At 43.6% G+C, this 72,089-nt stretch overlaps 1 protein-coding gene and 1 long non-coding RNA gene across 3 annotated transcripts; one reads left to right on the top strand and one right to left on the bottom strand.

Moving 5' to 3' along the window:
* Window positions 1–22,783: 22,783 nt before the first annotated feature.
* On the top strand, window positions 22,784–47,029 carry SERPINB5 (serpin family B member 5). The gene is made up of 7 exons (XM_049619759.1): window positions 22,784–22,900; window positions 30,462–30,636; window positions 34,493–34,630; window positions 37,415–37,532; window positions 39,983–40,125; window positions 42,770–42,937; window positions 45,797–47,029. Exons 2-7 carry the CDS (start codon window positions 30,469–30,471, stop codon window positions 46,187–46,189), a joined length of 1,128 nt encoding a protein of 375 aa, XP_049475716.1. The 5' UTR covers window positions 22,784–22,900; window positions 30,462–30,468; the 3' UTR covers window positions 46,190–47,029.
* On the bottom strand, window positions 31,658–32,435 carry LOC125914476 (uncharacterized). 2 transcript variants are annotated; one of them, XR_007455317.1, is made up of 2 exons: window positions 32,016–32,435; window positions 31,658–31,850 (listed from the first exon to the last, which is right to left on the bottom strand). It is a non-coding gene; the product is annotated as an uncharacterized LOC125914476 (long non-coding RNA). The 2 variants fall into 2 exon arrangements; XR_007455316.1 differs by having other exon boundaries at window positions 32,166–32,435.
* Window positions 47,030–72,089: the final 25,060 nt, after the last annotated feature.

Genomic DNA, 72,089 nt, shown 5'->3' with positions numbered 1-72,089 from the left:
AAGCAGCCTCCACACTCAGCAAGGAGTCTGATGCTGGGCTCAAACTCATGACTGTGAGATCAGGACCTGAGCTGAAATCAAGAATCAAATGCTTTTTCAGATAAAGGGTTAGTATCCAAAACCTATAAAGAACGTCTCAAACTCAACACCCAAAAAGGAAAAAATCGTCTTTTTAAAAGAAGACATCCAGATGGCTAACAGACACATGAAAAAATGCTCAACATCACTCATCATCAGGGAAATGCAAATCAAAACCACAATGAGATTACCACCTCACATCTGTCAGAATGGCTAAAATTAACAACTCAGGCAACAGCAGATGTTGGCGAGGATGTGGAGAAAGAGGAACGCTTTTGCGCTGCTGGTGGAAATGCAAACTGGTGAAGCCACTCTGGAAAACAGTATGGAGGTTCCTCGGAAAACTAAAAATAGAACTACCCTATGACCCAGCAATTGCACTACTAGGTATTTATCCAATGGATACAGGTGTGCTATTTCGAAGGGGCACATACACCCCAATGTTTATAGCAACGCCATCGCCAATAGCCAAAGTATGGAAAGAATCCAAAGGTCCATTGACAGATGAATGCATAAAGAAGATGTGGGATATATATATATATATATATATATATATATATAATGGAATACTACTTGGAGATCAAAAAGAATGAAATCTTACCAACCTACCATTGTTCGGTAACAATGTGGATGGAACCAGAGGGTATTATGCTAAGCGAAATTAGTCAGCCAGAGAAAGACAAATATCATGTGACTTCACTCATAGGAGGGCTTTAAGAGACAAAACAGATGAACATAAGGGCAGGGAAGCAAAAAGAATATAAAAACAGGGAGGGGGACAAAACATAAGAGACTCTTAAATATGGAGAACAAACAGAGGGTTACTGGAGGGGTTGTAGGAGGGGGGATGGGCTAAATGGGGAAGGGGCACTAAGGAATCTACTCCTGAAATCATTGTTGTACTGCACTGTATGCTAACTACCTTAGATGTAAATTAAAAAAAAAAAAAAAAAAGAGTTGAATGCTTAACTGACACCCAGGAGCCCCTAGTCTCGCTACTTGTAAGTCAGTTCAGTTACATTCAGTAATTTTGAGGGGCACACCCGATTTAAGAGAGTGTCACTCCCAGAACAAATGTAGTCGCGTTCAATCTTATCCTTCCGGGCACTATTCGCTTCTCCAGGGTAGATGTTAGGATGTGACGGGTTTGCATCCTAGCCCCCTGGGAGAAGGGGTCTCCATGGCCGACCCAGACGCCCTCCCATGCTACACACACACACGTGGATTGCCATTTCCCCCCGTTAGGGCTGCTAACCCTGGGGAGGACCCCTCTGCGCAGCCTGCTGTGTCTCTGGGCCTCTTCCAGGACCTGAGGCTCAGGTCCTGCCTGTCGTTGGATTCTGAAACCTCAGTGGGGTCTTTCCCATGTGCTCTTTCTCCTTCTTCCACCTCTGACCTGACTTGCCAAGGGAGAGGCAGATTGTGTGGCTCCCACCCTGAAAATGACCTTCTTGCTTCTTTTCCACTTTCCACTTCCTTCTTCCCAAAGGAGAGGGTCTTCTGTTTTACTGGAGCAGGAGTGGGGGCTGGGGAACCAGGTCAGCTCTTTCCTTCCTCCTTTCACAGCTTTTCTGCCTTCCTCCTTTCAACGTCTTCGTTGTTTGGTAATTCAGGCCACGCGGGGGCGGTTGGGCAGGCTCAAGAGGTAAATGAGAGATGTGGGTGGAGGGTGGGAACCACCTGCGATCATAGCTCATGAACACCGTCTCTGTTCACAAGAAAACAGGGGTTCCAACATGACCCCGCCTGGGAGGGTCGTGGGTGGGGTGATGTGGGTGTTGGGGAGGCCAGAGCTAATCCAGACAGAGCAGTGAGCCGGGGAAGAAACAGAGTCAGAGGTCTGTACAAAGAACCAGTGATGGTGGGTATTGGAATTGAGGGGCATTGAGTCAAGTTAAGTGTCCTGCTGGCAGAAGTGGAGGAATTCAGAGTAAACAGACCTTCGCCTATATTTCATTTTGTACCCTGGTTCTAAAAATTCCGTTTCTTACTTTTTTCATTTTTTTCAGCTTCAGTGTTGTAGTTGGAAACATGATCGCTTATTTTATTTCTTGGGCATTAAAATGTACTCTCTTTTATCCTTGAGTAAATGCTTAGACATTTGAAAATGCAATAGATTAAAAGCACGTGGCAGCCCTCTCGAGCCCAGTGTGTCGGAGTGGGTCAAGTGGAGTGTCTCCTTAAAATGTGCTGAGTGGGGCCGTGGTGATGTCACTCATTGGCAGTAAACCCAGGGGGGCCACCACTGAGCCTGACAGGAAGTTAGAAAAATGAGTCCCCAGGGAAACCTGTTGCTCTGCCTCTCGTTCCTGGAGGTGTAAATAGGTCTCTGGAAATGCATACCTATATGCGTTATTTCTGATCACAACGTAAATATTTATCCCTAAGGGGGAATGACTGTCATGATGGATCAGTGTGATCAGCATTCATTCTTCAAAGGTACAGTTCCGGAGACCCATTCCTGGGGTGGCAAGGATCTAAGATATGATCCTTTTTAAAACCGTCCCCCTAATCACCTCCTTGTCCTTCCTCCACACGTGAGTTCGTTGCGTCGAACCAACATTCAGTGAGGACAAGGCTTGCTCCGTGGCCCGAATGAAATGTTCTTTTCAAATGTGTAGCAAAGATACTCATTCCTACCTGCATACGATCCGGTGGGTGGTTCTCTTGCAGGGACGTATTTGGGCGGTCCACTACTAGAACAAATCCCACGAAGCCGTGCCCGGGGCCCGGGCAGAGAACTTGCCCACTCACATCTGCCTCCAAGAGCCAAATGTCTTGTGAAATGAACGAGTTCTCCTAGAGGTTTTATGATAACAGTAGAGGGGGTGGGCTCGATGGAGGTGAGAGGTGGTGCATGTTTTCAGTTTGTCCCGCTACTGCTCATGTTAACGTTAACCCCTTGAGTAGGCCTATTGTTTAATATTGGTTAAAAAAAATTTTTTTTTTTAAGAGCAGTGTTGGTTTCGTAGCAAAATTGAGAGGAAGGAGCAGGGCTTTGCCACATACCTCTTGTCTCCACACATGCACAGCCTCCTTCGTCGTCCACATCCCTCACCAGAGTGGTGCATTTGTTACAATTGATGAATCTACACGGACACGGCATAATCACCCAAAGTCCGTAGTCTATCCTAGGGGCCACTCTTGATGTTGAACTTTCTGTGGGTTTGGATAAACTTACAATGACATGCATTGATGGTTATAGCATCATACAGAGTATTTTCACTGCCCTAAATATCCTCCGTGCTTTATTCATCTCTGCCTTCGCCTACCCTCTGGTTACTGTTGATCTTTTTATTCTCCTTATAATTTTGTCTTTTCCAGAATGCCGTATGGTTGGAATCATGGTATATGGTCTTTTCAGATTTTTTTCACTCGCTAATACGCATTTAAGTTTCTTCCATGTCTTTTCACGGCTTGATAGCTTTCTTTTTAACACTGGATAGTAGCCCATTGTCAGGATGTATCACAATGTATTTATCCATTCACCTACCAAAGACATCATGGTTGCTTCCAAGTTTGGGCAATTATGAGTAAAGCTGCTATAAATATCCATGTGCAGGTTTTTGTGTGCACATACATTTTCACCTCCTTTGGATAAATATCAAGGAGTGTGATTGCTGGATTATACGGCAAGAGTACGTCTAGTTTTGTCAGAAATGGTTCTGTAGTTTTCTCGTAATGTCTTTGATTTTGGTATTAGGGTAACGATGGCCTCAGAGAATGAGTTAGAAAGTATTCCTCCTGCTTCTATCTTCTAGAGGAGATAGTAGAAAACTGCTATAATTGTTTCCTTAAATATTTGGTAGCATTCATTAATGAGCCCATTTGGTGCATTCTGTTTAGGAAGGGTTTTTTTTATTATTGATTCAATTTCTTTGTTAGATATAAACCTCCTCAGATAGTCTGTTTCCTCTTGTGTGAGTTTCGGCAGATTATGTCTTTCAAGGAATTGGTCTGTTTCATCTAGGTTATCAGATTTATAGGTAGCGTCTCTTGGCCTCAGTGTACCCTTCTGTAAAACAAGGAGGCTAATTGCTACCTGCTTTCCTCGTGAAGAGGCAGGATGGAGGATTAATAGCATGACCTTCTGACAGCACAGACACTATATACGTAAAGGCTTTATTCTCGTTGGTAGTAACGCTCTCTTTGTGTTTTCTGTTCTTTCAGTGACTTCACATGAAGACCAAAATTTGTTTCTCTCTTGCTTCAAAGAGTCATGAGGCTTAATAGGGCTCATAGGTTCTTTCTTGTCCTTTCTTGAAAGGTGCTATGCAAATGGTAAATTGCAAGTACAAGCAAGCAACAAGGTCAGCTTCTAGGCTTCCTTGTCCACTGCCTGGCTGAGTAAATTCAGGCAGTTGTTAATCTCTTTGGCTCTCAGTGTCCTCAACTGTGAAATAAGGAAATTAAGGTTCTGTCTATTTGAAAGCAGTGACTGATCTAGTCCATTTCTTTCCCCTTTTTATTTATGTTATATTAATTCGATTACTAATGCACAGATTTAAAATCATGTTATCCAACAATAGATTCATCTAGAGACATCACATTTCTCCAGATTCACATTTCTGAAACAATCTGATTCAAATGCTTTTGAATATCTTTGCATCAACGTCGTCTTTACCAGTGGCACCACTTCCTGAATCAGAGCTCTCTACGGCATGTCACAGCTTTCATCTGCATTGTCTGAAAGTCGGGCTCTGTGTGATTGCACTTCAGACTGTCCTGGACCCCAAGCCCGACAGTGTTTTTCATCTGTTTTGTAGGTACTGTAGCTGTGACCTCCGCTAGGCAACGTATAAGTTATTGCTTATTTTTGAAATTTAATTTTCATTTTTATGCCTATGCATAAACATATGCATAGTTTAAAAAACTCAGACGGTGTTAGCACGCTCACTCAAGTAAGTCCTTACTCCCCAGAAGCAATTGCTTTCCATTCTTTTGCTTCTATCATCACATGACCCTTCTCTTGATACAACTCCCCATCTTCTTCCCTGCATGTGTGTTTTTGTGTCCAAATTTCCCTTGTCGAATAAGGACACCAGTCATATTGGCTTAGGACCCATCTGAAAGACCTTATCTTGACTTGATTACATCTGCAAAGTCCTTATTTCCCAGTAAGGTCACATGTAGTTACTGCGACCTCAAGAATATCTCTTTGGGGAGCACAATTCATCTCACAAGACCTATGACTTCCTGGTTCAGTCTACATGACATTTTCATTCTCGTAACACTGTGAATGTTGTTCATCACCAAAGCAAATAGTATATAATATAGTTACATTTCTTTTCTTACAACTCATTTTGTTTTTCTGGGAGTTTATATAAGTTCCCCACCCCACCCCTGCCTTTTGTTTTGTTTTTTTGGTTTTTTTTTAGTGTCTGGCTACTTTCCCACACCTTTCAAGGGTCCTCAAAATGCTTCCGACTAAAATTTTTAATGTGACCAGAAGTATCTAATGATGTATGAATTCCATGGATCATTGTTTGAAATCCTTCTGGCTCTTGCCTCTGTGGTTCTAACAATTCCTTAGGTCCACTCTCTATATTTTGGGAGCTGTAGTAGGCAATATTTCATTAACTACAAGTACAGCTTGTAAATGTCTAGTATACCCCAGAGGGGACTTGTAAGAATGGAAGCAGCATCTCCTAGAGATAACACAGAGACTGTTGACCATCTTGAGAACAACTGCTCCCTGTGGCGTCCTATGCTGAACACCTGCTGTAGGGGGGGCTGTGCGGAGGGATAAATACTTTAGTTTCTGGTGGGGAGAGGGAACAGAAGAAGACTGTTGGGCCAGTAGTTATGGGCAGAAGACTGTTTTCATTTGAGCTAGATGTTAAAGGTGGGGAGGTGTTCACCAGTGGAAGGAGGGGAAATGGAATGTTCCAGGCGCACTGGTGGAAATGGCAAAGAGCAGGAAAACAAGTGGTTTATTCAGGGAACCATGTGTTCCCCTTGACCAGAATATGGGCTCTGGGTTGATTTAAGTCAAGTCAACTCAATTCATTGATGGATCCATTCAGTGAAGAAATATTCTTGAATGAATTTGATGAGTATGTGTGTGTGTGCGTGTATACATATGTGTGTAAATAGGTGCATGTGTGCATGTATATGTGTATGCACATGTATTAGTGTATGTGTGTGTATGTGACTTGGTATATATACATGAATGTTTAATTGTAATATATATATTAGTGAATCTGTTCTTCCTGAATAAATACACGATTTTTCTGTCTTTTCTCTCCTTGAAGCTGGGGAGGTGTAGGCAGCTTGAAAGGGAGACAGAAGGTGGGGAATCCCAACATACAAACTTACATCCCTTCCCAAGTGAATAGGTAGCTGTGTCTCCCACATATTCTCTCATGTTAAAATGTGAGAGTTAAACTGGTTGAGGAATATCCTCATCCTGAATCTGGATCGTGTATCAGAGAGTTGGTCCTTTGTATCTGAATGACAGAGGTGCCGGAAGTCTAGATGAGTGAGTCCCAAACTTCAGACACGTGAACAGATACAAAAACAAGACGAGGTCATCTTTTCTGGGGGTGGGGCTCAGAGAAATGTCCTTTTAATCCGATTTGGGAAGCACTGGTCACGCTAGCCTCCTGCTCCTCCCGGTCTTCATTTTTGGTGTACATTCTAATTACCGGGGAAGTTGTTAAAAATGGTGATTTGGGAAGCTCTACCCGGAAATCTGGCTCAGTAAGCATAGGGTGGGGCCCAGCCCCCAGAATCCTCATTTTACAGCCAAACCTGGTGATTCTATTGAATCACAATTTGAGAACCCTTCTTCCTATCCAATGATTGCCAACCCTGGCTGCTGTTTGGAATTGCTAGCAGCTTTTTGCAAATATATGATGCCTGCCCCACCTCCTCCGGATCAATTACAGCAGAATTTCTGGGGGCAGAGCTTGAGAACCGTCTTTGCTAAAATGCTCTTAGGTTAATTCCAACTTGTAGTTTGGGCAAGGAGGGTCTGAGCTAGACAATGGACTTCTAGGGTAAAGTTGGCATTCAATTGTGTACATGGGGAAAATTGTGTTTCCTTACAATTTAATGTGTGTGCTTTTTTTTTTTTTTTTAATCTCACAACAATCTATGAGTTTGGTATAATTATCCGCATTTAAAGGTAAAAAAGAACCTGAGGCTCACAAAAGTTATATAATTAATCTGAGGACATACATCTTAGGAGTATTGGAACCAGCATTGGATCCTGAGGCCACAGACCTCTTCTAATATATTTTGCTATCTCCTTCCACCAAGAGATGCTATGAAAGAATGAAAACGCATTTGATTCAACTTTGAAATGCAAATGAACTGATGATCAAAATGGCTTCATGGAAAATTGCCCCCACTAAAATCTATTTTTAAACATTGTTTTATAACCTAGGTGGTCTCAGGCATGTAATGGGATGAATGATGGACCAACCAGTTGTCCACAACCTTGGCAATGGATACGGCATTGCTGATTTATCAGGCCAGCTGTTCTTGTAAAGAAGGGTCACATACCAGTGACTCGCACTCACTGCGGCCAGAGACCCCTTCCAGATAAGCCAGTCAGTTCCTACCAAGCAGATGCTGCCCAGAACAATTGCATTTGGAGTCTCAATGGGACGCTAATTCATGTACAATAATTGAAAGAAAGTACTTAATCTCTCATGCCCTCATTTGCAGTGTTTGGCACCTGATCTGCCACAACATCTAACAAGGGGTGTGACCCCAGCCGTCATTCTGCTTCTTCCTGGCCTGTGACATCACTGGCTGCCAGACTAATGGGGCTTGGCTTTGACTTTGGGCGACTCACGCTTACTCACAGAGAGCTTCCAGTAGCCCGGGGCTGTTGGACCCTGCCATTAACTGCCCCACCCATTGCTCCATTAACTCCTGATTTAAGAGAGGGGCTTTTGGTATAGCGATTCCTTTTTTTTTTAATTTTAAAAAAATGTTTATTTATTATTAAGAGACAGGGAGAGACAGAGCAGGAGCAGGGGAGAGGCAGAGAGAGGAGGAGACACAGAATCCGAAGCAGGCTCCAAGCTCCGAGCTGTCAGCACAGAGCCCGACACGGGGCTCGAACTCACAGACCATGAGATCATGACCAGAGCAGAAGTCAGACGCTCAACCAACTGAGCCACCCAGATGCCCCTAGTGATCCTTTTTTTTTTTTTTTTTTTAGTTTGTTTATTGGGAGAGAGAGACAGAGAGAGAGAGAGCAAACGAGTACAAGCCAGGGAGAGGCAGAGAAAGGAGACAGAATCCCAAGCAGGCTCCATGCCATCAGCACAGAGAGCCCCAGGGCCCGAACTCACCAACCATGAGATCCTGACCTGAGCCGAAATCAAGAGCTGGATGCTTAACCGACTGAGCCACCCAGGCACCCCTGTATCGTGCTCCTTTTAATTAAATATAAGAATGTTATGTATTTTTGGCATTCACATAAGGTTTACATTTTTCTCGGTAGACCACAACACAAAAACTTTGCTACTGAAGGCAGACTTTGAGTTTGAAAGAGAGACTAATATTCTAGGTTTTAGATTTTTCACTAGTGCTCTGGAATGATATCCAGAAGGCTACTGAGACGTGTTGCTCCTGTATGATGTCGCAGAAGAAACCCCTCCCCGGTGTATCTGTGCCCAGTGCGACTTTTTCTTTCCTCCTCTGGTGGGGTCTGCAGCGACACCTTCGACGCAAGGGCTGGATGCAAGCCCCTGATGCACGGGCTCTACCCACTCGGTCTTCCAGTGACACAATCTGGTTCATCTTGTCTGTTTTCTTACCTCTAAAACAGCCCTAGATTCTCTCAAGGAGTGTCAGCAAAGCACGATTTTCCTTTTTCCTGCAGCTGGTTTGCTTCTAGCCTTTATGTTTTACTACGACTTCCCCGAAGGAATTCTTTTTTAAAAAACTGCTTTATTGAGATCTAATTCACATTAGAGCTCACTCTTTTAAGGTGTACAAATCAGTTTTCCTTAAGCATATTCACAGAGTTGTGCATCTACCATCACTACCTGATTTCAGACATTTTTATTATCCCTAAAAACACCCGGTACCCGTTAGCGGTCACTCCCAATTCACTCCACCTTCCCTTCTCCTAGTCTTAGGCAACCACTAATCTACTTTCTGCTTCTGTAGATTTTATTCTAGGCATTTCTTCCGGACCCACTCATACAATATGTGGTCCTTTGTGACTGATCTATTCGCTTTGCGTCATATTTTCATGATGCGTCAATACTTCTTTCTGGTAAAAAAAATTTAATTTAAATGTTTATTTATTTTTGAGACAGAGTGTGAGTGGGGAGGGACAGAGAGAAGGCTAGAATATCCCAAGCAGGCACTGTCAGCGCAGAGCCCGATGCGGGGCTCGAACTCACGAACCATGAGATCATGACCCGAGCTGAAGTTGGATGCCTAACCGACTGAGCCACCCAGGTGCCCCAGTACTTCTTTCTTTGAAGGCTGAATAAGATTCCATTGTATGAATGTGCCACATTCTATTCATCCATTCATTAGTTGGTGTACGTTTGGTTTATTTTTATTTTTGGCTATGATGAATAAAGCTGCTATGGACGTTTACGGTCAAGTGTTTGTGCACATGTTTTCCTTTTGGGGGCGTATATATCAAAGGGGGAGATATTTGTTTTTCTTCAGCATTCTAGAATTTTCCTTCACACATGAATGTTTTCTGATACTATGAATTGCTATATATTTTGGCTACAGGTGAGATTATGCAAAAGCACCACGCACCAGAGGTGAAAAATCACAGCTTACACAAATGGGACTTTAGGTGTTAACACACATGTTTCTAGATCAAAACAAATACCGAGAACCCATGAGTAGTCACAGTGGCTCCCTATTCCTTTCCTTCCACGATGCTTACAGTTCCAGTGATTTATGAATTTATCCACAGCTTTTTTCATAACTGTTAAACATTCTAACTATAGTGTTATAAAAGATGAGACCTAGATTTTGTTCCCCTTATGTTTTTCACCCAATATATGATCATTTGCATTGTCTCAACAGAGTTCTGAGAAAACTCACTTTCACATGCATAAAGGATTCCTGTAGGTTTATGTTCAAGCTTTACGTAAATTTTCAATTTTTATAACACATCCAGGTATTATAGTCATACTTAGTATATATACATTTTTACCTAGAATATCTTCTTTTTTAAATTTTTAATGTTTCTTCTTCTTTTTTTTTTTTTTTTTTTTGAGAGACAGAGAGAGACACAGCACAAGTGGGGGAGAGGCACAGAGAGAGGGAGACACAGAAACTGAAGCAGGCTCCAGGCTCTGAGCGGTCAGCACAGAGCCCGACGTGGGGCTTGAACTCACGAACTGTGAGATCACGACCTGAGCTGAAGTCAGATGCCCAACCGACAGAGCCACCCAGGTGCCCTTAGAGTATCTTCTTGAAAGCCAAAAGCATCGGTTTCTGTTGTCACTTGTGCTGTGCAGTGTTAATTATAAAAGCTATGTATGTTAACTGCAATGCATTTGGAAATACAAGAAAATGAAACGAATTGCAGAAACATTCCATGAAGAGTAGGTACTTTTGATCTTCCCCAGATTACATTGCTTTGGTTACTTTCATCCTTACCTTTCCTGCCAGGTTCCAGAACTTCCTCTTGACACTTCCGTGGGGGTAAGGAGAACAGGGATGTGGGATAAGGAGGTCGGAGAAGGGAGCTTGGTTTCCCCAGAGCTAGACTTTGGATGGAAATGACTGGCTCCTGATTTGGCCTCACCCTACTCTTGTTTGTTGGAGGAAACAGCTCCTTCAGACCCTGACCAGTGGACCACCCTGGTTTCTTCTGACCTAGGTGGGACCCCTTAGTTCTTTGGTCTGGGGTTCTGCTTATTTGAATATTCTATCTCAGGTCCAAACATTTGATTGGAAGTTCCTGATTCATTTGCATTACTGTATAAAGTGAAATCAAGTCACAAGTTTTGTTGTGTTTTTTAACTCAAAGTTCTAGTTTTACAATTCCACTAACTCCAAAATTGCTCAAATTGATTGTTTCTTTTTAAATTCTTTTTGGACTTCTGGAAAAATTACAATAATAGTACAAGGAATTACCTTATATTCTTCACCTAAATTCTCCAAATGTTATTATTTTACCTGATTGCTTTATTATTCCCTCTCTTCCTCCACCACTGAGAATAATTGCATGTTGTCCTTTCACCTCTAAATATTTCACCGGGTGTTTTCTCAAAACAAGGACATTTTCTCCCATATCCATAGTATAAGTATTTTAGTCAGGGGATTACAATTGATATAATACTGTTATCTAATGCACAGATCTCATCCAAATTTTTCCAGTTGTCCCAATGTTTCAGTAATGTCCGATAGAGCTAAAGAACATGGATATTGGGGTTTTTTCCTTTGTTTTCTCTTACAAATAAGGCTGTTATTAATTTTTTGTGAGGATATATATTTTGATTTCTTTGGGTGGAATTTCTGGATTTCTGCTCCTGAAATCTTTCCTTAGTACGTAAAATCTTCTGTCTTTAAGATTAACTCATTTTATTTAGCAGTCTCCCCTGTTTCTTGTATTCAGAGCCTGTATACTTTTTTCCTTTTAAATTTTTGACTTTTTACTCTTTTTCATTTTTAAATTCTCTCCCATTCTTTGAAAGCTTTTATTATGGAATATTTCAAATGTGTTCAAAAGTAAAGAAAATCCTATCATGCACCCTTGTTTTATCCATATAAATATTAGAGGTATATCTAACTGAAGAGGAATTACAAAAATTGTAACCCTGATATCACAATTACACCTGACATAAATTACATCAGCCTTTTAATATCATCAATATCCAGTTAGTATTCAAATCTTCTTGGATTTCTAATCCTTATTGTTATCATTGTTATTATTTTTACAGTTTGTGTGAGCATGCTCTAAATAATTGTGATTATTTGGCATTGCATAAATTCCTTTGAATTTACAGGTTGCCACTTGTTGTTCTTGAAGTTTATTATTATTATTAATTATTATTTTAACGTTTATTTATTTTTGAGACAGAGAGAGACAGAGCATGGACGGGGGAGGGTCAGAGAGAGAGGGAGACACAGAATCTGAAACAGGCTCCAGGCTCTGAGCTGTCAGCACAGAGCCCGATGCAGGGCTCGAACCCACGGACCACGAGATCATGACCTGAGCTGAAGTCAGATGCTTAACTGACTGAGCCACCCAGGAACCCCATCTCGAAGTTTAAATATTAAAGAAAATAGATCATATGTTTGTAGATGTTCCTGTTTTCTGGATTTTGCTCTGGACTCTATGGTGTAAAGTTCTCTTCTTTATATTTCCTGAAATCCATAGTTAAATATAGAAGGTTGATCCATATTCAGGTTTGATTTGTTTTGGTTAGACTACTTCAGAAGGGCTGCTGTTAACTTTCATCAAGAAATACACAAGGTCCGATTGTGTCTCTTTTTTGTGACAGTATCAGCCATTGATGATGATGATCAGCCATTGATGATCAGGAACTATCTGTGCTTGTTCATTTGGGGTTAAAAAGTGGTGCTCCAATCCTATCACTTCTTTATCCATCAGCTGGAATACATTTGTTCAAATTTTTTTGTGTGTTTATGTTATTGCTAATTTTTGAGAGAGAGACAGAGTGTAAGTGGGGGAGGAGCAGGGAGAGAGGGAGACACAGAATCTGAAGAGGCTCCAGGCTCTGAGCTGACAGTACAGAGCCCGACGTGGGGCTCGAACTCATGAGCCGTGAGATCATAACCTGAGCTGAAGCCAGACGCTGAACCAACTAAGGCATCGAGGTGTCTGGCTGGAAAACATTTGTAAAGAGAAAACTCTTTATCAGCTGCTTGGTTATCCGAGATTGCACAAGAAAGGCAAAATAAATGTTGGGTTCTTTCCCTTTTGTGTCCATTCTTAAAACAGTAAACTGGTTGGGAGAGTGTATTCTTTAAGACAGTAGAAGAAGGTAATTATAGACTATGTTTGCTCATTGGCCACGAATTGACCATACAGCCTCTTTATGACAGTCTCGTCTTTGGTTTTCCTAAAGAACATGCCAATGCAAGTGGAAAATTCGGCATCTTTTGCCAGGCATTGAGCACAAAGAGCGATGTGACACTTTTCATCTTCAAAGCATTTCAGGGATAATTATTTCTCTCATCTCCCCAATAGGTAGGTGTTATTAACCTCATTTTAAAGATAAGAAAATAGAGACTTGAAGAAGATGTGAGAGCAACTTGCCCCAAGCTAACAGGGCATCATGAGAGATAATATAATTTATATATGGCTTAATTTAGAATGTCATGCTGGGAAGAGAGATACAGGGAGCGTCAGAGGAAAAAGGAGTAGAGACCACTGAATCAGTTCTGACACCATGTACTGTGTAGGGTGCAGAAATTTGAGTGTTGGCTGTGCCGTGGGTATTATCAGAGGAGTATATATCATAACGCCTGATACATGGCAGGTAACGAGCAAATGCTTGTCAGATCACTAAAAACAAATAACTTGCTACATGTTGCCACTGTGACTATCCTTAGAGCATACAAGGACAGGGAAACTCTCCACTAGATCCAGATTCCTCACTGATTGCACACCCAGCATTTGCAAGACGATGATTGTTTTTCTCTAAGTTGGAATTGTGTAGTCTACACTGACGATTTTCCGTGTGAAGGAAAGATAGTATTTGTGTTACACTTTGAACATAGTTCCTGCTGCGAGATCACATGTCGTCGTGAGCTGGATCAAGCAAGACATGATATAATCCTTCGGACTCAGTCTTTTCAACACCAGGGTTGGCACTCAGAGTTTTCACCACAGAGATGATGAAGTTAAAATAATCCCAATACTTCGGAGCTGGAACATCCAAAATTTGTGTTCTCCACCCAGACTAATTTCCCCTCCAGCTCATAATTGCTTAGATCTCTGGTGAGCTTGCCTCATCAGCACAAACACGGCTGCCAGTGGTAGGAGAGTGAGGTGAAAAGCAAGGCAGCAGAAGGCGTTTTTCAAAAGGAAGAAACCCAGGAGCCTCTTTCTGACATTAGGCTTGTCTTATTAGTTGCTTAACAACACCCCCTAACCTAAAAGCCATCTGGCGAGTTTAATGATGACCTGGGAGTTCATCTCCTCTTTGAAAAGAAAATAAATATATTAGCGTATATTCCATGTACTGTAGATTTTAGTTCAGGAATCAAATGCTATGTGTAAGACTTCCTGGGTGAGAAATCTCTGTTTAATTGACACTTCACATTTCTTCTCTCTCTCTCTCTCAAAAGAGATTTCTAAAAAGAAATCTAAATCTAAATTTCTAAAAGGAAATCTCTCGCTCTAAAAAGAGCAAGTGGGGGAGAGGGGCAGAGGAAGAGAGAGAGAGAGAGAAAGAGAGAGAGAGAAAATCTTAAGTAGGCTTCACACACAGCGTGGAGCCCAATGTTGATCCCACAACACTGGGATCATGACTTGGGCCGAAATCAAGAGTTAGAAGAGGCTGAGCCACCCAGGCGTCCCTCTTCTCTATTTTTAATCCTCAGTTTGTGCGTCAATAAAGCTGTTTATTGTGAACTTCCATCAAGAAATACACAAGATTCGACTGTGTCTCTTTTTGTGATGGTATCTACCATTGATGATCATGGCCTATGTGTGCTAGTTCATTCAGGGTTTTTTAGGGAACTGCATTAGCTTTTCTTGGCTTTTCTCCTTCTCTAACCTAAAGCTAGCTTTCATGTTATGGCTGCTCAGCTATTCGAAGGCATCCTTGTAATCTTCTGGACAGGTAAACAGGAAAGAGGAGGGATTCTGCCGGTCTAACACGGCCTCCTCCTCCTCCAGAGCTACTCAAAGCCTGGCTCAACTTTCCTCAGGCTCCTCCTTCTGTGGCTAATGGTATCCTCCTGTGAAGTAGCTAACAGGATGCTAACACCGGTTTGCTCGTCGAATCTGGGAATACAAGAAGCTTGAAGAAAGTAGGTTGAAAACTAACATCAAAGACACATTGTTTTACACAAGGAGAGTGAATATATCATCTTTGTAAGTACTAACAAGTGGTGGGACTGACAATATAATTCAGTTTTGGGGTGTGCAAGAATCATGACTCTATTAGAGAGGGATGTGTGGGAGACAACCATTATGGAGGGAGCCATGAGGCCCGCCAATGGATGGAGCTTTGCGCAGTGGGTGGGAGGGAACTCGATTCTAACCAAGTGAGTCAGGATGGCAGTTTGGCTTTGTGGTGAGTCTTTGGGCTTCATCTTCAAAACTGCTTTTGGAAAGAAAACTGATAATACATGTCAAGAAAATTATCTTTGATTAATTTATTTTCTTCCATTCTTGAGGTATGGGCTCTTAGGACTCCACACTTATTAACCCCCCCTTTTTTTTCTTTTTTTTTTCTTAAGGAGTGGAGGTGATATGGTCTTTGTACAGGCTTGGGATCTGGAGTCTGACTTCTGGGTGTGAGCTTGACTCTATTTCTCACTAGTATTACTTAAATTTCTTTCTTTCTTTCTTTCTTTCCTTCCTTCCTTCCTTCCTTCCTTCCTTTTTAGAGTTTATTTATTTATTCTGAGAAAGAAAGAAAGAGAGAAGGAGAGAGAGAGAGAGAGTGGGAGAGGCAAAGAGAGGAGAGAGAGAATCTCAAGCAGACTCTGTGATGTTAGCACAGAGCCCGATGCAGGGCTTGAACCCATGAACCCTGAGATCATGACCTGAGAAGAAACCAAGAGTCTGATGTTAACCGACTGAACCACCCAGGTGCCCCAGTAATTACTTAGATTTCTAATATCACTTTTCTCATTTGTAAAATTGGAATCATGATACATAACTGAATTGAAAGAAATAATATACACAAAATTGCTTTGGGGAAAAGACTGGGTGTGCAATAAAAACTTATAAATTGCAAAGTATTATAGGCTGTCAGGGATAGTCACAATAAATGTCTATTATCTGATATAAAATTTAATATGAAATATTAATTATATACTCCCCTCTTCAAAGTCTTAATCTTCCTCTCTTACTACCAGTAAATTCCACTTTTATTTTTGTTTTTCATATTTATTCTTTGGCTGTTATTTTTTGCTATTTATAAAAAAACCCAGGCCTAAATGTAGAAAGAGAAAACCTCATATAAATTGGGCATGTATATTTGGGTACACGTGTGCATGTGAGTGTGTGTATGTCTGTGCACGTGTGGGATACAGCCAAAGATTCTTAATTCTTCTCAAGCTTTATAGACTATTAAATTTTCTTCCATTAAAAAAAAGAACCTCCTCTTTTTTCTCTATATCTACTGTATAGGTAAAACTAATCTCTCTGAGGTTTGTAACCTTGCGACAGCTTTTAGCAAGGAAGAATCATGATGATGGTTAATTGGACTTTTATTGGTGGCAGGCACTATTCGAAGCACTTGACCTGTGTTATCTCATTCAGTTCTTATTATAACCCTAGGAAGAGTTGCTAACATCACCCCATTTTACAGATGAGGAGACTGAGGCAACGTGAGTTTAGTACTTTGTCCAAGGCCACGGAGTCAGTATATAGCGGAGCTGGGAACCAGTCAATCTCCTTTCAGAATCAGCGCTAACCATTGGATGGCCTGTGTTGGCGAGGAGCCCGACAGAAGCCTGTGATTTTGAAAGGCTGATCTGTGAACAACCAGCCCTGAATCTGAAAGGAATTCAGATTCCAAGGCTTAGGCATATTGAGTCACAATGTCAGGAGATTTGGATCGGGGAATCTGTACTTTGACTGTACTTCCTTTCTTGTCCCCCTCCTCTCACCCCCTCCCATTTCCTGCCCCCCCCCCCAAGATTCTAATGCACAATGGCATCAAAGAACCAGTAACATAAGTATTTTGATCTAATTAGATAAAAAAAGACAAATTGATTTGTTTACTACAATTTTCAATTCTTTATGTTTCAAAACACTAGAAAAGCAACTCTCTTTCTTGGAATTGGACATCAGTTGCTTTCATGGCGACCATCGTCTGCACCCGCCATTGCTACAAATAACTTACTGCTTTCTACTGCTCGATTTCGGCTCATGTGTTGTTTTACAAATTTAAGAGATGTTTATTTAATGTGATTGTGCAAAGCACCGTGTGAGTTCTAGGAGGGGGAGAAGGAATGTGTAGATAAATAAAGCAGCCTTGCTCTCATGTGGCCTGGGGCCCAGGGAGGGACCAGGCTCAAATGCACAAAATAATGTGGGTGTGAGTGAAGAAGTATGTGTACAGAATGGGGCTCAGTGAAGAAATGCCAGGTTTCAAGTGTCCACATTGGGAGGATTTGGAGGCACAGTAAGCGAATCCTGGAGTCGCCCAGGTCCAGGGAGATGACGGCACTGGATAGAACGTTTTACCTTTAAATCCCATCTTCGGAGGCAGAGACCAGAACTAGAATTCTCATATGAAGAGCCTAGCATGCATAGTATAAGTTGATTCATACATTTCTCCCCCGCCCCTCAAATTCGTGAGTTTGAGCCCCATGTAGGGCTCTGCCCCGATGGTGTGGAGCCTATTGGGGATTCTCTGTCTCCCTCTTTCTCTGCCCCTCCCCCATCACACGTTCTCCATTTCTCTCAAAATAAGTAAATAAACTTAAAAAACAAAAAAAGCATAGTGTATTTGTTAAGAGCACCACCTGGATTTAAATCTGGAATCTGTTTCCACCATTTACTAATGTTGTGACCTGGGGGAAGTTATGCAACAGCCCTGTGCCTCTGTAGTTTTTTCTTTTTCATTAATGAAAATGGAATAAAAACAGAACGTGAAAAAAATGATTGTTACAAGGCATGCACTAAAGAATCTTGCATCACCTTTAAAAGTGTGTACGCAGGGGCACCTGGGTGGCTCAGTGGGTTGAGTGCCCGACTTAGGCTCAGGTTGTGATCTTGCGGTTTGGGGTTCAAGCTCCACATCGGGCTCGCTGCTGTCAGCGCGGAGCCTGCATCAGATCCTCTGTCCCTCTGTCTCTCTGCCCCGCCCCTGCTTGCGTTCTCTCAAAAGTAAATAAAAAACGTTAAAAAAAAAATGTGTGCACAAGGCACTGTGTGGGCTTAAGTTTCACCATTTGGACACAAGGGACTTGGACTTGGTGATGGCTGAGTTTCCTTCTGAAGTGTCAGCTTCTCCCGGACAGGCTTTAGTTGCATCGTGTAGGAAGGCGGAGAGCAAAGCCCGCAACTGAGTCAGCACGGCAGCTGATGCTGTGGAGGAGGAGAGGGAGGAGGCAGGAGGAGGGAGAAAGAGGGTCAGGCCAGTCTCCACTTGCAATCCCCTCCCGGGGCCTGGGGCAGGGATCCTCCTGGAGGTGTTCCTGGGCCCCAGGGCCTTGGGCTCCTGTTCTCCTTGGTCTGGCTCATCTAGGGAGGGGTTGGGGCTGGTTGCTTGGCTCAGCTGTGACACCAGCTTCTGCTGGGCCGGTGAGAGGTCCTGGACCTCATCAAAGGAAAGTCTGAAATTTCTACTTCTTAAGAAACACAATTTCGGTTTTGAGTTGCATAGCCTTTATCGGACAGCCCAGGTAATCGTTGGCTACGGCTAGAGATTTATTATGCAAAGGCCCAGTGGTGGCAGAGAGCTTTTTTTGAAAACAACTTGTCAAGAAGCATAACTTGCTAATCACAAGAAATAATATATGATGATTTTAGAAAGTTTGGCAGACACAGGGAAGTATGGACAGAAAATAAAAGTCACTTGCAATTTCATCAGCCAGAAATCATTACTGTTAGATTATTATTTAAAAAAAAATTTTTTTTTTAATTTAGAGAGAGAGAGAGAGAGCACAAGCAGGGGAGAGGGACAGAGGGAGAGGGAGAGAGAAAGAATCCCAAGCAGGCTCCATGCTCAATGTGGAGCCCGATGGAGGGCTCAATCCCATGACCCTGGGATCATGACCTGAGCTGAAATCAACAGCCGGTGGCTCAACTGACTGAGCCACCCAGGCACCCCTTACTGATAAATTATTTTATGCTCAGTGTTTAAGTCTTCTGAGTATATGCACAGATGTAATTTGTCAACATGAAATCAAGCAACCCTTAAGTGCATTACAGCAAGACCCAAAAGTCTCTAAATACGTGTATGTATCTATATATTTCTTAACTTACTGTTACGTGACTTAATCTCGTGACCACTACCCTTCAAAAACATGTAGTTATTTTCCTTAAAGGTGGACACTCAGCTGGTTTCTGTTTTTCTGTTAGAAATAATATTATTGTGGATATTTCTGTACATTAATCATTGACTTTATCTGTAATTCTTTCTTTTTTTGTTTTGAGAGAGAGAGAGAGAGTGAAAGCAGGAGCAGGGGAGAGGGGCAGAAGGAGAGAGAGAGAGAGAGAGAGAGAGAGAGAGAACCGTAAGCAGGCACCACACTCAGTACCGAGCTCAATTTGGAGCTTGATCCCATGACCCTGGGATCATGACCTGAGCTGAAATCAAGAGTTGGGCCCTCAACTGACTGAGTCTTAGGCGCCCCTGTGATTATTTCCTGAGAAAATTTTCTAAAGGCTGTATTTTTGGGTCAAAGGAGATGGACATTAAAAGTATTAAAAAGATAACATCCTGAGCCCCTCGTAGGTAAAGGGAAGTTTTACTCTCTGACTTTACATCTAAAAGGAACATTAGGACAACAGGTCCAACCTTTGCCTCTTTTTTACACTGCAGGAGCCTGAGGTCCAGAGAAGCTAAGTTTCTCGCTGATGACGAATACTTACTGAGCCATGAGTGTGGCTCAGGATCGACTCTAAGATGAATTGAATTCTCTTTCCCACACTGTCACCTTCTTTTCCTCTACATCCATCAACCAAATGCAAGTGATTTGATATCGAATTTTCTGCTTGGATATACCTTGACGCTCAGGATTAAGGATTATGTCACTTATACTATTTCCCTTCACTTTTTTCAGTGTTAGGTTTTTTGTTTTTTGTTTTTTCCTGTAAGTTTGCATCTTAGTAGAAATTTCATGTGAGTGATTTTCCATTACAGGCCGTCATTTAATATAAAATTCCTTCTAGACAGAATTTTAGGCTTCTCAAATGCCAGATATCGGTAAGTTGAGCCCGAAAGCCTGTTAAAGCTGTTGGACTCTTGAAATGGACATAGTTTGGGTGAAGGATTATACATCTGGGGTTTGAACACATGGTTTTGTATCTCAGTCAGAAACTCTAAGGTAAAGTTGCCTTAACCATCCTGATTCAGTTTTTCCACATGTGAAAAGGAGGTGACAGTCCTCAATGAGTAGCTGGGGGCCTTATTGTGCGATTCTGTGAGTAGTTGGAAACGAGCACGCTTCTCTGTATTCCTCTGTTGTACGCGAGAACTGTCGTGCCCATCGGTGGGAATCATACCCACCAGCGGTGAAAAAGCAAAACAAAACACTGATGATTTGTAGGTATCTGGGGAGCATAGTCAAGAATTTGTGGCTGAAGTTTGTCTTCTTGGAAGAGAAGAAAGAGGGAGAGACAGACAGACAGAGTAATTTTAAGCATGCTATAACAAAGCTCCTTTGAGAAGCTCCTGGGAGTGGCGGGGTGTGGTAAGCCAGCCCTCAGCCAGAATGCCGAGTCATCAAGTTAATAATGTTCGCAGGGTTTCAGCCTATAGGTAAGAAAAGGCACACCAACCTACCAGTCTCCTAGGTTATTAAATATTTGGGCCGATGATTGCTTTCGTTGAACTAGAGAAAATTATGTTTGATAAAATTGTATGATGACTGAATGGATAATTCATTCTTTAAGCTGTGTTTCTTCTCCCCCCCTGCAAATATGTACCCTTTAATGGACAGCAAATAACATGGTTTTTGTGGCAAATGAAAGAGAAAGGGAAGAAAATTATCGATTATTTGGGGGAATTAGAAAGCAAATGGCGCTTCTTACAAACCGGTGTATCATTTTCCACTAAATATTTTCAATGGAGTATTTATTTCCGACAGTCAGAATTACAGTCGGGCTTCCTCGGGCATTGCTAAATTCCTGTCACTGGAAGCATTTCCTTAAAAAAAATTTTTTTTTTAATGTTTATTTATTTTTGAGAGACAGAGAGACAGAGCATGAATGAGGGAGGGGCAGAGAGGGAGACGAGGACACAGAAACCGAAGCAGGCTCCAGGCTCCGAGCTGTCAGCACAGAGCCCGACGCGGGGCTCGAACTCACGAGCTGTGCGATCATGACCTGAGCCCAAGTCGAAGGCTTAACCGACTGAGCCACCCAGGTGCCCCTCACTGGAAGCATTTCTGTTCAGGTTTGATAAGCACTGAGCAAGAGTATTACAGAGGAAATTCAAATACCAAAAGGGGGAATGGACAAAGCTCTCTGATTCAAGTGCACGTCTCTTAAAATCTTTGGGTCACAGTGGCAAGCAGGCAGCAGCTGCTCAATAAGTTATTGTAGAGACTAGGGTGTGAATATTCTGCACCAGGCTTTTGGCCATTATGATTATCCCCTGAGCCCGTGTCTGCCTGAGGAATAGACAAAGTGGTAAAATAATATCCACCGTAGTTAGGAGGCACACGCATATGCCGACACTTCATATGTTTTCTGTCTTCATGAATATGTGTGTCTCATTTCACAGATGAGGACACTGAGGCTAGAGAGGTTAAGCGCTTGGACTAGGATATCTCAAGCATCGAATGGTACAGTAGGTTTCTAAACGTATGACTCTGCCCCTAAACCCACATCTCCCCACTCCAGCTGGGGATGTAAGTGTTGAGAGGCAGCCTGCCCACATCACCCTCTCAGGACCTTCTTGCCTCCACTTGCTCCCGAGATTCTCCTTTCAGAGTTCAGCTCATTTGGTTTATGACTTTGATCCTGGTTAATAATAAGCAGGCATCGGGGGAAGGGAAGCGATCAGTCAATCTTAGTTTGGCAAAATGAGGCGCTCTCATTCCTTTAGACCAGCATTTATCGACTGCATGCACGCTGTCTCTCAAGCCCATACCAAGCTGGTGTTACAAAAATGAATGGGGCTTGGTCTTTCATCTGTAGGATTCTCCGTCTCTGTCGTTACCGTCTTGTGGTCAGATAGAAAAGACTGTACAATATATAGATGGTAATGGGAGCAGAGCAGAAAAATGAATGGCTTAGTTTCAGGTACTTTCCTGAGAACAGATTTGGTAGGAAGCGTGTAGGTCCCACTGAATGAAGGAGCCACAGGATGGCAGGAACTCTGGAATCTGCAAAGAGCAGGCTCCACAGAGAGCAAAGCTGTGTATCTTAATCACTGGGAACTTCATCAAGCACTTTCTCCTATCAGTTTGGTATTACGTATTTTGCTAAGCATACTTCATTTAATTTCTAGGCCCTCTTCCTTTGTGATCGCCATCCTGTTTAATAGGGAGTACCTCTTTCGCACCTAGCAGAGAGAGCTGCCCCAGTTTACGTGGAAAGGTGGGGGTTAGGGAGCTTTTCGGGCACCACCCTATTTGAGAAGTCTGAATCATTACGACCGTCACATATTCCTTCTATTTCATATCATATTTCACCTTCCGGTCCCACGTGGCCTATCAGGGTTGCCCTGATGAATGTATGTACATATTTAGCCCAAGGCAGGATCCACCGAAGCCCTTCCTGCCCGAGCATGTTGGAGGCCTTTGGAGGCTGTGCAGACAACAGCAACTTCAACCTGAATCATTTTTTTTTCCAGTCATGGACCTGCTGCCAAGAGGCATGAGTAAGAGCCGGGAGCGCAGGCTGGGAGTGGTCACAGAGGGAGTGGTGCCTGCTCAGGGGAGCCAGCCCTGCCTCTGCCCCACAGAGGGTTGCTCCTACATCAAGGTCCTTGGGAGGCTCTCGTGTTCCTTTTCCCTTGCTGTGCGTTTTCCGGGATAACTGTGACTCCAGGTGAGCAAAGCGCGGGAGCAGGGCGATTTTTCAGGGAGATTCTTGAAACGCAATAATTATTTGAGCTGTTTCAAGATGGTGGAGTCGGTCGCCATGATGGTTACTGTCAAGGATAGGCTGTGGGCTGTAGTGTCGCCACGTGGGCGGCACTTTGAGCTCTGGGTCCTTCGGGAACCAGGAATGCCAGGTAGGGAGCAAGATCACATCCAACTGTGAAGACGTAACCTGGCTAGGGGGTTCGGGTGGTGGTGGGGGGGCGGGCAGCGCAACAGTGATTCCCGGAGGAGAAAGTATTCCTGAGGACATCTTCAGCCGTGCCTGGGAATTCAGAATGGATTTTGTGACACTAATTTCAGGAAGGGCCAGGTGCTGAAAACCGGAGAGACTTCGAAGGCGTTTGAGAGTCTGGCCCACCTTCCTGGTTGGGTGAGAGTTCAGTTTTGGAACCACTCTTCTTTTTGACAATTTAATGCAACCAGTCACTGTTCACTTTACTAGCAACCACATTCTTCCGGGCGGAGACTATTCTCCCTCCCTGTTTATGGGTTTCAGGACAGTTGAAACAATTTACATATTTCAAATATATGTTCTTTTTTTTTTTTTTAACGTTTCTTTATTTTTGAGAGGGAGAGAGAGAGAGAGCATGTGCGTGTGAGAGCAGGGGAGGGGCAGAGAGAGGGAGGGACAGAGAGAATCCTAAGTAGGCTCCATGGAGCCTGACACAGGGCTCAAACCCACGACCATGAGATCATGACTTGAGCCGAAATCAAGAGTCGGGCGTTTCACTGACTGAGCCACCCAGGCGTCCCTCCAGTGTGTGTTCTTTCAAATGGGCTGGTTCATGGTTTCTTCCTGATACACACTATGGTTTTTGTGGTTTCTTTAAGTGTATCATACTAAAGATCAATTTAACAAGCCAGGCTGTTCAGTTGGCTCGTGATCAGATTACACACGATTTTGCGGAGCTGAGGGGTTTAGCCAGACCACAGCTCGGCCCTTTGCTTGTGGATGAGGAGTGGAGGTTCGCAGAGGCGAAGCGGTGTCCGCAGTCACGCGACTTCTAAGTGGGGAGATGAAGTAGATTGCAGGCCTTCAAACTCATAGCTTGTAGACTTTTCCACGACTCCACAGGCACCCTTAACTTTTTCACCCCAACGTCACCAAAGAGGTTTCGAATAGAATCAGGTGTGTCCCAAATCTCAGTCCTCACCAGTCTGTGCAAGTTGGGTGGGTTCCTTGACGGGTGGAGAGATGGCAGCCGGCCCGAAGAAAGGCATTGTCCAGATGACTCAGCCGGTTTATTTCTTCGCTTCCTAATGCTTTCAATTCTGTCCCTTCGATCCCTCTGCTTGACTTTGAAAGTATGCAGTCAGAGCAATTTTGGTCATTCTGGTGTGGCAAGCCTGACTCTAGTGTTAAGCAGCAGTGGGAAGGCTCAGGGGTCAAGATCAGGCTTCCAAACAGAGTATCTGAGCACAGCAGCACCCCTGCCACCGGCAATCAAGCCATTGGCCTTATTACTAATAGCTGCGTTCTCCTTTCCTGCTAACGAAGCACTTTTCACATGCATCTACTCATTTCATGACTTTGTTTAATCCTCATGATAACTCTTTCACCCTGCAGAAGCTGCAAGAACTCCTATTTTCTTAATCCGGCTCTGACTTTTTCTTCTCGGGAGTGCAGACAGCAGAGACTGGGGTTTTAGGCATTCTCCACTGTAGTTATTATTATTAGAGGCAAGGTTTCTCAACACATTGCCTAGGGACTGGCTATACTGAATACTTAGAGGTTTTTTATTCACCACATTTTTCTTCATCTGTAAACTGAGGCAGGCTAGGCTAAATGATTTCCACAATAACCTGACACAGTGAAAAGTTAGTTGGTAAGGAATGAAAAAGCTTATGTACATAGCTGTGTGTGTGTGTGTGTGTGTGTGCGTGTGTGTGTGTGTGCACATGCATTTGTGCATAGAAGAATGGGTCTGTTGGTAGAGTGAACTTATCTGGTTCAAATACAGCATGTTTGAGAGGGAAAGGGGCACTCTTGCTAATGTTAGGACAACACAGATAAACCAGGACTGTCCCAGGCAAAACGGGACATATGGTCGACCTGCCCATAAGGTCTTTATCTCAGCCAGATGGTCAACAGATGAAAAGTTTGAGGACCATTGGCTTAGATGCATTAAAAACTTTAGGAATCTTGGGGTGCCTGGGTGGCTCAGTCGGCTATTAAGTGTCTGACTTGGGCTCAGGTTGTGATCTCACGGGTTGTGGGTTCAAACCCCGTGTTGGTCTCTGTGCCGACAGCTCAGATCCCCAGAGCCTGCTTCAAATTCTGTCTCCATCGTCTTTGCTCCTCCCCCGCTCATGTTCTGTCTCTCTGTCTCCCTGTCTCTCTCAAAAATGAATAAACATTAACAAAAATTTAAAAAAAGAACCTTTAGGAATCTTTATGCAGGGGCCAGTGACCAGCTCTAGGTCTAGAGAACTGAGCTCAGTGACCCAGCTTACATCCTAGTACATGTGCCTGCTCTCATTTGGGAGTCACCTGCACTCTCTGAATTGGGTCTGTTCTCTCCAGCACACACTTTTGCATGACTATCTCCTACTTATCCTTTAGGACCCGTCTTTGGTGGGACTTACTTGGATGGAACTGATTCTGAGGAGACCTCGCTGAGATGTTTCTTTTTAAAAAAAATTTTTTTTTTAACGTTTATTTATTTTTGAGACAGAGGGAGACAGAGCATGAACGAGGGAGGGTCAGAGAGAGGGAGACACAGAATCCGAAACAGGCTCCAGGCTCTGAGCTGTCAGCACAGAGCCTGACGCGGGGCTCGAACTCACAGACTGCGAGATCGTGACCTGAGCCGAAGTCGGCTGCTTAACTGACGGAGCCATCCAGGCGCCCCTCACTGAGATTTTTCTATGAGTGAACTGCCTCTCCCGAAGTACTTGTGCCCCCCACAAGTAACTTGTGCCCCCGTCCAAACACTAATCACACTATCACACGTGTGAGGCCACACGACAGCTCCTCAGAGGCAGGAACCAAGTGTGTATTCCCCTGTGGTTCCTTAATGTCTAGCTCAGTGCCTGACACAAATTAGGTGCTCAGGCCATACTTATCAGATGAGAGCAATATCAGATTAATAGCTTGCGATGTAAATAGCCGAGAGAGAACAAGAACTTCTTCAAAAACGGGAAACAAAGTTTTGTGTTGATTTAAAACAATATGCAAAGTCTCTCGGTATCTCTAAAGGGGTAATTCAGGATGTGTAGAATTTTTGGAGCTCCGAAGACACGCGAGAGAACACATACCAGCCAAGACACGATTATGATGAGGTGTGGTCGGGAGTACCCGGCTGGCAGCTGGTGGAAATGAAAGTCTGGTTTTGCCACTTTCACCTCCCTGTGTGGGTGGCCTGGGACAATCACTTCATCTCTGCCCACTTCACTTTCCTCACTGGGACATGAACAGGAGGAGCCAGACTAGATCCATTCCAAGATCTGGCTCCACTTTCAAGGTTTACGATTTTAGGACATAACGCAAACAGCGGGCGACTTTGCAATACGTTCTTACAAGTTTTTGTTTGTTGCGTCTGTACTTGTGCCTTACGTTTCCATCTCACTTTTCTCTGGTTAAAATAAAAGTGCCTTTGAAACATTTAAGTGACTAAAACATGTAGCGTTTCCTACGTTGGAGCTGTAATGGAAATTCTTTTTTGTTATAATTGTCAGAGGGTTTTCATGAAAAGGACAGAAGTTCTCTCTGTGACCAAGTGAAAAGTAAAACAAATAAAAAAAAACCTGCAGTGATTTTTCGCACTCTGAACACAGGTCATTAGGCATGTACAATTATGATGGAGGACTTGCTAACCTCTACTCTTGGACCCATAATTTGTATAGCATTAGCTGCACAAAATGGCCCGTGTAGGACCGGATGCATTTTCCTGGGCTTGTATTGCTACGTTGCTGGGATTTTTTTTGCATGCTTTGTCTTGCAGCACCTTGAGGTGGCGATGGGCTGTGGCCAAAGTCATCCCTTGGAACCACCTCAGACCAGATCGGCTTTAAGTGTTTTTAGGTCTGCCGGTATTAATCACCAAGCAGGTGATGAGGTCTGCCATGCGATATCTGGTGGATTACTTGGTTGGTGATTGCTTGCCTCTACACAGATTTCCGTGTGCACCCATTTTCTGCTTCCTTCGTCAGGCATCCAACAATATTGTTATCTCTAGGACCTCAGATATTAAGGCCGTAGGACCTTCCCTGACTCGTGGGAGAATTTTCTGAGAAAGGAGTCAGTCAGCACACAGATAAGAAGGCACACCTGTTTGGACGCCTACACTGAGGACTTTCATGCAAAGGAACAGACTCTTGAAAGGGAGGGTCTGCCCCTGTCGGGAAAGCATCAGCTGATAGACGTGTACTGATTTACATTTTCCATCAGGGACTGGAAATCCAAGCCTTGAATTGCAACACAGTGTTAACTGGATTGTGTAATCAGCTGTCCTAAAAACCACCATTATCTTGTATCGCATGGAACCATTTAGACTAAATTTACCTTCAGATGCTTTAAAGGATGAATGAAGAGTGCTTCACTTGAACAATGTGGTAAAATGAACATTTCCTTACCCTTTGATCCGCTTCTAGGTGTTTGCAGTCAGAATTCCCTGAGCGGATTACTCCAAGGCCTTGAATACACAGAGGAAATCAAACTTTAAAAGTAAAGTTTGTATCGATTACGCAAAATTATTCTAATTTCTCTTCTTGAAGGGTAGGAAGTACATGCTGGGAAGGACTACTGATGTTTGTTCAAGCAGAGTTGGTATGTTTTCATCTTATTATTGATGTGATCAGGCCTCAAGTTGTAAAAGCTTCGAGAAGTTTGCAGTGGCTTGGGTTTTAGGCCTCTCTCTTTGGTGAAGAAATAGCTCATATAGGCATCTTTATTTGATGGAGAAATGACTCATGTTGAATTTTAGTCGTTGATGAACTCAGCCCCATCCGTGTTAAATTTGCTGTTGGAGAAAGCCAGACTTCAAGTCCTGAAAGTCTGTTACAGAGATCCCCCAAACCTTTTGTGAAGTTTCTTTTAATTTCTTCGTGGTGGACGTACTGGTCAAAACACCCTGTGTGCTTCCATTTCTGTCTCATTGCCCTCCGTACCCTTGATGTTGGGCGGCTTTGCCTGGGAGTGCACAGTCATCCCGAGCAGATCCCCCCCCAGAGAGAGGAGAAGGTCTCGGGCCCCAAAGAAATGTAAGATTTAAGGTTACCTTGTGGTAGGTTTTCAGAACAATGACCTAAGTTCACTTAGCTGTTCTTATTGGGAACATAAAACAAAGGAGGAAGAAGTCATTGGAGATGACCAGCGAGCATGAATGGGTCAACAGAACATTCTTTTTGGTGATGGATTTGCTTTTATAGACTCTGAGATACATTATAACCTTCTCGAATCCATCTTGCACACAAGCCACATGTCCCATAAAAGGCGGATTCCTATCCTGGGCTCAGGCAGGGGCTGAAGAGTCTATGTAGCCCAGTTCTGTTCAAGAAAGTGTTATGCCCTGACTCCTTCAGTTAGGTGCCTTCAGGCTTGGTCAGTAATGACTGGATTGAACAGAAAGGTCGACCTTTTCTTAGAATAACAGTTCTCAAACTTTTCAATTCCAAGATGGCTTTGACCTCTTAAAAATTACCAAGGATCCCAAAGAGTTGTTTTTCTTTTCTTTTCCTTTCTTTTTTTTTTTTTTTTGATGTCAATTATATCTATTGGTATTGACCAAATCAGAAATTAAAACTGGAGAAATTTTAAAATAGTTACTCATTTATTGAAGATACCAATCACGTGACCCTTACATATTAACACGAATAACCTATTTCTATGAAAAACCACTGTTTTCTAAAGGAAAAGAGGTGCAGAAAGAAAAGTAACACTGTCTCTTCATTTCCTCAAATCTCTTTAATATTTGGTTTAATAGAAGACACATCACGCAGCCTCTGGAAACTCTGCTGCATATTTGTGACAGATTGACAATGGAAAGACAAACAATGTCTAAAAACTTTTATGACGTTAAAAAAATCTCCGTGCCCCTCGAGGGGCTCGACCTCGACTCCGAGATCAAGAGTTGCATTCCCCACCGACGGAGCCAGCCAGGTGCCCCTGAAAGTGGTTTTGACCTCACGGACCCACTGAAAGGGTCTCAGGGACTTAGAGAACCTACAGGAGAATAAGAGTCCTCAGACAGGACTAGGTGCCCACTTGCTGTTGTCTCCAATTCCCCGGGCCCCGTATTTTTAGCTGAACCCACCTTCTCTCTCTTTTCGTTAACTCCTATATGATTTGTCACACCGCTCGCACGGCACGGGCAGCCGCACATTCCCCTTACTTGCCTACGTATCTGCCCCCAGAGATGGCAGGCTCAGAAGAGGAGGGACTCAGTTGATCCTTCTAATACTTTGTGTAGTGTCTTCCACACTGTAGGTGTGTACTAACAACAAAAACATTAACAGCTGTATTTATTAACTATTGCTGTGTTCTAGGTGGCCTACTAAGGCATGACTGACTGTATGAGTCTCCTAGAGCTGTTATGACTAAGTACCACCAATTGCGTGGCTTAAACCAATAGAAATTTATTCTCCCACCGTCGGGAGGGGCCTGAAATCAAGGTACCCGCGGGGCCCTGCTCTCTCTGCAAGCCGTAGGGGAGAGTCTGTTCCACGTTTTTCTCTTAGGCTCTGGTGTTGCCAGTGATCTTTGGTGTTCCTTGGCTTGTAGAAATGCCAGTTCACTCTCTACCTCTGTTGTCATGCGGCCTTCCCCATGGGTGCATTCACACCATCTTCCCTTTGTGCACGTCTGTCTCAGTGTCTTTTCTCCTGTTTTTACAAGGACCTTGGTCATATTGGATTAGGGCCACCCTCACGACCTCAACATATCCTTTAGGGAGACACTATTCAACCTGTAACACTTACTAAATATTAAATTGAACCATACCAAACTGCTCTGATTTTTTGATTTATTTTTGAGAGAGGGAGAGAGAGAGCCAGTGGATGAGGGGAGGAGAGAGAGGGGGAGAGAGGATCTAAAGTAGGCTCTGTGCTGGCCGCAGAGATCCCAATGCGGGGCTCGAACTCACAAACTGTGAGATCGTGACCTGAGCCAAAGTTGGAGGCTCAACCGACTGAACCACACGGGTGCCCTTAAGACCGACTGATTTTGATCAGTGCCGTCAACTGTTCCGTCCACCTGCTGAGGAAGAGGTGTGCAGGCTCCTGAGGATGGCCTTTGTGGCCGAGTAGGCCTGAATCTGGAGATTCTGGGCAGAGCTGGACACACAGAGGATCCCATATGCTGGACTGTTCAGACCTTAGGACATTTTCCCAGAAGTTTCTTCACCATTGGCTTTTCAGATTGCATTTACTGAAAGTTCCTTCCTCTCTTCTACCCAAGACCGTTACTTTGTTTGAATAGAATCCCGTTGCATTGGCAGACTGCCATTGAGAACACCTGAAAGACGCTTTAGAAATAACCTCATCCTTGTCCTTGTCCTTTGCTGCAGGCCCACAATGGACGCTCTACAACTGGCAAATTCGGCTTTTGCAGTTGACCTGTTCAAACAACTGTGTGAAAAGGAGCCAGCGGGCAATGTCCTCTTCTCTCCGATCTGTCTCTCCACCTCTCTGTCACTTGCTCAAGTAGGCACCAAAGGTGACACAGCAAATGAAATTGGACAGGTAAGCTCCATACCTTGTTTCTGCTTTCGGTGGGAACAGACTTACCAGAACACAGAGGCGGTGCCTCGGGAAAATGAATGGGGGCTCTTGGAGAAAATTCCTCAGGATTGAGAGATATGCCATTTCTCGCATCGTCTTAATCTATCTTTAAGTGTGTCGTTAATCTGTCCTGCGACCCACATTTACAAGTACCATGTTGTGATGGACAACCTGGGGACCTGCTTGCTAGGCAATCACAATATTTACACTAACGAGTAGCCTTTGGCGAGTCTATCTGATACTTTGTGAAAATCATTCAAGATGGTGTTTGTTAAATGTGACACTGCAGATACCCCGTCCAGTGCGTGTTTATTTATGGCATCATGCTTTATTTCAAGATGCAGGCTCAACTTCATTCTACTCTGTGATATATTCTACCCTATAATATGTCCATATCAGATAAATCGATCTGTGCTTATGTTGGTATAGAAATAACTTAAAATTTTTTCTGCCTTCAAGTAACAGGGATAAAGAAGCAGATGCGTCGTGCTTACTTACGTTCCAGAATACTCCCCGGGGCTTGAGTATCCTATTTAAGAAGAATGCAATGAACTGATGTCGACCCTCCCCCACATATGCATATAGTTATATGTATATGTGCGTGTATTTTCTTTTTTTGTTGTTGTTTGAGTTTCTTTTTGGCTATGGCTGACCATCCAGTTTTGTAAAATTCTTAGACCTCCAAATGGAGTGATCTTCTCTATCTTGCTACGTTTCATATTTGCTCACTTACCTTTATTTTAGGTTATCATTCTTTTCAACTGTTATATAATTGACATACAACATATTCGTTCTAGATGTACCATATAATGACTTGATATCTGCACATATTGGAAATGATCGCCACGATAAGTCTAGTTGACATCTCTCACTCTACATTGTTACAAATTCTTTTTTTTTTCTTGTAGGAGAACTTTTGAGATCTACTCCCTCAGCAACTTTCAAGTATATAATACAGTGTTATTAACTACAGTCCTCATGCTGTACATTACATTCCCATGAATTATTTATTTTATGCCTGGAAGTTTTGTCCCCTTTTGGATCGTAGGTGGTTGTGCTCCTAATTCCATTCCGTTATCTTCTTAGGTTGATGGTTTTATGTTCAGTAGAATCTTCTCTTCCATCAACTCACAAGCATTTCAAAACTAGGGACCTCTTCTTATATCCATAAATCCCTACAAAGTAAGACCCACAAAGTATTATTTTGGTCAGGATGAACAATTTACACTTGAAATTGAGTGAGGCTTGGAAAAGAAACTTCAGTTGTGGAGAAAAGCTGTCTCTCTCTTCTCCGTCCTTGGTTCCTCACCCCCTACCCCTCCATTCCTACCCCCTTTTACCTTCCTTGTCTCCCACTAGAGAAGGGATGGTAAAGAGACCTTCCTGGTGGTGGGTCTGCTCTTAGTAATAATAATAAAGCTCTTTTCAGTACCTACAATGGTTCCCCCAGTAATGGTGACCTGGGTTCTTTAATTTTTTGGTCTTTTTACCTGTCATTAGGCAGGAGAGCTATGTACTGCCTTGGATCAGACATCTAACCCTGCAGTACTGAGGCTTTGTGAGTCACAGGCACAATATGCCCATTTAGTGACATTACCTAGGGTGTGGTGTCAGGGCAGTTATTATGACTTAAGAGTCAGGAGAGAATCACCTTATGCAGACATCGTTTTGGGGCACCATGAAACACAAGAGCTGCTGGGCTATCGGTTGGAATGAAAGAAAAGTTAGGAACAAAATAGAAGGGGACTTCTTCCAGAAGATAGCATCATGGTTTTAAGTAGCTTAGAATATAACTGTAAGAATAACTACTAACTGACTAGAGAAACAAAGGCAAGAGACACGTAGCTTAAATTAAATTTCCTTACAGCTTGCAGCCCACTGATACCTGAAACCTCCAGAGTGTGACCTTCCTCAGGGACTCATGGCTGCCTCAATGTTTATATGTCATTAAAAGCTAAAAGTAACTTTATCTTAATGGCACCTAAGCCCCACAAGGTCCTGAAAGCCTTGCTTCAAAATCCTTAGAAACTTACTTTATCTCTATTCTCCTTCCCACCACGAACTTAAAAGTATACAATCAGTCCTTCACAACCCCAGTGCAGCTCTTTCTCCCCACAAGTCCTGTCCCTGTGCTATATTAAAATTACCTTTTTGCACCAAAAATGTCTCAAGAATTCTTAGCCATTTGCTCATGAACCCCACTTCCTAATTTCATCATTAAGGTTTCTTTTCTTTTCTTTTAAAATTATTTTTATTTATTTATTTATTTATTTATTAAAAAAAATTTTTTTAATGTTTATTCATTTTTGAGAGACAGAGAGAGACAGAGCATGAGTGGGGAAGGGGCAGAGAGAGAGGGAGACGCAGAATCCCAAGCAGGCTCCAGGCTCTGAGCTGCCAGCACAGAGACCGATGCGGGGCTCGAACTCACAAACTGTGAGATCATGACCTGAGCCGAAGTCGGGCGCTCAACCGACTGAGCCACCCAGGCGCCCCTTTTAAATTATTTTTAAATGTTTATTTATTTTGAGAGACAGAGTATAAGCGGGGAGGGACAGAGAGACAGGGAGACAGTGAATCCACAGCAGGCTCCAGGTTCCGAGCTGTCACCACAGAGCTGGACGTGGGGCTCGAACTCACGAACCGTGGATCGTGACCTGAGCCGAAGTCAGAAGGTTAACCGACTGAGCCACCCGGGCGCCCCTCATCGTTAAGGTTCCGATATGATGTTTTAGATGGTTTCCATATAATGTCTGCAATGATCATAGCAACGCCAAAAAGTAGGTATTCTCAGTCCATTTTACAGAGGGGAAAGGGGAGCTCTGAAGGGCTGGGCAAGATCACGTTTCTGGCGGGTACAGGCTGGGATTCCAAGGCAAGGGTGTCTGACTGTAGCCCACCCAGGGCAGCCACCACTTGTGCTGACCCTACCCCCAGTGATGCAGCAGCTCACGGTTAGAGCGACTTGTTGGAGCAACTGATGGGGTCACATAGACCTTGCTAGAGACCCTCTATCCCCGAATCTGATATCTGCCTGGTGATGGTCTCTCTTGGTGTTAATCTCTCTTTGCTTGCATCTAAACTAGATAGAAGGGGGGCACATGGGTGGCTTGGTTGCTTGAGTGTCTGACTCTTGATTTCAGTTCAGGTCACGATCTTGCCGTTTGCGGGTTCGAACCCCATGTAGGACTCTGCACTGACAGCGCTGAATCCCTGCTTGGGATCCTCTCTCCCCCTCTCTCTGCCCCTCCCCAACTTGTGTGTACATGCGCGTGTGCTCTCTCTCTCTTTCAAAAATAAATACATAAATACATAAATACGTAAATATCAAAAAAGTAATAAATAAATTGGATAGAAATTATACCCCAGCTTCACTCTTTCCCATGTTTAGAAAGGCCTTGGTCTGAGCCTCAGAGGCATCGTTTTGAGCAAAGGGCAAAATCCCCCCAATAGTTGAGTAAAGAGAAGAGTATCATTATGGCAGTGTTTCTCAGCTGGGGACGGTTCCTCTCCCTCTCATCCCAGGGACATCTGGCAAGGCCCGCAGACATTTTTGGTGTCACAAATGGAGGAAGGAGTGCTACTGGCAGTTAGTGTGCCGCTAAGCATCCTACAGTACCCAGGACTGCACCCCCACACACCCCCAAGAATTATCCCGCCCCAGATGTCAATGACACTCAGGGCGAGAAGCCTTGCTTTAATGAGGACAGTTGAGCAGGAAGATACTGCTCCCCCGAGGCGGCTGACCATGGTCCTGTATCCATTGCAGCGGGAAGAGACAAAGCTTCGTGGATGATGGGTTGTTTTCTCTTCACAGGTCCTTCATTTTGGAAACATCAAAGATGTACCCTTTGGATTTCAAACAGTGACATCGGATGTGAACAAACTTAGTTCCTTTTACTCCCTGAAACTGATCAAACGACTCTACGTAGACAAATCTCTGAATCCTTCTACAGTAAGTGGGTTAAAGCAATTCGCACCATTCGACTCTTTACCAGGAGTGGCATTTTCACGCGGTTACACCCACCACTTTGTTTTCAGCGAAATCCACTTCTAAGATGCTCATTGATGATTTGAAGCTTGTTAAAATAAATCAGTCCTGGTGGGGAGTGTGGGGTCTCTTGATCAGATGGGGGGCGCCAAGTGTGGTGTGGCCCAATCGGATAGAGGGTGGCGGGGGTGGGGGTGGGGGTGGGGGTGGGGGGTGGGGAGGGCCCTGAGACAGAACAAAGGAGATAGAAGTTTATTGATACACCGCCAGGAGGGGCAGACAGGACAGCCAGGGAGAGACTGTGTGCCCTGAGAAAGTAGTGGGGGGCTTAGTTAAGGGGGGAGGTGAGGGGGTAAGGGAATGTATGGAATTCTCCTTTTTTAATATCTGTGACCATTGGGTCAGCTAAGGTTCTCCTTAAACAGCAGGGCAAATGACCTGGATGAACATTTTGAGTTCTCTAAAGTTCTCCGCCTCATCTGTTTCTGCATACAATATTCTCTTAATGTTTCCCAAATCAATGAGAAAAATAACAACTGTATGAATTAATAGTTTTCATCCATCACAAATTGGTTTTGTTTGCTTTATTTGGCTGGCCGCGTGGGTATCTGTACAAGGTAGCTCTAGGTATTTACTTTAGCTGTTTCTTGAAGGAATCATATAAAGTATACTGTAGTATCCTTAAATTTGATCCCAGAGTATATCACAATATTTTTCAAGTCTGTATTTGAAACACGTAGCCAGCATTCTAGACTACCACATAGACGTTCTTTCTCTAACAATAAAGAACTGATTCGGTTTGTGGTTGCCTGGTGAAAACTGCAAGCTCTCCAAATCTAAAAGGTAGACTGCCAGTTAAATAGCTTACCATAGTTTTACTAATTGCTACTGTAGCTGTCTTTCTGGTTGAGATCTTTTGAGGATATCCATCACTAGATATTGTTGTGACTTTATTCTTAAAAAAATTTTTTTTAATGTTTATTCATTTTTTTGAGAGGGAGAGAGAGAGACAGAGCACGAGTCGGGGAGGGGCAGAGAGAGAGGGAGACACAGAATCTGAAGCAGGCTCCAAGCTCTGAGCTGAGCTGTCAGCCCAGAGCCTGACTCGGGGCTCAAACTCGTGAACCATGAGATCACGAGCTGAGCCGAAGTCAATGCTTGACCCACTGAGCCACCCAGGCGCCCCATGTTGTAACTTTATTCTTATTGCTTGAAGACATATATACACAGCCTTCTTTTCTGCTAACAATCACCCACAGAATTAAAAAAAAAAAAAATACTGAGATGTGAGCTGGGGTCCGAGCATGGAAAGTTTTTTGAAAGCTCCCCAGGTGGTCCTTAGGGAGATGCTGAATACATTTTGTGCCAGCAGTGAGGACAGTGGAGGTGTCTTTATCTTGGTGAGGCTCTGATGTTTTGGGGTGGCCCCAGTTCTCTCAGTCAACGGCAACACGCAGTCCCAAGGTTGGGTTGTAGTTCACAGATGCAAAGTGGCTGAGGCTGTCGCTGCTGTGAAGAAATTCAAGGGGCCCCCTGTGCTTAGGACGTTTAATCAGATATGTTTCATTTGGTTGAACTTCCGTTCAACATTTTGAATTATTTCAACCAAACTTGAGTTTGGAGTTGAAAGAGATTTTTTCAAAGCCGGTTTAAAGACATTTTTGAAGTTTAAAGAAATTTTTTCCATCCTTCTGTTGGGTGTACATCACTTGCAAATGCACCAATAATAGAACAAAGGAGCGCGTGGCCTGAGGGGGGCTGCCTGCCTCAGAACTACCTGGATGTTTGTGAAAAGTGCTAATTCCTGGCCTCAGATCACTCAACAGGGATGGGTCTTGGGGTTTGGCATTTTTAACAATAGAACCCCTGCCGCGTTCACTACGGAGCCGTGTTTCAAACTTAAATGTGAGAAGAGTCCCCCGGGAATCTTGTTAAAATGCACATTCTGGTTCAGTAGGTCTGGGGTGGGGCTTGAGAGCCTGCATTTCTTTTTTTTTTTTTTTTTTTATTTTTTTTTTTTCTTTTTTTTTTTTTTGGGAGAGGGACAGAGTGGGGGGGGGGGAGGGGCAGAGAGAGAGGGAGACACAGAATCTGAAGCAGCCTCCAGGCTCTGGTCTGTCAGCAGAGAGTCCCATGCGGGGTTCAAACCCTGGAACCTTGAGATCATGACCTGAACCAAAGTCAGATGTTTAATCAACTGAGCCACCCAGGCGCCCCAAGAATTTGCATTTCTATTAAGATCCCAGGTGATGCTGTGGCTCTTGGTCCTTGAGTTCCACTTTCAGTAGCAAGAAATCTCTAGAGTTGGTATGAATTTCAGTGAGTAAGAGTTTTCTGCTCACAGAGTTCTCTTTTCTGTACATTTCTCCTGTTCTAAGATATCTATCTATATCTATATCTATATCTATATCTATATAATATGCCCTTTAATGTTTCTAAGTTGGAATTCATATTATAACTCTCGTGTAGTGTAATGTTTCTTTCTTTCCTCCAAAGCTGCTACTACACTGAGAGAGGCATTTAATAATAGCTATTGTCTTAGAATTGAAGAAATGAAACACTTTGTACGAAAGGCATTTCATTGATTTCCACACGAAGCCTCCATTTATAGTATTTACAGATGCTGAAAGGGTATCCACCCACCCGGACATTTTACAAACCCCAATTTAGTTGGAATCGTGGAAGGGCACGATGGTTTGGCTGCAGAGTTCAGGTATTTTGTGATTTTATGAGCTGGACGTTTTTCAGGAGTTCATCAGCTCTACAAAGAGACCCTACGCGAAGGAAATGGAAACCGTTGACTTCAAAGATAAATTGGAAGAGACGAAAAGTCAGATCAACCAGTCCGTCAAGGACCTCACCGACGGCAAGTATCTTTTACTTACTTGGACACCGCCTTCTCTTGACTCTTTCTGCTAAGCAGAGGACTGAACATGTGGAGGCTTCCTTGGATGCTTTCGGTAGACAGGCTAAATTCTTGCCCTTGAAATGCCAGACATGTCAACCACCTGACTCCTGGGCGTGTCGACACCCTCGTCATCTAAGGCTTGGCAGGAATTCCTGGTGCTTCAGTTCTGGTCCACTTTGCTGTGCTCCCCAGGGAGCTGCTGGCTGGTCCTCCTGGAGCCCCAGCCCTGCCTCCAACAGAGCGTGGCTTTGGGCCACTCACTGGCCAGTTTCTCGATGCGGAGACGAAGGGCTTGGGCTTTAACTTAATCCCTGCGGCCACCTTCGGCTCAAAAATTCTGCAAATTTTTTGAAGGAAAAAAGGACAAAAGCTCCTAGGCAATCAAACACACGTCCAGAAAAAACAAAACAAAGCGAACTGAGGAGGAAACTCGTCCTCAGATCCACCACTCCCAGTGCTGGTCTGCCCTCTGCTAGCCTCAGGGTCTCTTCCGCAGTATCTGCCTGGTCCTGCCCCTGGCTCAGTGCTCTCCTCCTGCACCGACCCTCCCCCCCCCCCCCCCCCCCCCACCTCCATGGTGAGTCGTCCTCCCCGGATAGGAATTGGAGCTGGGATGAGTCTGAGTGCCTGTCAGTGTCCATGTGTCCCTTCCCGGGGACATGTTTGTGTTGTGTTGTACATGCTTCCTGTAGGAATGGCCAGAGGGGTCCTGTCGTGCCGCTGACTCAGGAATGACAGGTTCCACGCTGTAACTGCAGAGTGAGGCCATGGAGAGAACGTGGTCTCAGAGTCATGTAAGACCCAGGTTCAAATCCAGGTTCAAATCCAGACACTGCCGCTTTGCACTGAGTTACTTGGCTAGAGAACCTCAGTTTACTGAACTGTAAAATGGGGCATATGTTACTTGGTTAATTTTTACACGGTTGTTGTGAGAATCAGGTTAGATAATAGAGGTTAACGAATAATACAAGATAGCGAAGGTAATATATGGTAGCCATAGCTATGCGTGGACACACGTGCATATTCATACATATATATATGTCCTTGAAATGACCTTTTCATTGCCTTCATATGTAAAGAAAAAACAGGTATAAGTAACACCAGGCTGCGCACAATTTAAAAATTTATAAGCAAAAGCAGCTCCGTTTAAATCGCTGTGTGATTGTTTTGCTTCTAGAATTGCCATATAATTGTATTTTGCTCCCCAAGGGCCTTTAAAAGACCTTCACAAATTTAAGGTTTTTATGGGAGAAGGTAGCTTAGTGAAAAGTCCTCTGAGTTTAGAATCAGAAATTCGAGGTTTCGGTTGAAATGACCACCTGCTGGCTCCCCTTCTTCTCTGGTCTTTAAGTTCCTTCCTTGACACGATTACAGATTCGGCACATCATGTGATGTTGGCGGGACTGGAAATGCGGGGCTCCTTATTAAAAAAGGTATTACGCATTTTAAGGTGGTGACAGGGGAGCATGAAGCCAGTACAGGGCCCTGCACACACACCGCCACAGGTCCACGAAGCGGGTCCTGAGCGGAGAGGTGACAATCCGAGGGATTAGGTCAGTGAGAATCCCTTGCAAAACATGTCAGTACTATTCAAATGTGAGGACTTTGCTCTATCAAGGCATTATCACCACTGAACTGTTGTGGCTGTTGGGAGCTTGATCTCTGTGGTAATTACAGTGCCGACCTTGACACGAACAGGTGTCTGCAGCAATGTAATCTTTGGGTGGGGGAGGGGAGGGTGCCAAGCTGTTTGGCCAAGAGTGCAGCTTGGTTCTGTGCGGATCTGCTTTCCAGCTGCGGGCACGAGGAAGGCTGCTTGGCCTTTCCGAGTCCCAGGTTCCTCAAGTATAAAATGCGGCGGAAGATCCTGGCCTTACAGGATCATTGTGAGGGAACACACGTGAAAAGGCTAAAATTACACTCGTGCATTTTCATCCCAGAGCACAGGCTTTGCAGTCCAAAAGACTCATTTGAATCCCGAATCCCTCCTTGCTCATGTGTCATCTTGGGCAAGTGACTTAACAGCAAGTCTCAGCGTCCTCATCTGTAAAATGGGGAGAAATACACGATATCGTGCATAGGAAATCTCTAGCACACTGCCCCACACAAGGCATTCAAAAGGGGTAGCTCGTGTTTTTCTTCTTCCTGTTCTTCCTGTTCTTCTCCCTCCCTTCCTCTCTGCTTTCTGCCCGCCCCACCCCTGCTGCCAGATCTCTTCGGTAAGTCTTCTCGAAACAGGATGAAAGGAGAGGAAGGAACCCTTGTGAAGCATTCCGGGCCATCGATCGAACCTTGCATGGGTGGCTCCAGCCGTGACAAATACCCAGGGAGCGGATGCGGTGTGGATCCCAGATGTGGTGTTGAAGAATAACCCTGTGCAATCTGTGGTTTCCTACAATTGTTTGCAGGCCGCTTTGAGAACATTTTGTCTGACAGCAGTGTCAGTGACCAGACCCAAATCCTTGTGGTTAATGCTGCCTACTTCGTTGGAAAGTGGATGAAGAAATTTCCTGAATCCGAAACCAGAGAATGCCCTTTCAGAATCAACAAGGTACGTAAGGCCGCGTGTCAAAGGCTCCCAAGTACAGATCTGAAAAATTATGGAAAATTGAGGCATAGGAGGTAGTGTGCCTTTCCTGAGACCAATGGTTGGGAGGGGAGGGGTGGGCAAAGAACCATAATCCCCTCTTGTAATAGTCAGTGAGCACGCCCCCACTGCACCCAGAGGTGTAGTTTTTATATTTAAGAAAGTGTTCATGGGCGGAAGGGAGGGGGAGTGCGGGGGACTCCTTTACTGTCATTAAATCATAAAACTGGGAGGTGTCAGATCCTGGAGACTCAGACTCTAGAAGAGTTCACCCAAGATTTGAAATGTCACTGATTTTTCAGCGTGGCCTCTAACCAAGCAGGAAAACACTGCTCCAGGCTACGTGGGGATACGCCCTCCTTTTGAATGCGGACTTTTCCTTTGTTTCCGTTGCATTACTTTTGTCAGCCTCTGAACTTTTTCACAGGTTTTACTAAATAAACCTTTTCTCCTGTCCCATGATGTCTTCTTTAAGAGTAGACTAAATTGAGGAAGTTATATTATGAAAGGTGTAAATAGTGCCTGTTCGGACAAGGTGAACACACACACACACGTTTTTTGGAAGAGTCTGTATTTAGTCATGTGTTCAGAAGATACGTCTCTCGATTTATATTCTAGAAAACGGAATTATTGTATCCATCTTCGGTGCTGATAAATGAAATAGACGACTGTATTTGGTGGCCACAACTATATGCAAATTCAGATGACTAGCCATCTAACTTGATGGAGAGTTTTAGACAAATCTAGAGCATCTTTAAGAGAAATAAATGGAAGCATTAGCAGTAAATTTCAAAAGTAGTGTGCTTTTCTATCCTAATTCTATTTCTGGTTGTACCTAGAATGGAAGTCTTTAATTATTTATTGACCAAATATTTAGTGAGCAACTACTACGTGATGGGATATATCAAGATCATAAGACATGGTTTCTGCTTTGATTGTAGTCTAGTTAGGGTGAGGGGTGTGTGTGTGTGGGAAACAGTCACATAAACAAACATTTCTAACCATGCGACAAGTATTGAAATAGAGGTATTACAAAAACTAAAATTAGTACAGTCTAGCTCTGCTGAGAGGTGTTGGGGGAAATTCAGTTTACTGTTTGAAGATCCCAGATATAAGTTTTACTGAAATATTATCTTCCAGGCCTGATATGAAGTTTAAAATCTCCCCTAAAAGAGATCCAGTTAACAGGCAAATATCCTGAGGGAGGTATAGATCGAAATAATAAGCTACAGTAATTTACTGTCAGTCTCTTACTCTTTAGTATGAACTAATTTTCCTTCAGAGAATCAGTCATGTCAGTAGCAGAGACACAGTCAGATATCAGTGGGGACAGAGAGAAGGAAGGGCCTGGGATGCTGCCCAGAGAGAAAAACCTGGGCACCAAGACCCTTTTGGAGGAGTGTGGAATGCATTGGAACTAGAAGCGACTTAAGAGATAATTTGGTTACTTAATAGTCTCATTTAAGAAATTATGAAATATTTTAAACATGTAGAGTATTCTAGAAAATAATAAAACAAACTCCAATGTACTCAACAGTCAGCTTTGCCAATCTTTATATTTTTCTGTATTTATTTTAGATCTTTAAATTTTTTTTAACGTTTATTTATTATTGAGAGACACGGAGACCCAGAGCGTGAGCAGGGGTGGGACAGAGAAAGAGGGAGGCACAGAATCCAAAGCAGGCTCCAGGCTCCGAGCTGTCAGCACAGAGCCCCATGTGGGGCTCGAACTCACAAACCTCGAGATCGTGACCTGAGCCGAAGTCAAAGTCGGACGCTTAACCGACTGAGCCACCCAGGCGCCTCTATTTCAGATCTTTTAAAGAAAAAAAAAAAATACAGCAACAATAGCACTTCCCCTGGGTAGCCCCTCCTTCCCTGTCTCAAGGTTCCTCCCCAGAGGTAACGACCATTCTGAAATGTCCAATTCCCTCCTGCTACTGACAAGGAAACTGAGGTCCAAGAAGTGAAGTGATTCCCTTAAGATCACACCATCTGTTTATGTCACATTTGAGACTGAAACCCCAGGTTCTTATCTTAAATCCAGACTTCTTCACAGCTCAGATCAGAGTAGGCGGCCGTACAGGGAGAGGGGGATTAGAAACAAAGGAGAACAGAGGACCAAACAAATGTGATTTGTGTCTTGCTGTGTGCTGAGTGTTCCCTCATATGTATTCGATCAGCAAACGCTGCCTAAGTAGCTATGTGGTTTGCCCTCGAATTTATTTTCAAGTCCACTCCACCAGGAATAAAGAGCTGGCAATTATGAGCATCTATAAAGACTAAGTCAAAGTCTGCCTCTGTTTTCAGTCTTACTGTCTTATTTTCAATGTTTTGTATAAGTGCCGTATTACGTATAGTTCCCGAAATATATTGGAATGATAAGGCATGTGAATGGCTTTTCAGAGGAAGTCATTGCTCGTCCGGGGACAGTCGGTGATGGTCTGGGTCCAGTACAGTTGGGATCCCAGTGGATGGATGATTACACCACAATGGTCTGAAACTATAACAAGAACAAACGTGCGTGTGTGCGTGTGCGTGCGGGTGTGTGTATTTATGCTTGTGTGAATCGAAAAGCAAGTGATCCGAATTTCTTCTCCTCTTACAGACAGAGACCAAACCGGTGCAGATGATGAATATGGACGCCACGTTCTGTATGGGCAACATTGATGGTATTAATTGTAAGGTCATAGAGCTTCCCTTTCAAAACAAACACCTCAGCCTGCTTATTCTGCTCCCCAAGGATATGGAGGATGAGTCCACGGGCCTGGAGAAGGTGAGGAGGGAGGCGGGTGTTCAACACAAAGGTGCCACCCGCTGTGACAAGGAGCCATGTGGAGGGCACTGCGTGTGGCTGTGACGTTGCCCTGCCTTACACATCACTTGCTCGGTCGTCTCCAAGGGTTTCGTGGTCCTTTCTGGGCCTTTGTCTTTCATACGAAAACGGCCAGCATGTATTTGGCACTCGTGACGAGCCAGGAGCTGTGAGGTCCCCACGTACGCATTCTCCTCGACTTCTTGGGACAGGCCTATCTATTTATTAGAAGCTGTCACGGTGCTCTTGTTGACTGAGGGACCTGAGGCACAGCAGGGGAGGTGACAAGTCTGTGGTCACCTAACTCATCGGTGGCACGTAGAATCAGAATTGGAGCCCAGGAAGTTGGAATCTGTGTTCTTAATCTAGCCCCGAGTGCCTATTATTAGCATCTTGCGTTAGTGTGGTGCATCTGTTACAACCGATGAACCAGTTGTCCACACATTATTCATAAAGTCTGCAGCCTGCTTTAGGGTGCACTTTGTGTTGTACCTTCTATGGGTCCGGAAAAGCTCTTTTAATGCGTACACCCAGAGGAGATTTTATTATGCTTCATCCTTTATGGAGGTTATTAGAGGCATGAGGTGTAGATAGCAGGAGAGGTTCATCTCCTTGTGAAGGATGCTTTTGCTCCCCCTCCGCTCTGGCAGCCCCATCCAGCCACCCAGGGCCACCTGCTCCCCCCTCGGCCCCGTTTTCCCAGCTCCCTAGCTCCCCTCCACCGGGGCCTCGGCCCTCGGCCAGGGAGAAGGACAGGCTCGTTGAGGACCCCAGAGGTCACCTGCTTCATTTCCAGTCATGCCTCGGTTACGCCCTGGCTTTCCAGGGAGTGGTCTCAGTCCATGTCCGTCCTACCTGCTGCTTTAATGGTCATTACGCTTTATCCATCACTGGCCTTCGTTACTCTTTTTCCTTCATGTTTGTTTGTTTATTTATTTATTTATTTAGAGCTCGAGCAGGGGAGGGGCAGAGAGAGAGGGAGACAGAGAATCCCAAGCCCTGATGTGGGGCTGAAACCCATGATCAAACCGTGAGATCGTGACCTGAGCCAAAACCAAGAGTCGGATGCTTAAGGGACTGAGCCACCCAGGCGTCCCTGGCCTTCATTATTCTTTTATTCACATTCACTGTGCATTTTCTTTTTCACTCCACTCCATGCCCTATCTCCTCTTCTCTCGCTGTTGTTATTCAGCTGTTTTACACTTTACCTTACTTACGTGAAAGACCCTCATACCATTTTTTTTTTTTCTGATTAAAGTACAGAATGGGAGAAACCGAACTTTTGAGCCTCAGAGAAATTCAAGAACACGCTTTGTGTTCTTCTCCAGGGGCCACCATAATAAGTACCACAAACTGAGTAGCTTAAACAAGAATCTATTCTCTCACAGTTCCAGAGGCTAGAAATCTGAGCTCAGGTGTTGGTTCCTGCTGAGGGTTGTGAAGGAGACTCTGTTCTATGCCTCCCCCCTTAGCTTCTAGAGATTGGCCGCCAATCTTTGGTGTCCCTTGGCTTATACATGTGTCACTTCAATCTCTGCCTCTGTCTTCACGTGGCTTCCTCCCTGTATGCGTGTGTATCTGTGTCCAAAATTTTCCTTTTTATAAGGACACTGGTCATATTAAGTCAGGGCCCATCCTAATGACTTCGTCTTAAGTAATGACACCTACAAGGATTCTGTTTCCCCGTAAGGTCACATTCTAAGGCACCGTGGGTTAAGACTTCAATATAAAAATTTAGTTTTTTGCAGGGAGGGGGCACAATTTGACCCATAACACATATATAATGGAGGAGGGGAAAAAACTTTTTTCCCCCCTTCTGACTAGTCTTTTTGAATTATGAATGAATATTCTTCCCTCTCTTCGTTCTTAGATAATAAATGGACAAGAGAATATACCTTTTGGCTGAAAAATTCTAGTTATGGCAATCTTTCGGTTCTAATAATGTGCCATAAATAAAAACAGTAGTCATTGAAAACCAGATTATCATAGATGAACAAGAGAATCCAACAGTACCTTCCCCCACTAAACACAAAACAAACAGACTTGTGACCAGTCTGTGACCTTGCCATGTTACTGATTTTTATGAGTTTCATGTGAATAACTTCAGTGCAGGATTGTCCCATGATAATACGGTCAAGGTACTACCATTCTCAGTTGTATTCTTGTTTCTTCTCCAGCCAGTGAGGGGTTGGGAGGGCAAGGAGCAATTTCAGATTTGCTCAGTGAAGAATTTTGTGACTCAACCATTTCACGTGTCATGGCATAGCTCTCATTTTTAAAATAACCAACTGAAAGGGATGCATTCATCACCCCCGGTCTTAGAGAATGACCATAGACAGCTTAACAAAGAGTAACTCATTTTACAAAGAGTAACTTTGGATTTGATTTGAGTTACTTTTGATGCCAGGCCAAGTACCCGAATATTCTGGATTTCCTAGAGGAGAAATTAAAACAAGCATTCAAGCAATAGTATGTATAAAAGCCCTCCTAGTTTTATGTTTATTTTACTCTTATTTATGCAACATCATCGGCCACACATCCATTTCTACTCTATGACTCGAAAGAAACAGCCTGAGACATTTCAGGGCAAGGGGACTGTGGTCGGAGCATGGCGGGGAGGAGAGCAGTGCTGGGTGGCTGGGTGCATCTTTGAGACGAGAAACCAGTCCCACACCCAGACCGCAGGGTTGATTCCATTTTCGGTGGTCCGAGGGCACTGCTTCAGCACTGGACTCACGATGGCACTTTCTGTTGCCAATCAAGCTGGATCTTTCACATCTGGGAATAAAAAAATAATTTCCTTTCCCTTTGGTCCTTCAGGTTGAACAACAACTCAACTCAGAGACGCTCTTGCAGTGGACTAATCCCAGCACCATGGCCAATGCCAAAGTCAAACTCTCCATTCCAAAATTTAAGGTGGAAAAGATTGTTGATCCCAAAGCTAGTCTGGAAAATCTAGGGCTGAAAAATATCTTTAATGAGAATACATCTGATTTCTCTGGAATGTCAGAGACCAAGGGAGTGGCCCTCTCCAATGTTGTTCACAGAGTGTGCTTAGAAATAACTGAAGATGGTGGGGATTCCATGGAGGTGCCGGGGTCACGAATCCTGCAACACAAGGATGAATTCAATGCTGACCACCCATTTATTTACATCGTCAGGCACAACAAAACGCGAAACATCATTTTCTTTGGCAAGTTCTGTTCCCCTTAAGTGGCAAAAGCCCAGGTTAAGTCCCACCTGACTTTTCTGTAAACTCTGCATCCAAAGAAACACTTTCTAAATACAATAAATTGTTAATATTGCTGGATCTGGAAGCTGCTGGTACTTGACCTGTGTAGCCCTCATACCAACAGACCCTTCTTTTCCAATTCTTTGTTTTGTTCTCCCTTCACCTCCTCCCCATAAGACGCAATGCTTTTAATGAAAAGGAGTTACTGTGGAGGAAATATATGTATTCATTATTTGTCAAATTATCTCAGGTTGTTGGCAGGAATACAGACTTTCACAAAGAAAATCCCCGGAAGGGGGATCTGGAGGATTTTAGAGCTTTACCTTCCTTCACTGGGATCAGAATTCTGGGAACACCAGAATGTTCCAGACATTCTTACTTCCCCGAAAGACTAAAGAAACTGGTACACGGGATCCACAAAACTTTCCTAGCCCTGCTGGAACTTGGGCACACGTTCAGGCTACTGTCGGTCCACAGCTCCTTATGCTAAATGGTGGTACCGGTGTTTTCCTCAAACTCTGACTTTTTGGGATTTTAGAAAGCTAACCTGTTGCACATACTATGTGTTTCGGAACTCCACTGATAGAGTCTGGGACAGCACCCTATAAATCAACACCTTAATATCTTTGCCACAACCCATACATATTCACACAAGCTGGGTAGACAGACTCTGAGCAGCCCGTAAGTACCAGGTTTTGCCACCAAATGAGTGTGCCAGCAGCTTATGAAGACTGTGTTTTCAGAACTTTTGGAAATTTTGGAGTGTTGGAGAAGGGATTGCAGACCTGTAGCAGCTGAAGCGCAGCACCTCGGTGGGGAGGCAGGATTTTACTAAAAGCCCACTTTCACTTTAAGCAGGACACCCACCCAGTCGCTTGGTTGGTGGTTAGACCAGTGACTGGCAGTGAACGCTGAGTTGACAAGGTCTTGGGTGTCTGACAACCGGGGGCCTCAAACCCGAGGGGACTTTTAAGGGAGCCAATGAGAGAGTAAGGAACTTTTCCGTTTGTCCGATGTGATAGTGGGAAGGGGAAAGGAGTTAATGCCTTTGGGAAACCTTTGGGAAACAGAACTAAAGCAACTCAGTGCTCTCACTGCCGTGACATGCATGTTTCCAGACTGTGGCTTTAGTTACTGTGGATGGCTAGTCAGTAACTTCCATGAACGTAATTTGGGAAGGTGGCCTGTCTAGTAATCTATGCTGCAAATACACGGATTAATTCACTGGCAAGGAGGGCGCATTTACTGAAGGTTTCATGATATTCCTTTGCTCATCTCTTCTCTGGCATTCGTTGTAACTATGTTCAACTTTCTTCTTGCTCCGAAGGTTCAATATTTAATTTCTTGGATGCTATGGACAATAAAATATTATGGAACTGCGTGTCTTGTTTCTTCCATGACATCAAGTTTCCTATTTTGAAATAGACCGAAGCCAGCGTTTACAAAAGCATTCCTGTATGTGAGTGCTTTTTGAGGGGGCCGATGTAGAATAAAAAGGAATAAGAATAATTACTGTCCTTATTCCTTGTCTTCCTTTCTTCCTGCCCACCAAGCTTGCTTCCTGCCCCCATTCCCTTTCATCGTGGGGGGGTGGGTGGGTGTGGGGTTAGGGTTAGGGTTAACTCCCTCTTCAGCCAGAGGAGATCTGGGATGCATTTCCGCGGCATGAAAGTGTGCAATGACATGAGAGGCACTCGGGAACAGGACACAGAGCTTTTCTCCTGAAGTTTGTACTGAAGGCCCAGCCCCAAATCTAATTTTATTTTTTTCTCTCTCTTTTTTTAATGTCTATTTATTTATTTTGAGAGAGAGAGAGAGAGAGATCTGAGAGCGCTCACGTGCATGGGGAAGGGGCAGAGAGAGAGGGTCCCAAGCGGAACCCACACTCAGTGCAGAGCCCGACACGGGGCTCAATCCCACAAACCGTGAGATCATGACCTGAGCCAAAATCAAGAGTTGGACGCTTTACTGACTGAGCCACCCAGGTGCCCGCTCAAAATCTAGTTTTATTAAGTAAGGTGTATATACTCAAAATATTTGCTATTAAGTACATGTTTCTCAAGGTACATTTGTTTTCAATCAGTTACAGTATCCCTGAACCTAACATCCAACACGGTCCTTTTCCTGTCCTTGTGCTGTGCCCACATAGAATGTGTCCTCTCCTGCAGGAATGGTTGAGCACAAAAAGTGGAAAATGCTCCCCATTCCCCCCAAAAGAAAGAGCCATTTGTGCAGGCTTGCTGGGGAGGGGGGGTGGTCCAAACCAGGTTTTGCCACTCTTGGCTCGTTACCCCCTCTAGGCTATGAAACAGAAAGTATGGGTTAATGCAGAAACGTGTAGGGAGTATTTAGAGGAGGGAAGGGATTAATGCCTCTTAAGCCAAGTGTTCAGGGAGCTTGAAATGTCTCCTGGAATTTGGAAAGCACCAAAACTTCAGATTTACTCTTGCCTGGGATGCTCTAATCCAGTGGTTTTCAACCAGGGGCAGTTCTGTCCCCTAGGGGACATTTTGTTGTCACAACTAGGGTGGGGTGCTGCTGGCATCTAGTGGGTAAAGGCCAAGAATTCTCAATATTCTACCATGCCCAGAACATCCCAGAGCAGAGAATGGCCAACACTGAGCACTGCTGAGGGTGAGGAAGCTGGGACCCTATCTAAAGAACAGATGCTGGGGAGGGGTCCCCCAGGCAGAGCAGGGAGAAGGGGGTGCAGGGGGCATGCAGAGAGGGTGCCTGCTGTCAGCGGCAGTGACACGTGCAGGGGGCCACGCTGGAGTATTTTAAGACTCTGCTCAAAGGTCCGCCCAGTGAAGGTGTGAGTTCTCCCGGGAGCCCACGGGAGCGTCCTGTGAGAGAGGCACCTCTCGCCCTAGAGTCCAATTGCACCAGTGAGGCGAGGTCCTTCCCTTCTCCCCTTCCCTCTCCTTCCTCCCCTCGCCCCACAAGTTGCGTATTATAAGGAGCAGCAGAAGAGCAGGGTGGGTAAGTGGGGGGGAAGCCTCCCTCCACTTCCATCCCCTGTGGGTTAGTGAGCCCCAACAGACCCCAGGCTGTGATGGATGGAGAATGTGAAGTTCTGATTTAGCAGAATTCTGGGCTTTTTCACTTCTGAAAATGTCTTTATTAATACACGGAAGTGACTGGAGAGGCATCAGTCTAGGGCATTTGGTTTAGGGGGTGCGGAGGACAATGGAGCAGCGTGGACTTGAGAAGGCATCGGAAAGGAAGCAGTAAGTGCCCGGTTCACCAATAAACCCGTTACAGGTACATTACCTCATTTAATCATGGCAACAGACGTATGAGGAGGAAACCACAATCCCGTCTTATAAGTGAGGATACTGAGACACGGAATGGGTACCTCACCAGGGCAAGGGCACCGAGCTGATGAGAGCCGATGGCCAGATTTGAACTCCTGCAGACTGAGTCCAGAGCCAGGGCTCTGACCTCGCTGCCACCAACTTCCGCCTGGCATTGGCCCCTGGCGAGCGGCCACTGCAGGTGCCTGGAAGAATTCCTCCCTCCTCTGGACCTTCTCTATTTTGGAGTTCCCAGAGGTTTGTCTCTTCCTGCCAGGTTTTGCTGTCGGCTCAAATGTGCCCAGGTGTAACCAGCTCAGTTGGGTACATTGATAGAACATCCTCTACGGGCCAGGTGTTGTATGTGAAAGTCTTTATGGATGTTACTCATTTGTGTATTCTTACAATAACCCTAGAGTTAGGCGCGATGCCCATATATTTCAGGAGGAAATATGGGCTTAGAGGAATTGGGCAAAGCATCCAAATCGGTGACTGGCAGAGTATGTCTGCAGCTCTGTCTGACCCCAGAGCCTACGGTCCTTCCGCGGTGACTTATGGTCCTTGGACCATGTGGGGCCACGTGGGGCTCAAACTCATGAACTGTGAGATCATGACCCGAGCCAAAGTCAGATGCTCAACCGACTGAGCCCCCCAGGCGCACCACAAAAATTTCATTTTTAACATGAATCGAACAAGATCGGCCCTTGAAGCAAATTTAATGGAATTCATCAAGTAAGAATTGTTAATGGAATCAAATGCACTGAGGTTAAAAGTATGGGTTCTGAGTCCAAGAGTGAGGGTGTCCATCTTCGTAACACAATCTAGCAGCCACATGCGCTCAGCAAGTTTCTTCCGTGTCTCTAAAGCCTCAATTCCTTTAGCCGGTCCTCAGGATTGTTGTGGAAGCTGAATTAAAATGCATGTTATGCTTAGCACAGTACCCAGCTCCTAACCGGCGGTGGGGTTGATAAAAGTAAGAGTTGAAAAAATGCTCATTAATAATAATTATTTAATAATAATGGTACTAGTAATAATATACTAGCACTATTTATAAAATATTACTATTATAATTACAGTAATAATTATAATAATGTAATTATACTTTTTTATACATTTAATTATACATTATTACACATTATATACATGTATATATATAATATATACATTATTATAACTCATTTGCATGAGTTAGTGCAAAGCCATCCAGAGGGAGCCTGCCCCAGTGCGTTCCTCCAGTGAGGAACCTGGAAAACGACTTTGGAAAACTGGCTGAATATTTGCATATGGGTCAGTAATTCCATTTCCCAAGTATGTGTGTGTATAAATATATACAAGTTATATATATATATATATATTTTTTTTTTTTTTGAGAGAGAGAGAGTGTGCGAGTGGGGGGCACACAGGGAGAGGGAGAGAGGGAATCCCAAGCAGGATCCACTTGGGAGACGGTGTGGAGTCTGATGCAGGGCTCGATCCCACAACCGTGAGATCATGACTTGAGCAGAAATCATGAGTTGGATGCTTACTCGACTGAGCCACCAGGGGCCCCTGTAAGTTATATTTGTATGTGCCCTCCTTATACACGGCCATTGCAAGGCAGCTCTGGGTCAGCCCCGCAGCCCTGGACACAGATATCATCAGGCCGCCTGGTGCCAGGACCCCCCATCCAGCCAGTTTCAATCTGGACTCTTGCTGTTTCCTTCTGGTTCCACATGCACTCTGAGCCTCGTGTGCAACACTTCATTTTCCTAACAGGACCACCGAGCACGTGCTTCTTTCTGTGGGGTCCCTGCCCTCTCTCTCTTTCCACATCTGGACTAAGGCTCCAGGCCCTTCTGAAATCCACTCTCCTTCCCACTGCTTTCTGGGTGCAGCCACCTCAGCAGAGAGACACTACCCTGTCACTGAGTGCTAGTGAGCCTATGCAGCCCCTCAGGGCAGGGGAGAGGTTCTCCTGGTGTCCTGGTGACGACCAGCACAGGGACTAACCAAGAAGTTTTGTTCTGTTCTGTGTTCTTAAAGGACAAGAGACAGGCATTGCTTTGGCAACACTGGGTGGCCAGAGGTCCCATGTGATGCATGAGTTAGTGCAAAGCCATCCAGAGGGAGCCTGCCCCAGTGCGTGGTTCAAGGGCCGTAAGTCACCGCGGAAGGACCGTAGGCTCTGGGGTCAGACAGAGCTGCAGACATACTCTGCCAGTCACCGATTTGGATGCTTTGCCCAATTCCTCTAAGCCCATATTTCCTCCTGAAATATATGGGCATCGCGCCTAACTCTAGGGTTATTGTAAGAATACGCAAATGAGTAACATCCATAAAGACTTTCACATACAACACCTGGCCCATAGAGGATGTTCTATCAATGTTCCCAACTGAGCTGGTTACACCTGGGCACATTTGAGCTGACAGCAAAACCTGGCAGGAAGAGACAAACCTCTGGGAACTGACAGCACAGAGCCCACTTCAGATCCACTGTCCTCCTCTGTCTCTGCCCCTCCCCCACTCATGCTCGCTCTCTCTCTCTCTCTCTCTCAAAAATAAATAAGCATTAAAAAGATGAAATATTGTGTTAAATAAGACACACAAATATTGTGTTAAGTAAGACAAACGAATGTAGGTAAAGATAAACCTTAGCTAAATATTTCCCTCAGTAAGCAAACCTTGTAGGAATGTTTACTTTTCAAACATTTCTGGGTAAATGTAATCTATTTTTTAACCGTTCGGAGCTCTTTCCTCGGGGGTCATATTCAGTCACCTGTATGCCATTTGCTCTTCCTACCGGATTTGAAAGGCTTCCCTATTTTAGTTTTTCTCTCTTAGGCCTGAAACTGCTTCCACAGCATTCTTGCCCTCGGCCCCACCCCACGGCCACAGAGGATTTAGTAGATGGGCGTGTCCCTGCTCACAGGTTTCTCTCCCTGTTTCCATCCTCTGGCCCGACTGTAATAGCAGCTCCAGTCTGTGGGGGCTTTCAAGTGAGCGGATCATAGGGAATGACTCTTCCTGACCCAAGTCCTGGAACAGAATAAGTAGACGGCGCTATTCTCTGTTAGAGACACGGTAGGGACAGCCGTGTCACTGGAACTCCTCACTGCCTTTTAGGAGCCTTACCAGACCCCTGCAGTCGGACTGAGTCCTCTCTATCTCTACCATAAGCTCCGTGCCTTCCACAAACAGTAAATATTAATACATACTTCTGATTGATGGGAAAAGAGCATCTGATTCTGCAGGTAATCCACACGTTTGAGTTGTTTTGCTCTCTCTTAGAACTAACAACGCCTTCTTTGCCGACTTAAAAAAAAATCATTCAGCACTTCTGAAATGAGTCTGGAGGATCAATAGTTCTGTGGGGATGAGACGATGCTATGAAAATAGGAATCCATGCTTAAAAAGTCGTGCACAGATTGTGTTGAATGAGATGAAAGAGGTTCCTGCAGTACTTTCTAAGCTTTTGAGAAGTCAGTGGGCTTTGTCACTCTCTGGGGAAGCATGTGGGACCTTGTTTCTTAAATTTATTCATTTTAAAAGTGTTTATTCATTTATTTTGAGGGAGGAGGGCAGAGAGAGAGAGGGATGAGAAGGAATCCCAAGCAGGCTTTGTGCTGTCAGTACAGAGCCCAACTCAGGGCTTGATCCCATGAACTGTGAGATCATGACCTGAGCAGAAATCAAGAGCTGGTCACTTAATTGACTGAGCCACCCAGGTGCCGCCTTGTTGCTTCAATTTCAATGAACCCTACACGTGCTAGTTACACTCCATCTTGGAGGGCTATTGTTTCGCGGAGCAAGTTTTGGACAAAGTAAACTTACCTGGAACATCAAGTTGGGGAGAAAAGCCCAGATTTGTCAGCTTGCCAGGTGGGCGCTGTGAAAAGAATGCTGGCATGGGGAGCAGGAAGCCTGGATCCCAGCATCCAAGCCATGCACCCTTTCAAAGGCTCACGTGCTACTTAAATATGAGGGAGAACCTTTATCTCGATGATCTCTTAGATTCCTACTGATGGCAGTAATTCCCCCCCCACAGGCCAACACAAGTCTTCTCTATTGAGCAAGTCCTCACTCATCCATCTATGCAGAGCCAATCACCACCTCCACCCTTGAGAGCATGGTCAAGGAGCTGGCTCTCCTTTTTGTCAATGGGAACCAAGGTTGGCCTTTCCAGGATGGAGAGGCATGATTGCCATGGCCCTCTCACTTAGGTAGAGGATGGAAACACCTGACGCAGAGCCTCTTCTGTGCCGATTCTAGGACCTCACGTTAGTGGTCAAATGAGTCTTCCCCCAGCACTCCTAGAAAGGAGGTTATTGAGGCAGCCAGAAAGTGTCAAGGCAATGAAACCAGCTTCTTCTCCTTGGCATCATCTAGTTGTTTTTTTTTCTGTCTGCTTATAACACAGACCTGGCTCTTTTCCTACGGACTACCCAGTCTTTTCCCCTTTATTTGGATGTCCCCCAATGCCACTGCGCGTGGTTGTGCAGGTTGCTGGCTGCACAAGGGCGCCTTGTGAGAGGGCAAGGGGGCTGACATCAAGCTGGCATTCCCTTCATAGCGCAGTGTGCCAGGGTGTGAGGCTGTGTCAGCCTGAGGAAGAGTCACCTCTTCTGAATTCATACAAAGGTGCTGTACAGGCTAAAGGTGGCCCTGTTCGGTACTCAGTGACATTTTCAAAAGAAGTAAAAGCATCATCACACCATCATTACTTCTATTATAATTACCATTGTTGATGTCATCATCATCAATTTAATAGTCTACTTTCTTAAGATAATGACGCTTATGTAAAGTCAGGCCAATTAGAAGTAGATGGACTTTCCCTGTGCGCTGTTGGTGGGAAGGTAAAGTGATGCAGCTGCCATGGGAAGCAGGCTGGAGGCTCCTCAAAAAACTAAAGCTAGAACTACCGTAATGATCCAGCAATGCCGGGGCTGGGGACTTATCCACAGGAATTGAAGTCAGGATCTCAAAGAGATAGTTGCACTCCTAAGTTCGCTGGAGCACTATTCAAAATTCCTTTTTCAAGAGCCTGGTGTTGATCCCCTAAGTTTGATCAAACACCGAAGGCAGGTCATGGGGAGCTGACACGAGCTGTGTTCCCCTGCCCTTAATTCTTATTCTTTGCTGACTGTGGAAAAAGCAGAAACTAAATGGGTAGGGTAATTAGGTCGATGGCTTTCCAGGTAGAGAACAGGTTTTCCCATTCTTGGCGAGGCATCATTGCAAAGTTGCTGGCCAGAGAGTGAGCCTGCCTGAGCTGGCGTAAGTGGCCATCCTGAGCGTCGTTCTCTTGCCATAAAATAAATCCCAGCGGGAATTCAAGCACTAATGATGGAGTTACAATAGGCAGTGAATATGTGCCTATGCTTTATGCTTCTGTTGTCAATAATTTTAAGTGCACCAGGCTCAATAATGAATTTCTTTTTTTTAAATCAAATTGTCTCGAGCATCCAACAGGCAAAGACGCTTGCTGCCCTAACGAAACTTCCTAAGTGGGCGATCATTTCCTATCTCCGTCTTGTCCACAAAGTTATCAATAAAATTTTCATCAACTCAATCATTCAATTATTCATTTGATAGACATTGATTGTGTTGGACACTGGACAAAATGTGGGAAATCAAGACACAGAGGCCATAGTCACGCAGGAAATGAGCAGCCACTGGTTAGGAGGAGGTAATCAGGGAGACCTCTGAGCACAGATGGAGGGCTCCCAGCCCAGTACAGGGATCCTCCAGAATCCAAACTGAGTTTTAAAGGACAAGTAGGCATTATGTAGATGAGGAAAGTAAGGGAGGGAATAGTACTTGCAAAGCAGAGAGGCAGGGGATTAGGCTAGTTGTTGGGTGGTAGGGGTGTGAAAACCCATGAGAACATTGGCAGTTTACTTCACTTAGCATAATGCCCTCAAGAGCCATCCATGTTGTTGCAGAAGGCAAGATTTCCTTCTTCTTATGGCTGAATAGTATTCCATTGTATATAAACACACCCCATTGAGAAGGCACTTTTATGGGGCACTTTGGGAAATGTGTTTTTCATTCATATTCATGTGACTATTTTTCTAAATTAATGAACTTGTTTTCAGTTCCACGTTTTTTGTGTGCAGAGGCCAAGTGAAGTAATAGCTATGGATGTATTGGTTCCATTAGCAGAAGAATGCCTCGGTTAAATGATGTCATCTTAAAACAATTCTTTTAATGTTCATTTATTTTTGAGAGAGAGAGAGACAGAGAGATAGAGTGCAAGTGGGGGGAGGAGCAGAGAGAGAGGGAGACACAGAATCCGAAGCAGGCTCTAGGCTCTGAGCTGTCAGCAAAGAGCCTGACGCGGGTCTTGAACCCATGAACCAAGAGATCATGACCTGAGCTGAAGTCAGATGCTTACTGACTGAGCCATCTGGACGTCCCACATGATGTCAGCTTTATATCAGTGTTTCCAGCTGCTTCAAATAGAAAATCACTTATGTTAATTTCAACAACCGTTCTCTTTTCCTTTTGTCTGGTTCATAAGCTTTTCGGATTTCAATTTATCAAAGGAAAAACTCCTGACATTCTTATGAACTCTACTGTAAATTTAGTTAAAAGGCTCAACATTAAAGATAAAATTATTTTTATACTGATGACATAAATAGAAACTTTGGTGGACCTCAATGTTTTAATGAAAACAACTTTCTCTCCTAAGTGAAAAAAGCCTCTTAAAACAGCAATAGACTTGGAATTGTGTGTGGTGTTCATAAAATTCATAAGGGTGTCCAAATGTGCTGTGTTACTCTACCAAAATAGAAGTTGCAGTTGTAAAAATTTATAGATTTTTAAATACACACAGAGTACAGAATTTTTGTGACACCATCATCAATGGGAATTTGGAAAAGCTTGATGTGACTGGGGTGCAGGGGGGTAAGAGCGTCTGGGCCTAGGGGGGCCCAAACAGACCAGATTCAGCCATTTGCTGCAGGCAAAATCCAAAGGCGGAGAGATGACGGGTGGTGAAACAGAAAGGAATTTATTTCAGTGAGGCCAACACCTGGGAAACAGTGAACCAGCGTCTCAAAGATTGTGCTCCAAAGTGCCAACAATACTTCCGGGTTTATACAAGGAAAATGTGGGACGAAGGTTGGTGGCTACATGCAGGTGGGCTGTAAAAGTCAAGTTGATCATTGTCTTGGGGTCAAGCATGTGGGGTCTTGCAGGCTCAGGGCGGTCCTTATTGCTTGAGGGGGTAGTTTCGGCTCCCATCAGGGGATGCTTTGCCCGCCATGTCTTTGGCCTTTCCAGCCTGAGATAAGCTGAACAGAACTTAATCAGTTAGAAAGTACAGACTGAGGTCAACATGGAGGTAGTTGACGTCGTCTTTCATTGAGTCCGTGAAGAGCTATGTTGTAAACCAACTCAAGTTCTCCTTATGTCTGCGTCTTAAGGTTTTATTCTTGGTTTTGGCAAGTGGGTTCTTTACCTGTTGGTTGTGTTTTGTTCACTACTCGCTGGAAGTCTCTGATCAAAGCATTTAAGGAACAGCGCATCCCCAAACCTCAGCTTTTGATACTTTTGGCTAACTGCAATTACTGAACACAAAACCTGCAGACAGGAAAGCATTTAAATTAATTACTGAAGAAGAAAGGGAGAGCTGACTACATTTAGGAACAAGAGTTGCTCAAAGGTGTATAAGACTTAAATTCAGAATTCTGTAACTGCCCTTTAGAAGATCTCAACTTGTGGGAAGAATCCTTTGATAGAGCTTGGATTTTTAATTCTATATCCATTTATATTTTCATACCAGGATAGAATAAAGGTGAGACCCTCAGTTTTGCATAATCTAAATTTGGTGGTATGTTCAAAGAGATCCACAGAGATAACTTATTCGACACGTTTGGCTTGTAGGATAAATGTCCTTTGAGTCAAGGCAAAGACACTGTACCTGTGACACTATTGGGGCTGGATTACTCTAGTACTGAGATACAGAAAGTTCGAATTGAAAATATTCCTTCGCAGGAGAACTAGCTCTGAGCTTACCAGCTACCTTGGCACCTGTAGCGAGATGATTTTCTCAATAATATTAATTTTATTAATTATAAGATGCAACTTTGAAGATTTCTGCCGGTTTCATGAAAGAATTAAAAATAAATCATATTGAAAAACTATAGTCTTCAGAAAAATACAAGTGACACAGGTTTGGATAGCAGTGCATCTCAAACACTGTTTAAAGTACACAGTAATTATCCCGCTTGTGTTTATGTTACTATTTTTTTAACGCTCAGATAATCAAGTCAAGGGTTTTTTTTTCTTTTTCACATTTTGCTTAGTGTGCATCGACACATATTATTTTAAAAGATAATTTTAATTTTGAAAATGGTTTTATTTTTAAGTTTACTTTTATTTATTTTGAGAGAGAGATAGAGAGCAGGTGGGGGAGGGTCAGAGAGAGAGAGAATCCCAAGTGGGTTCCGCACTGTCAGCACAGAGCTCAACTTGGAGCTCAAACTCATGAACCGTGAGATCATGACCTGAGCCAAAATCAAGAGCTGGACCCTTAACCAACTGAGCCACCCAGGCGTGCTGAAAAGAGCTTTTGTGTAGAACTACTTTAAGGATCCACCAATAAAATAAAACCCGTTTGGCAGTCAAGGAAAGACATCATAGATCTACATCTATGCCCTACTCTGTCGGTCTGTCTTGAATCATTTTTGGTGCTTTTTTTACTTTCAGAAATGTCTTGGTTTGGAGGATTAATTGTATGATCACACTCTTTATGAAAGACAATGTGGAAAAAATGGTTTTCTCCTGAAAGCGTCAGGGGAGAAAGCAGAGAGAAGGAAACCCATGAACTGTGGTGGAATTGGCAAAATACTGTCAAGACAGGGCTTCTTAATGTCCAGTTTTCATCTCCATATTGACGTCGAATGAGGTGTTTTGCTTGTTGTGGTTTGTGGTGGTGTGGGGCTCGTCTTGGTTGTTCTCTCAACGTTGGGACCCTCGACAGGGTTTGTTTTCAATCTGGGGGTGATGCAAACACAGAGATAAAGTTGAAGATGGGAACTGGTGAGAGGAAGATTCTGGATATCCCAAGGTGTTCTGGAATTTACACAGGTCTTGGGAGAGCGGTGGACGTTCTGCAGGGCGAGGAATGGGGATTTCTGATCCAAACCTTGTACAGGCACGAAGGAGCAGAGAGACCCTAGGGACACCTTGGTCACAGTTAGTCTGGGTCTGACTGTTCTATGACTTAATAGTCCCCTCAGAAGCACGACAGTGTAATGAGGCTACTGGCTTGGGAGCCCACAAGCCAGGTACTCGTCCTAGCTCTCACTGGAGAACTTACATGACTCGTGGGGAAGCCAAACTTAGTTCTTGTGGCCTATGCTTCCTCTGAAAATATATCTTTAAGATTCTTTCCAATTCCAAGTCAATGTGACCGAGGATCAACAAGCAAGAAAATCGGTCTTCGCCCGGCTGTTCATCTTATCTTCCACGAGATGGCGCTGTTCATCACACTATCTCTGCTGCTCCCGGTCTCAAACCAGCAGTTTTAACAGCTTTTCTTAAAGACTTAGAACTCCACCGGTGCCTTGGACCTCCTCCCCCTGCTTCTCTGCGGACGTACTTGAAGTGCTTTCTTCTCTTTGCTGCCCAGACACAACACCCTCCAACACTCCCTCTGCCTACCCCTGAAGTGTTAACATTCCTTAAAGTTTTCTTGCGGGGTGCCATTTGTTACCGATAACAGTGACTTGGCTTCAGTTATTAGCTCTCTGTTGACCCGCTCTCCAATCTTTATCTCCTGGGTCTTCTTGCTGAGTTCCAGCCACATATCCAACTGCTCCCATGGACACCTACAGGTGACACAGATACCCCACACTGAATTCACCCACCCCTCTTTCCCTATGCTCTTTGTAAAACGGCCATACCATCTACCCAGAGGTCCAAATGGGACTCGTATATCATTTTCCACAGTGATTTTCTTCCTTTGCCCGTATCAGGATGACCAACACGACATCCTGGTATCTTTCAAATTCACCCATTATCCTCCATGGTCCCTCCTCTGGATACCAGAAACAGAACTCCTAACGTGCATCCTGTCTTTCTTTTCCTCCATCCATTCTTCACAGTGCAGCCACACACACACGTATACAAATATATGCACATATATAAGTATACGTATACACAGATGCATGTATACATCTATATGCCTGCCTAAAGAGATGTGTATAAATATGTGTATATAAACATATTTGTTTATTTATATATTGTGTCCGCCTCACCCCAGCATAAGGTCCATTAGGGCAGAGATCTTGTCCACTTTATTGTGTGCTGTGTCTCCAGTGCCTGAGGCATACTAAGTGCTCAACAAGTATTTGTTGAGTGGCTGCGTTCCCCGTTGAACCAATAGTTGTGGCCAGAGAAATGTTGTGTGTTAGTTGTCTTAGACATTGGTCATATATGCCATTTATAGGGTTGGGGGATACTCTGAGAGACAAGACATATTGATTTCCATCCTCCTAATTTTGATAATAAATATGAAATCAGTTCTCTTGGATGATGAAGGACCCACTACCCTGGTGGGCTAATTTGACGTGTGGGTGAGTTAGACACTCATCCATCTTAGGAGTGATCCAGCTGGGTAGGGCCCTCAAACTGAGAACACTCAGAGTCTTTTTCTCTTTCAAATCTTCTTTTGGCACTGGGCCTTGAATTCCAATAATTGTGTCACTCCTCAAGGGACATCTGTAACATAAAGTTATTTTAAAGCATTATCTAATGGGAGAGGCAACCCATTAGCTGGAACATATATAAGCACAAGCTGGTTTATCTGATTATTTCATTACCATATCTTGAAAGATGCCTGTTTGGATGAGGGCACGTGTATAATAAATAAACTTGAGTGGGCTGGGGGCAGTGTGGGGGAAACTGGGCATTTGGAAGCTTGGAAGAGGATCCTTGAAAATGAGAAGAACATTTCCAAGAATAGGAGGGACCGAGAAGACAATCTATTTTGTAATTCTTTATGGATCTGGTTGTGCTCATAAGACTGCTTTCAAACTCTGTGGATTCGTGTATCTCATAAGCTCTGAGAATTTCTCAGCCACATCTCTTCAAATTTGCCTCTCATTCACTTTCTGTATTTTCTGCTTCTGAGACTTAAAATAGACGTAGAATTTCTTATTTTATGTTCTGCGTCTATTAATCTTCCTTTTATATTTTCCATGCCCTTACACTTTATTCTCAGCTACTTCTTCATATCTGTCTTTTATCTCACGAATTCTCTTTTTAGTGGTGTCTAATTTGTTTAACCCTCTGTTCAATTTTTAATTGAAATACTTACATATTTCATCTCTAAAATTTGTTTGGTTTCTTTTCGAATAGGCTGGGTCATATATGATGGTCTTATCACTTGTTCGTTTTGGAAACTCTTAATTTTTTTTTAATATTTCATCCATGGTTATTTTATATTCTGTATGTGATAATTCCAGTAGCTGAGAATCTTAGGCTTTAAGTCTGTTTTTGTTTGTTTGTTGTTTATGCTGACCTTATTTCGTGGCGGCTTGTTTTATTGTATGTTTGGTGATACTGTATTGTAAAATCATAGTTGGTTGATAGTAATCTGTGGGAATACTGGAGGCATTTATTCTCAAATGATTTGCGTCTTCCTTTCCTGAGAGCCAGGGGGCGCTACTGAGCCATAATTGATCTAGCCCGGTCTTGAGCACCCAGGGCTTCATGTGGAAGTCTAGGAATCGGATTTCCCACTTCTTGAGTTTGCTTACCCTTTGAAGCTCAGATTTCAGCTCCCAGTATGACAGCCACAGGCCATTTGTGGTAAGTAAAATGAAGTAAAATTAAACCTACGGCTTCTCAGTCACACTAGACACGTTTCCAGAGATCAAGAGCTACGTGTAGCTAGTGGCAAAGACACTGGACAGCAGAGAACACTATCATCACTGCAGACATTCCTCCTGGACAGTGCTGTTCTTGAACATCACTTCTACATCATGGGAGACCAATGATGCATTAAAGGGTATGCTTTTCAGGAGTAAGCTGTTTTGTAGAGAAAGGAACCTAGGATTCCATACTGCCCGAGGCGTGATACAAAGACCATCTTATGTGTCTTCCTGAAGAAAGCAATGCACTAAACAATGCAGAAAATAGTAGAGATTTTTTTTTTAATAGGAGGTACGGTATGGTTATCTCGTTTATTAAGAAGAATCACTACGATGGTCCTGTGGCAAATGTATCAGAGGGGAGAAAGATTAGAAGTGGGAAGTATAGCCTGGAGGCTCTGGCAGTATCCTGAGTGAGCAATGTCGAGGTCTCAACTAAGTCAGCGATAGTGGGGAGGAGAGAAGAGCCGTAACATTCGGTGAGAGTTAACATTGACAGGATGTTTTGGATGCAGGAGAAAAGAGGAGGAGAGTGGAATGGGATTTAGGTTTTCCGTCGAGCCAGTAGCCCGATGGCGAGGCCGTCAGTCAGAGTTGGCAATCCCAGAGAAGGGGCAAGCTTAGGGGAGAAGATGGGTTGACTCGGGGACGTTTTGTGTCGGAGGTACTTCTGCACCACTTTACAAGGACCTACAGATCACCCTGTAGGGGTCAAAGGGAGCCCCAGCCAATAGGTACTGAACACCAAGAGTGGATAAAAACCTACTCTTACCCTCTTCTGTGACATTTGAGCCGCTTGGCATAGAGGAAAGCCGGAAGACAGCTCCGGGCCCTGTTCTGTGACAAACACCATCATCTTTAGCCTTCCATGCAATTCTTGTGAAATTTCAGAGCTTCACCCCTTTCGGTCCTTCTGGACCTCTCCCTGCATCCTGTGCTCCCCACAATTCAGGGCGGGGAGACCAGAATATTTGGTAGATTGGCTTGCAGAGGTCAGTGGCCCCGGGGCCCTAATGAGTAGGAGCAACACTCTCCCCAAGAGCACCCCTATCTGTGAGAACACCCCTCAAGGGTGAGACGGTGAACTCAGCCCCAGTCGCCTGACGTACATAGCTTGTGGGCACCAGATGTGTGCACTGGGGACGGTGCTCATCCTGGGTGAATTCCTCGGAACCTTCTCCAGACTCAGCAAAGGGCACTTGAAAGGAAAAGTCGGCGGAAACGATCCCGGGGCGGCTGACGTGTGTTGAGAATCTGCTCTGTACCAGGCACGTGCCAGATGCTTCCATACACTACTTTGTGCGTGTGCGGCACAAAAGCCCTGTTGGATGTGGGCATCTGCAGCCTCGCTCAGCTTCTCGAACTTTTGAGTTCCTTTGCCTCCTCAACCCCACCCCTGCTATCTCCTTCAGCTTGAAAAACCAGTGGATGGCGTTACTAGCTTCGTTGCCTGGATTCGTACCATGCGCATTATCGGAATTCAGTGATGGAAAGAAGGAATCTCCTTTACGTCAGGGAACCGGGCTTCCTGGGTGGAATCCGGTGCAGAGGGCTGGGTGTCGGTGGGCTTCTCTCTTCACCCGCTGTCGTGAGATGCCTTATTGCTCGTCTAGGAATATGACAAGTTTTGCGTGTGTCAGAATCTGCTGGGAGCCTCGTGGAAAGTGCACGTTGGAGGTGCCATCCCTGTGGGTTCTGATTTATCATCTAAGGCGAAAGTCAAGAAGAAGTATTTTGAAACAAACACCGCCAGTGACTCTGAGGCAAGTTTCAAGGATCCCGCATGGAGAAGCTGTGTTAGCCCCATGGGGTCGGCGCTTCTTCACAGACGCCTGGCGTCTCGGGTCCCCGCGGTCCCTAAGAGTGGTGGTCTACACCAAGCGGACCATCAGGGGGCCGTCTTCTAGTCCTGGGGACCTTCTGTCGTCTATACGAGCGTCTTCCCCTCAGCTGGATGCTGGTGTCAAGTTCTATCAGTCAGTATCGTCGGTCAGCAAGTACTTATCAAGTTGCTGCAGATAACGTAACACATCACGCTCCTAGACTCAGGCCCTCCCTCAAGGATTTACAGACACAAGTGTATAATTAAGTGAATTATGTTCACAGAAGGGGAATAATTGGAGCAGTATTTTTCAATGGGAGGGGTAGGTTAGAGAAGGGGAGAATGAGTTGGGAAAAAAAATGGAGGTATACACTCTCAACAGTTCGGAGACTCAGATCATATTTAATAAACATTTGCTGATTAGCCTCTAGGAGCCAGGCACGTCCATACGCATTGCTTTTGTTCTAAGAAATAGAATGAGTACTGGGGTGCCCGGGCGGCTCAGCTGGTTAAGTGTCTGACTCTTGATTTCTGCTCAGGTCATGATCTCACGGTTGGTGAGTTTGAGGCCTGCATCGGGCTCTGCGCTGACAGGGAGGAAACCTGCTTGGGATTCTCTCTCACCCTTTCTCGCTACCCCTCCCCTGCTCACGCTCTCTCTGAAATAAATACACTTAAAAAAATACATAGAATTATTACTTATGTCCCTATGAATAAAATTCATACTTATCAATTCATAGTCTTCCCATTGGCAGAAACAGCCACTAATTCTTTATAATCATTGGGGTTCCACAAAGCACTTTAGACCTAAGTCTTTCATTATAAAATTATAGCCTGAAGGGCATAGCATGCTTGCCCAAATATGCAGTGGTCTGCAAGGGGTTTGCCAAACCCCAAATACTGGGGGGAGTTCAATGTTTGTTGATAATAATCCATGCAGACAAATAGATTAAGAGCATTTCTCCTTTGTCCTTCGATTTTCTCTCACCTGGCAGATCTTGGGATCTTTCAGCTTGGATGCTGAAGCCTTTCTTCAATTCTAGTCAACACACAGGTTAGTAATTTGTGCCGACTTGACAAGGAGAAGGAAAAACTTCCAAAGATCTAGGCTGGGTCTATGGTTCATTCCTGAACAGTATATGATTTTCACTATTAAGTAACACTGTTTTATGGATGCATAATGCAGGCATATGGTTTTTGAGGCAAGACAGACTTTAGAGTAAGAAAGACACGGGTTTGAATCACACTATTTGGAGCTCACTGTTTAGAGACCTTTAGCAGCTCCCTTAGCTTCTCTGAGCTCTCATTTCCTGACCTGTAACATACAGAGAATATTCCCTATCTCTCATGGAGGGTTACATGAGATGAACTAATAAAACACCTCGTTTAGTGCCTGAGGCTGGGAAACATTCAAGAAATATGTTAGGGGTACCTGGGTGGCTCAGTGGGTTGAGAGTCCGACTCTCGGTTTCTGCTCAGGTCGTGATCTCATGGTTCGTGGGTTCGAGCCCTATGTTGGGTTCTGTGTTGACAACATGGAACCTCTCTCTCTCTCTCTCCCCCTCCCTCCCCTTATACTCTGTCTCTCTCTCTCTCTCAGAATAAATAAGCTTAAAAAAATTTACAAATAAAAAATGAAAGACATAAATGTTACTTCTTTCATTTGTCAAAATTAAATACCATTTTATCTATTTCTGACATAAATAACCTTCAATAAATGACAGATTTAAGAAATTATGTAAATCGTATCTATTAATATTTTATTTCCTTGAATGGGGGAAATGTTATTTAAGTGCAGTCGAGGAACATTTTGATCCAATTTGTGGCACCCAGGACACCGTGGGAGCACAGTTTGAGAACCTCCAGCCAGTGTGGTTTTAGGAATGGTGTTTCATGTGATACGGATATTTGCTTACTCTCCAGTTTTGTCTTTCACCCCTCCCTGTCTTCATCCTCAAGATTAGGGTTGTTTGAGATCGAAGAGATTATCTCCACGGTAGATGCAAATATTCTTGCGGCCTGGTATGAACGAGTTTGCTAAAGGGCTGGTGCCACGAAAAACACTGTGCTACCTCCAAGGTGGCACAAATTCTGCCTTCTGGGCTATGTTTGCAAATGAGGATGATTGCAAAATAAGGACAATGGCAGCAACAGAAATAACAGCAACAATAGCAAACCCTACCGCCATTCTTGCTTTTTTACCAGGATATGTTTGCAGTGTACCCCCAACCCTTCCTGAGCCTGAAAAAGTTGACCTTGGGAGTAACAGAAGCTCCTTATAACACAAATTCTTGGTACAGAGTGAGTCTTCATGCATGTTTATTAAAGGAATGAATGCAAATTTGAGTTCTCATGGTTGAGGGTGTGTAAGAAGGTTGAATCATGAACATGGCTTTTGATGAGATCTTTCAACCCTGACATCTTGGTATGATCACTGGTCGATCCAGTCATTGTCCTCACCTTACACTCCCATATAAACAAATATGACACCCTATTATACTTCACCCTGACTTCAATTTCAGGTCTGAAATTACAGAATGTCAGGGCTGAAGTTCCCATTGCACAAACCCTTAATTTCACAGATAATTAAATAGAAGCATAGTTTTAATCCTTTTGAAGACACGTTAATCCAGATACCTCATGGCCCTAATAATGAATAGGTGCTGGTCTTCACTGTTGACCCAGAGCTGGGGTTGTAGAGGTTAGTTTGGCTAACTCCATCTATAATGGCATATTCATAACTTTGGGAACCTCCTACCTCCCCTCTGTAAAATCGGTGGTTTCATGTATTTAAGATATATTTATGCACCTTATGACATATGTGACATATGTCTTTTTTTTTTAACCAAAGAAACACTAAGGTTTGGGTTTATTTGGATCCATATAGTAAACACTTACTGGAAAAGCAAGGCCTCTAAGTGCCATTTCAGATTCACTGCTATGCTTTCCTCTTAGTTGCTTGGTTGTCAGGTTCATTCTGGGAAACTCCACAGACTGCAATATACCAACCACAACTACTGACGATTTTTAGATTCTTTTTTTTAATGTTTATTTATTTTTGAGAGAGAGAGAGAGTTATTTATAATTTTAAGATTTTTTTTTATTGTTTATTATTTATTTTTGACAGAGACAGAGCACAAGTGGGGGAGGGACAGAGAGAGAAGGAGACACAGAATCCGAAGCAGACTCCAGGTTCTGAGCCGTCAGCACAGAGCCCGATGTGAGTCTCAAACCTACAAACTGGGAGATCATGACCTGAGCCGAAGTCGGACGCTTAACCGACTGAGCTACCCAGGCGCCCCTCTTTCTCCCTTTTCTTTTTCTTTCTTTCTTTCTTTCTTTCTTTCTTTCTTTCTTTCTTTCTTTTTCTTTCTTTCTTTTCCTTCCTTCCTTCCTTCCTTCCTTCCTTCCTTCCTTCCTTCCTTCCTTATGTTTATTTGTTTTGAGAGAGAGAGCATGTATGTGAGAGTGTGAATGGGGGAGAGAGCAGAGAGAGAGAATCCCAAGAAGACTCCACGGTCAGCACAGAGCTCGATGTGGGACTTGATCCCATGAATCATGAGATCATGACCTGAGCCATGATCAAGAGCCAGACGCTTAACCAACTGAGCCACCCAGGTGCCCCTTTATATTCTGTCTTGTGTTTTAATTTTCTCAAAGCCATTGTTGAGGTCAAGCTTTTGCTTTATATTTCCATTTTAAACCATTCATCTAAATTGTGATTGGAAATTTTAAATTTCAAAGCATTTTGTTTCCAAAAACTATTTGAAAAATGATGCTACAGTTGTAAAAATATGGTTTTGAAAAAATATTTTGATATAACTGAGAAACTCATTGGAGACATGAGAAATAGTGATCTGAAGACCTATTTGACTGAACATAATTTTGGAAGCAGGTGAACTGATTTGTAGGACCTTGTGGTTCTTTGTGTCATCAAAAGCAACTGTAAAATTCATAGTAACTTATACTCTATTTCATAAGGAGATAACTCATTAGAAAGCAAAACTAGTGTGGAGACCTGAGGGACTTATCAAGTGAGAGTACTCTGAATTTTTCATACTATGCTCTCCTGCCTTATTGTGCGTTTTTTTTTTAATTATTTATTTTTTTTGAGAGAGAGAGAGAGAGTAGGGGAGGGTCAGAGACAGAGGGAGACACAGAATCTGAAGCAGGCTCCAGGTTTCCAGCTGTCAGCACAGAGCCCAACATGGGGCTCGAACTCGTGAACCATGAAATCAAGACCTGAGCCACCCAGGCACTGCCCTTATTGTGCTGTTAATTACACAAAAGGATTAGATTTCCCAATCATTTACTACTCAAAACAAAAATTGTTTTGTTCTGTGAACTTTCATGAACAAGCATGGTGTTGGCCAGCACAGGAGAGCTGGACTCTGTAGACTTTGATTGTACTCTTGTACTCTTGTAATCTGAGGATTAACTCTATTGGAATTCACAAGCTTTCTTTCCCCACTCTTTCTTCTAGCACAAAGAATAGATTTTGAGATAGACATAGCCAAGTAAAATCTCCAGTAATTTGTACTCATTCATATTCTAATACAGAATCTTTGTACTTAGTCATCCGTACTTGTCTTTTGAATTTCTTTTCCAGACTGGTTAAGACTTTGCAATCGCACATTTGTCTTACTGGGCTTCTCCTGCTATAATGACTGGGTGGCTCAGGAAGGTAAGTGCCTCTGATCAAGCTGATTTGGAAATTGAAACTGTAAAACATAGATTCATCCATACCACATTATGACCAACAAACTAGAATAGGCCAGAGTCACATAATCATGTGGGACACCCTTAGATTTTCTATGAACAGAGGCAATGTCTCAGAGAAATGACAATCTTTTTCTTAAAAAATTTTGGATGACAGGTTGAAACAAAATGTAGATAAGCTCTGCTCAATTAGGTTTTTTTTTTTTCTCTTGGTTTACTGATTTTAAGAATGGCTTCTTGGAACACCATCTTATAAATATAGATGAAATACTGAGTAGAAAATCACTATTTTGAAACAGTTACTGTAAAAATTGATCCAAGCAAGAATCACTAATGGGTGCTAAAATTTGAAAATATTTGGTGAAGACCAAGATAGTTATAGTTTCAAAAGATCTCTTTCCTTTCTGTTTTTATGATAACTGTAAGAGATGTCATTTTTCTTAAGAATTATGTACCAAAATATTTAGGAGCAAAGGGGCATGATGTATGCAGCTTATTCACCCATACTTCAAAATAGATGTCTGTGTGTATATAAGTATATATACAAGAGGAAAGCATTATAGAGCAAATGAGATGAAAAGTTAGTGATTGGTAAATCTGGGTAAAGTGTATACAGTTATTCTTTGTAACATTCCTACAACTTTCTGCAAGTTTGAAATTAATTCTAAATAAAAGTAAAAAAAACCATTTTCCTAGAAAAGTTATAAAGAAAAAACAGACTTGATTTAATAAAAATTAAAAAATGTCTATACTTTGAAAGTATAATCAATTAAAGGTCAAATGACAGCAATGGAAAAACACAATAGATAGAGTTCATATATGTTTCTGGTATCAAATGAATATCTGTAAATTAAGAAAATATAGGAGCACTTGGGTGGCTCAGTCGGTTAAGCGTCCAACTTCAGCTGGGGTCATGATCTTGCAGTTCGTGAGTTCTAGCCCCATGTTGGGCTCTGTGCTGACAGCTCAGAGCCTGGAGCCTGCTTTGGATCCTGTGTCTCCCTCTTTCTCTGTCCCTCCCCTCTTGTGTTCTGTCTCTCTCTCTCTCTCAAAAATAAATAATAAACAATAAAAAATTAAAAATATATAAATAACTCAAATATTAAATGTAATGCATACAAAAATGCACTTAACAGAAAAAAAAATGCCAATGAATGTGAATAGATGCTTAATTTATAATGAATCAAAGAATTAAAACGAGGGTAATTTCATGCTTACCACTGTTAGCCAATTTATAAAAATTGATTATGTTAGGGAAAATTGAAGGCTTCTTTATTTTATTTATTTATTTATTTTATTTTTGAGAGAGAGAGAGAGAGAGAGAGAGAGAGAGAGAAAGAGAGGGCAAGAGCGCATGAGTTGGGTAGAGGGGCAGAGGGAGAGACAGAGGACCCCAAGCAGGCTCCACACTAACATGGTGGTCCATGCAGGATCGAGTCAGCCACTCAACCAACTGAGCCACCCAGGTGCCCCCCCCAGGGCTTCTTTTTCTTCTACTCTCATGAAGAAAGCACGAATGGACTAACACTTCTATATTTTTCCACTTCCGACTCATTCTACTCAAGGAGGATTGGTTAGGTTGGACAGAACCTGATCTGCATTGGGCTAAGCTAATCATTATATTACATTGCGAGCTCCCATGAGCTAGACACAGGGTGGAGTACATTATATACATACATTATTTCAGTCAGCCCTTAAAACAGTTCTATAAAGTTGGTACTATTATTATTTCCATTTCATCAATATTTTAGCTTTATCATATATTAAAATTAATTAGCCATAAGAGAAGTAATTCCAACCACAGGAGAAGGGGTTGGTAATTTACCAAATAGTGCTGGACACACTGGCAAGGTAGTTAGGGGTTTTGAGTATTTATTAATATTCCTACCCTATATCATAGACCAAAATAAATTCTTGATGGACTAAAAATAAAAGGTGGGGGGTGCTCAATTGGTTAAGCATTTGACTTTGGCTCAGGTCATGATCTCGCAGTTCACGAGTTCAGGTCCCTGTCTGTGCTGACAGCTTAGAGCCTGGAGCCTGCTTCAGATTCTGTGTCTCCCTTTCTCTCTGCCCCTTCCCCACTCATGCTCTGTCTCTCTTTCACTCTGTCTCTCTCAAAAACAAATAAACATTAAAAAAAAGTTAAAAAAAAAAAGAAAAGGTGAAGAGAAAAACCTACAGGAAAGTGTAGGTAAGTTATTACCTATTCTCTGGAAAGGGAAAGACTTTATAAATAGAAACGACAAGAAATTATCAAGGAAGAGATACACTTATCACATTAAAAGACCTATTTATCAGGGTCAACCGATACCTACCAACATCATGGACTGACTACCAACTAGGACTTATTTGGAGAAAACACCTAGGGCGATGTTAGAAAACGAGCATGCTGAGGTATGCAGGGTGACATCGAATGTACTCTTGAGTCTCTCCTACCAAATTCTGGGCTCCTCCAGGGAAGAACTGTGTATTCTGCTCATCCGTGTGTCCCTGGTGTCTTGTGCTGACTTGGGCCACCATGTGCATTCTGTTCTGTGTTTTCAGAGACTGGGGAAACAAAGGAATGGTATTCAGGTGTGGCCAGAGAAGCATGACAGGAAGGTACAATAGCGTGTCCTAGACCAGTGACATAGATGGGTCATGAGAGCGCTGGAACAGTTTAGTGCTCTGAAGCACTTTGATTGACTGAGTTCTACGCCCGTACTTCTAACTTCCCTAGGAATGTGGATGGATTGTGGGATTATTCTACTGTGCCCAATAAATTGTCATTAAAAGTTTGGGAGACTAAAGCAACTCAACAAAAGTCTGCTTTTCTAGACAGCCAACTAAAAACGATCAAGTCACCACATCATCTGAATTACGTATTATCATATGGAAACCCCCTTGTGCATGGTTTAGAAAAAAAGCCCGTGAAAATAGATTACATTTGTGGAATTACATTTACATATTATCATATCGAAACCCCCTTGTGCATGGTTTTAAAAAAACCCATGAAAATAGATTACATTTGTAGAATTATATATAATGACTAATCTTTAGTAATGTTTTATTACTATTATATAAAAATAGTATTGTGTCTTTGCACTTAAAAGATGAGGTTTAGAGCGTGTGGCAGCCCATTTGGCTGAGTCGAGTGAAAAAGAGGGATGAGCCACGGAGTGGTAATGTCACTGGGGTTTGCATTTGCCCTTCCCTAATGACTAGTGATGTTGGGTGTCTTTTCACATGCTTACTGTTCAGTTTGCATATCTCCTCTGGAGGAATTTCTGTGGAAGTCATTTGCCCATTTAAAAACTGGGTGATTTATTTTGTCATTGTTGAGTTGTAAGTGCTTTCTGTACAAATCCCTTACCAGATAAGTGATTTGCAGACATATTCTCCCATTTTGTGGCTTGTTTTTTTCCATTTCTTGATGGCGTCTTTTGCAACACAGAAGTTTTTAATTTTGGTGAATTCCAGTGCAGCTGTTTTTCCTTTTGGTGCTGTGTGTGTGTGTGTGTGTGTGTGTGTGTGACATGTAACAAAACACTGCCTAACCCAAGGTCATAAAGATTTATTTCTATTTTTCTTGTAAAAGGTTTTTTTTTTAAAGTTTATTTTGTTTACTTATTTAGAGAAAGAGAGAGAAAGAGTGCTCATGAGTCAGGGAGGGGCAGAGAGAGAGGGAGACAGAGAATCCCAAGCAGGCTCTGTGCTGTCAGCAGGGCTAGAACCCACGAACCATGAGATCACGATAACCTGAGCCGAAACCAAGAGTCAAAGTCTCAACCAACCGACCCACCCAGTGCCCCTCTTGTAAGAGGTTTTTAGTTTTAGCCCTTACACTTATGTCTAATCAATTTTGAATTAATTTTTGTGTATGGTGTCAGGCAGGGTCCAACTTCATTCTTCTGTTTGTGGAATGCTCTGGATTTAGTTTTGACTAACAAGAAAAGATCTCACTGGTATGATGGAAGCCCTGGGCAAGCCCTTTTGTGAGGGCAAAAGTCAGAGGTCAAAGGTAAGGAATGCAAGGACTCCGGGAGTATGGAGCCAGACTTTCTAAATACATATTTAAAAACTCAACAAAATTATATCCTTTGCTCTGAGACATTAAAAGGGATTGTGGCTCCAGAGGACTAAAAATGAAATTCTGACTCCATGAGAATCAGGAAATCTGATGAAAGGAGAAAGAAGACAA

This window comes from Panthera uncia (assembly GCF_023721935.1).
Source record: "Panthera uncia isolate 11264 chromosome D3 unlocalized genomic scaffold, Puncia_PCG_1.0 HiC_scaffold_8, whole genome shotgun sequence".
NCBI lineage: Eukaryota > Metazoa > Chordata > Mammalia > Carnivora > Felidae > Panthera > Panthera uncia.
This window is presented reverse-complemented; position numbering and strand designations above follow the sequence as displayed.

Coding starts and splice junctions, on each gene's coding strand:
- SERPINB5 (XM_049619759.1), top strand. CDS start 30,469: ATGGACGCTCTACAACTGGCAAATTCGGCTTTTGCAGTTGACCTGTTC. Junction 30,637..34,492: donor CAGCAAATGAAATTGGACAG/GTAAGCTCCATA, acceptor TTCTCTTCACAG/GTCCTTCATTTTGGAAACAT. Junction 34,631..37,414: donor AATCTCTGAATCCTTCTACA/GTAAGTGGGTTA, acceptor GACGTTTTTCAG/GAGTTCATCAGCTCTACAAA.